Genomic DNA, 71591 nt, shown 5'->3' with positions numbered 1-71591 from the left:
CACTACAATTTTTATACTATACACTATACTCCGTATTCTTTTTTTTTTTTTTTTAAATACTCCAGTCATCATTGCCTTCTTTTACTAATAATCACAATTATCAATTCTTTAATCATCACCACTTCTACTCCGTAGTTTCTTTCAGTTTGTGTATATATATGTGACGGTGAACTCTGAGAACTATTATATATATTTACTTTTATTCTATGGTATACTTGAACAAAAATGATTCATAATTTTATTTTTTTTCTTTAATAAAATTTAAGCATGTGACACAAATTTTATTTATTTTCATTTGTTGACAAGGACTTTAGCAATTTGTAGGCCAGGGCAAAATATGTAATTTTCATATTTGAAGATGCACTTTATTTGTTCCTTAAAATATATGTGGGTGGGAAAGCCTTGAAGCTGTAACATTGGCCGGGCTGCCGGAAATTGTGGGGCCAAACATTCCGACAGTTGCCAACGGGAAAAGATTCTGATCGCATCCTCTCCAAGATTTTACAGATACACAAATTTTATTTAATAAAATTAAATTAAGTGGTATAAAAATAATATTCTAAAACAAGGACAAGGCATTCGAGTCATCGTATTTTAAGTTTACAGCTCAACAAGTTTGATAATTGGACTAGCAACTACAACTTCTTTTTCTTTATAGATAAAATAAATATCACGGAAAATCACTAAACATAAATACCATCTGTCACAAGAAGCGACACAACTCCTTTAGGGTTGGTCGTCAAATACCTGCAACCCAAACGCATTAGAGTAGGCCGATACCAATCAATCAACACGTCTATTAGTTTCACGATTGCCTAATGCCAGTCATTCCCGTCAATCAACACATTAAGAGATAGGAAACAATGCTTGCACATCCAACAGGTCACAGAAGTGAAATTTGTTACAAGAGACCAATGATCGAGTCTCACCAGAGCCAGTGTAGAAGCAACCTTTCAAAACGAGGGGGATTCCTTCATTTCCTTGTGCGCAGTGAGCAAAAGTCTGACCTCTTTTGATTAGTTGACTCACCATGATTTACTCATTCACAATCCTGTCGGGCCAAAGTGTGAGGTCGCCTAGAGTATGCGATTCCACCTTTTGTCACAAGAGATAGGAACAATGCCTGCACATTCAAGGTTGGCTTGGAATCAACTTGTAGTCCCTGGTTCAACCCAAGTGCAACCCCACAATTAAGTAAAGCTTAACTGTTTAAGTGTAAGGGGGTTGATTGGGTGGTAAGTAAAAATGGCATGCAGGGAATTTGGATTAATTAGGGAGGAAATCTCAAACAAATTGTGTAGTTAGTTGTAATAAAGTATTTTATCCAGTAGTGGGAAATGTGGGAAATTGACTAAAGAGGAAGAGGGTAGAGATGAAAAAGAAGGCAATTATTAGTAATTGACTACAAGCCTATATTTGTGGCATGAAGTAGGCAAACTTCATGCACAAGGATTGCCAGTACTTCCCATTCTCATCATTCCCAAACTATCATTGCGTGCCTCTTACTTTCACCACCTCCCCAAAATCTTTATAATACCAATTATTACCCGCTTCTTTTTTCCTATTATCATTAGGTACCTCAAAGTTGAAGAGCTAACTTATAATCTCGTATCAGCTCATATTCTGTATTTACCATTATTCTTCAATCTCCCTAATTCCTAATATGATACTACGTATGTATAATAACTTAATCAAAGTTAAATTAATCTAAAAAGGAAAAGCTTACTTTGATCTCTTATGCAAATCACCATTTCTTGGTATGCTGCCAAGGAAACAAAGGAAAATGTTATGGAATGGAGATTCCAAAGGAACAGAGATTCTTATCAAATTAACATACAAAATGCCAATGTATATAAAGAAAGACAAATGACGATAAGAGAAGTTAATTTCATTGGTCCAAATCTTGCGTACCAAAGGTGGAGTTCCGATGAAATGATGAATGAAGGTCACCTGACCATTGTATTCTTATCCATCAAAATCACTAAGAAAACATAGTAGCAGAAGAAGAATGCGATGAAGTCTACAAGGATTTTACAAAGCCAAACATTACCACAACCAGAAATACTGCAATGAATATTGGTTCTAATATTACCACAGATTGGTAACTGCTGGTTCCTTGCTCCACACCGTTAACAGATACTGCAAAATATGTGGCAAGGTGTTATGTAACTTTAGAAGAAATGATTTCAAATTAAGTGAAAAGTGTATCCAATTACCAGAATGAATGAAAATTACCATCCCAAAACTCCAAAGAGGAGAAAAGTAAAGGCAATTCAGCTTTATCACAAGCATCAGAGGACCAAAAAAAAAAAAACATTAAAAATGGCATATTAGAATGGTTTTGTGGTACAGAATGCCATGGTGTGATTTATGCAGCCAAACGTAGTTAGGTTGAAGCCAAAATCTTAGGACCTTCAAGGTTCATTCCAGATGACTCTTATACATATATATAGTTCAATCTACAACAATGATGATCATTCTAGGTTTTCTATTTGTTGTGCTGTTGGGTTTAACAATGCACTGCCAAGTAGTTGAGGATAATAACTTGTATACATTCTTTTGACACATAATCTTTAACTTATGGGATGCACCTCAGCCCACAATTCACTTCAAGCAAACAGCAGAAATCTCTAAGTCGTGTTCATTTAACATCACACACTAATTTAACATCATGAAGCTTTGAGAAACTCAAATGACTTACTGAGACACTAATAGTACCAATAAATTTTTTTGGCAAACTGTCATTAAATCCTTGCACAAGTCTGTAGAATCTTATTAAAATTCATAACCAAAAGGAATATACACTATTACACTTAATGACTTAAATTGTTCTTTTGATGGTAATTAGCTACTCGTATTTTATTGAATACCCAAAATAATATGGTTTATTAAAACAACCATCAGGTTCAATCTATCATAAAAAGTTCCCATAAATTCCTGCCAGTAACGAACCATCTAGCATCTAATTCAGAAGAAATCATGCATAATTACATTGTAAAAATGGTTGATGTCTTAAGTATTGGCTAAAAGCATAATCTAAATATAAGCAGTTAATTAGTCAGATTGAACTATATATTAAGATGGTAGTTGGTACAGTGTCAGAACAGGTAACAACTAACAAGAGATTGTGAAGACTTATTGTTGTACTGTCAATTCACTTATACAGCATGAATGTAGCTACAGACCATATTTCCTATCAGTAATTAAACTGTTGCTTTCAGGGAACTCAAATTATTGAATTGAACTTAATTTGGATATTCATATATAGTCTGCACTATTGATCTAGTCAGAGGGTGGGAAGCTCCTCCTCCCTTATGATATAGAATAGTCCCACTTCCATCCATACATCATGTAAAAAAAAATTAATGAGTATAATGCGTCACCACCACCCCTCTCATCCCAAAACCCACCCAAAAATTGTCCTCCAATATGGTAAATATCTTCAATTTGAGATCCAACTTTTTCTCTTTCCTTCACACACTTCTTCTCAATTTAATTTTACAACCTTTTTTTTTTTACTTCAAATAACATCAATCTTCTGCATTTGACTGCGTGTTTGAAAATGTCCCAATTACATAAGTGCAGGGGACAATAGAGTTTCATTCTCATTGTGTTAGCTTGCTTGTCTTTCATTTTCTTTTTACTAATTTAAAACTTTTATCCCTTTCTTCACTGAGCAGGAATCTAGTAGTAGAAAACTTTTAAGCAAGCATCAGATCAAGAAAAGACAGAAGCACGATAACTTCATTAGGAAAAGATTTTTGTTGGGCCTCAGCCTCACAAATAAAATTTTTCCCTAGCAACCAAATTTTGGAAGATCACAATACTTTTTTATATAGTGCAACTGTTAATGATTAAGAATTCGCCACTAAGAAAAACACATCTATGCTATCATTACTAATTGTTGACAACTTGACACTAACCTTCTCAATATTCCCTCCAAAAAATTCAAGGCAACGTATCTTTCAATTTCCTACTTAGCACCTGAGGCATTCTCCACGTTTCAACTGCTAATTGGCTAACATACTCCACGATGAAAAAGTGGGGTGGCTAACTATTCACTTTCGGCATGCTAAAAATTCAATGTCAATAATAGATCCAGATAAGAATGTGTCTAGTCATGCTATTTTGAAACTATTACTGGTCAAATACCGAATAAGTGGATTGAATTTTTCTTATATTTTTTTCTAAATGTTCACATATTGTCTCTCTTGTTTGTCCATCCATGTAATATCTGATTTGAAGTTTACCAGATGTCAAAGTATGTTGCCTTTGCAACTTGGAATTTTTTGGTCCAGTATCATGGCATTAGACAATACAGAAGTTAGAAGTAGGCTTTTTATGTTGTGTAATGCTAAAGCCTAAAACACACCTTTTTTTTTGGAAAAATTGAATCCAATGCTAAGGTGCACAACATATTTCATACACAATTGGGTCTTAGAGGTACAGGCGTACAGCTGCAGTCTGCAGAGGAGAAGCGCTAAAAGTACTCCTTACTAAGTGAATATATTCAGACAAAAGACAGATATATTGAATGACTACATTTGAGAAACATGGAGCAGAGAAAGAAGTGTTTTTTTTCTTAAGTAGATCTGTCATTACTGAATTAGTAGAACTTACAGGTCTAGAAGTTCCGAAAACATAATGATAATAACGATGACAATAACAATAACAGTATCAACAACAATCATTATCACAATTAACGGGACACAATAAAAGTTGTCAAGAACTATTGAATTGCTAGTGGTCTGCATAATGTTCACACTTCACTACTTCAGCAGATGCATTATCAGCAATAAAGGAAAAAAAATATGGTAACTATTAAAAAAGGATCTCAAGTCGACCTTAGTTCTCAAATTGCATGTCCTACATGTAACAAAAATAATAGATTGAATGCTCAGTGGATTTTACCTTGCACCTTCAGAACATGGTGTTGAAATGAAGACTAGTTTAGCCAGACACTCAGACGGCCATCCAGATCTTGAGCAATGCTTTCTTAACATCTCAATTTAGCGCAGTGTAGCGGGTACAACCGAATAATTCACCAATAGCCTAGATGCGCCAAGCTCACAAATTTTTATGGCAAATATGACTGCAATCCTCCCATTAAATGCAATCATACACCACACATTTAGATGAAAACCAGATCTGGATTCCTTTAAGCTAATTTTGTAAATGATCCATCCCTCAAAGATACAGATGGTCAAACCAGACCTACAAATTTAGCAAGCAATGCCAAATAAGAACTCTACTAGATGTCTAGATCAGACTTTCAGAGGTATACCAGCATTAAGAGTTTGCTAAAGAGGTGATTAATCAAGCATCTGCAAGCTCAATATAATAGTGGTATTGCTTGTAATTTAATTATAAATGGCTAATAAAAGCAGTACCAGCATGTTTTTCAGATTTTCATCAAGAAGATGGGGACTTCTAAGGCACCACCGAAAGAACAACTTCCAGCTTTGTCTTCCATGAATATGGCACCCAATGACTATTAAGAAGTAGCCTGTGTCACCAATAATCACCACAAGAGCACATCCCATCCTGAAAGTGATGATACCTGTTTATATCTCTAATAATAATTTCTCGATGCACGAGAGCTGATATAATCTTGATTGCAGCATGGCAGTCCATACATATTTTGAGGTTTTTAATAATACGAATGGGGCTTCCAGAAGGAGTTCTAATTAGAGCAAAAGCTAAAGCCAGTCTTTCACTATGTTCCCATAAAAGCCGTGCCTTTTCATCATCTTCAACATCAAGTAAAACAGCATCAAGATTCGGAATATAACCAGCAGCCTTGCTTTTCATGTTGAACCACTCCAGCATTGCATGAATTAGTTTAATATCAGGATGCAAAACATCTCCAACAGAGAAATAATGAACAACTCCCTGGTTTTCAACCCAACTTAGTCCTGGTTCCTTCTTTATTTGTTTCTTCTTCATGCTTTTCCGAACAAAAGATACATTATCCCATCTTTTTGCAGTGGCATACATGTTAGATAATAACACATAGGTCGATTCATCTTGTGGATCCATCTCAAGAACACGTTCAGCAGCAGTTCTCCCAAGTTCAACATTATTATGGAGAACACATGCCCCAAGCAAAGCACGCCATATCATAATACTGGGCTCATAAGGAATCTCCTCAATCATCTTGACAGCTCGGTCAAGATGACCTAATCGCCCTAAAAGTGACACCATACAAGTATAATGCTCTATGCAAGGTTCAATACCATAGTGCTCTTGCATCAGGGAGAAATAAGATTGTCCTAGATCCAATGATCCTGTGTTACTACATGCCGAAAGAACACCAATAAAAGTCAACTTATTAGGTTTGATATCCATGCTTTGCATCCTCTCAAAGACTTTCAGAGCCTCACTACCCAAACCATGCATAGAATATCCAGAGACCATAGCATTCCAAGAGACTACATCTCGCAGACTCAGTGTATCAAAAACCAGACGAGCATCCTTAACATTCCCACACTTTGCATACATATCTATCAGGGCATTTCCAACAGCAACATGGCGACAGTAAATAGTTTTTGCAGTCAATGCATGTATCTGCATACCTGGCTCCAATGCAGCTTGGCTGGCACAAGCACGCAGGATAGAAGAGTATGTGACCTCAGTAGCTTGCACTTGGATTTCAAGCATACTTGTGAACAGATGCATTGCCTTCTCATGATCACCCATTTGCACATGGCCAACAATGATGGTGTTCCATGATACATCATTCCTGTTTGCTGAATCTGTAAATAGTTGCACTGTGCTCTCCAACATTCCACATTTAGCATATACATCCATGAGGGCATTTGATACAAATACATCTGAATCAAGACCAACTTTTGTTACATGGCAATGGATTTGCCTTCCCAGGTCCATAGCCTCCATTGTTGCACATGCTTGCAGTACACTAGTAAAAGTAAAATGGTTTGGAACAACCAATGCTTCCCTCATTTGACAAAACAAATCCAAAGCCTCATCACACTGATCACTCTGTGAGTATCGTGCTATCATGAAACTCCAAGGAATTACATCATCTTTGGGAATTTCTTCAAAAATGTACCTAGCCTCTTTAATGTCTCCTGCTTTTGTATACAAGTCAAGCAATGAAATACCAACAAAAGGATCCACCATATAATTTGTCTTCAAAACACACCCATGAAGACTCTTCCCAATGTCAATGGCCTCTATTGCATGACAAGCCTTCATTACACTAGCAAAGGTAAAGTTGTTTGGTCTCCACCCTGCCAATCTCATCCCAGAGAATAGCTCTAGAGCTTCTTCAGAATAACCATTTTCTGCATAGCAAGTAACCATTCCAGTCCACAAAACCATATCCTTATCAACAATCCCATCAAAGATTTCCCTAGCAGCTTTAACAAGCCCACAGACAGAGTAAGCATCAATTAGTGCAGTGGCAACAAAGGGGTTCAAGTCATGGCCAAGCTTATAAATACACGCATGGATGCCCCGTCCCATCTCTCCCCACTCCATATTCACCAGCACCTTCAAAATTGTTGTGAAGACGAACGGGTTGAGCTCGTGGCCTTCTCTGTGCAATCTAACAAACAACTCAACAGCCTCAACGTAACGCTCTAACCGCATATAACCCTGAATCAAAGTAACAAACGAAACCATGTTTCTCTCCGCCATTTCGTCGAACAACTGGTGGGCATGAGACAGCAACTCAGACTTCACATACAAATTCAACAAAATGTTCCGCCCGTACAGACCCAAACTCCCACCTCTCTTCAGAATATCACAATGCAGAGATTTCCCCAACGCGAGCTGACAGTTGTTGACGCAACCTTGAAGCATACATGCGTACGCACGAGAATCGAACTCCGGAAGTTGCTGCATTGCCCAGTTGGGGTCTGGTTCTTGGGTCAGCTGAGCAGCTTGCGATGAGAACCCACTGTCCAGAAGCCCAATCCAAAAGAGAGATTTTGGAAACATGGAAGAGTGTAGCCATGGTCGTGGTCTAGTGAGTATATGCCTGATCATGCGTTTGCTACTGCAAGAAAAGTTGGCGATTGCGTAATAGGAAAGGAGCAACTTGAGCACGACAGAAGATGGGTAATTGTTGGTCTTATGAGAGGCTTTAAGCTATATTGTAAGAGCATGGCCATCAATGTATCTTTCTTGGTTCATGTCAGGCCAAGATCTGGTTTATAATCTTGAAACAGATGTAGGTGAATGATTTTTGATGGTTTCATACTCCTACAAGTTAGGCCTTCCTCAATAATACAAGTGTTTTCTCCAGTTTTTTGCGAATTCCAATGTCTACCTCATCTCCACTATCTCACTCAATTACAAAAACTTTTCTCTACATTAGTTTATAATTTTTTCTCAATTGTTTATGGACCACAATTTTTTTATTCTATATTTTATTTATTTATTTGATTTATATTTTATAGAGCATTAATTCTTGATGATTTATTAATTAATGAAAATTACAGTCCAAACACCCAAAGGTTTTCTTCTTCCCTCCTTTCTCTGGCGCTACATAGCCTTCTCTGGTTTCTCCTCCGCCATTTCCCAGCACCTTATAACTCACCCATGGTTCCTTAATCCCCAAGACTTCCCTATTTCTTCCCCTTCCCATCTCTCTTTCCAGCCTTATGAGAAGAAGAGCTTTAATCTCCAAGAGTTGAACAAAATCTTCAACTCAAAACAATGATAATGAAATTTCTCTCCATTTTCGTCCTTCTAATCTCCATTTTTCCCTTGGCAGAATCTGTCTGCAAGTTCTCCAGGCTCCGACCGTACTGATTTTTTTTTTTTATATAAAAAACCTGACAAATTTTGGAGTCTTGCAGGAGAAAGAACTCCCCAAAACCCGATGCTCCCAATTGTGAAAAAAACTAAACTTTGGTTTATTGTTCTTAAAACCTATGCCAAAAGCCACTGATGGAGAAGGCCTTACAAGATCATGTCAGCAAAATTAAAAAAGAAAAATAATAATAAGAGAAGATGCAGTGGCGCGCACTGCCGCCCCAGCGGGCGCGTTCCCGCTGGGGCGAGTCAGAGTGGCCGCCAATGACATTAACTCACCTTTTTTTTTTTTTTAATTTCAAATGTCAGATTTTGTAGTTTTGTTTTTCTTTTCCTTTTATTTTTTAATCTCCTTCCATTCTCTCTTTCCTAATCACATTTACAAAAACTCTTAAAATACCGTGAAAAAACTCGACTGATAATGATGCTCTAATTGTATACTTCGTTAATTGTTTTTTCTTTTTTTAATTTTGGCCAATATATAATACTCCGTATCTTAAATATGTAAGTTATAGCTGGGAATTAAATGGATATCATATTAGAGCATTCTTATAGTGGAGAGGTTTTTGATGAGTTTTTGTAAGTGTGATTAAGAAAGAGAATATGGGAGGAAAGGGAAAAAAAATTCTGACAATTAAAAAAAAAAAAAACAACAACAACAACAAAACTGAAAGTTAGTATAAAAGTCAGCTTGGGGTGCAAAGTGCGGCTCACTTGCACACTTCTGTTCTTTTTTTTTTTTGGAATGAGGGTCAAATAGACCACTGAACTACACACCAAAATGAATTTAGGCCATTGAACTCAAAAACAATACAATTAGGTCCTTAGAACTACACAAACTCATGCAATTTGATCCAAAATGACTTGTTTTACCTATTTTGCCGGTTACCAATTTTAAAAATAATATTTTAAAATAATTTTAAATAAAATAATTAATTAAAATTAAAATTAAGGATTAAAAAAAAAAACTTCCGGTCGGAGACGAATCGTCTCCGGCCGGAAGTTTATTTTTTTTAATTATTAATTCTTATTTTTTAATTTTAATTTTAATTAATTATTTTATTTAAAATTATTTTAAAATATTATTTTTAAAATTGGTAACCGGCAAAACAGGTAAAACAAGTCATTTTGGATCAAATTGCATGATTTTGTGTAGTTCAAGGACCCAATTGCATTGTTTTTTAGTTCGATGGCCTAATTGCATTTTGGTGTATAGTTCAGTGGCCTATTTGATCATTATTCCTTTTTTTTTAATACCTCTGCAAAAGTCTGTTAAAAAAAAAATTGGAAGAGTAACATTTGCACTAAGGTAACGTTTCAAAATAAGCTATTATTTTAAACTATTAGCTTATTTTAAAAAACATTATCAAATAGAACTTATAACTTATTAGTAGTTTAAAATAAGCTATAGCTCCTAAATAAGCTCTGAAAAACAGAACCTACCTAAATAGCTAAGTCCATCTTAAACCTTGTTAAATATTAGAGTTATCCGTATATGCCCGGTTTATCACAACCCACTAGATAACGAAATATGTCCCAAATTTTGTTTAAAATATTATGAAAATGGCTAAATAATCTCTTTAAGTGTAACAAATAGTACAAATACACCNTATTAATTAATGAAAATTACAGTCCAAACACCCAAAGGTTTTCTTCTTCCCTCCTTTCTCTGGCGCTACATAGCCTTCTCTGGTTTCTCCTCCGCCATTTCCCAGCACCTTATAACTCACCCATGGTTCCTTAATCCCCAAGACTTCCCTATTTCTTCCCCTTCCCATCTCTCTTTCCAGCCTTATGAGAAGAAGAGCTTTAATCTCCAAGAGTTGAACAAAATCTTCAACTCAAAACAATGATAATGAAATTTCTCTCCATTTTCGTCCTTCTAATCTCCATTTTTCCCTTGGCAGAATCTGTCTGCAAGTTCTCCAGGCTCCGACCGTACTGATTTTTTTTTTTTATATAAAAAACCTGACAAATTTTGGAGTCTTGCAGGAGAAAGAACTCCCCAAAACCCGATGCTCCCAATTGTGAAAAAAACTAAACTTTGGTTTATTGTTCTTAAAACCTATGCCAAAAGCCACTGATGGAGAAGGCCTTACAAGATCATGTCAGCAAAATTAAAAAAGAAAAATAATAATAAGAGAAGATGCAGTGGCGCGCACTGCCGCCCCAGCGGGCGCGTTCCCGCTGGGGCGAGTCAGAGTGGCCGCCAATGACATTAACTCACCTTTTTTTTTTTTTTAATTTCAAATGTCAGATTTTGTAGTTTTGTTTTTCTTTTCCTTTTATTTTTTAATCTCCTTCCATTCTCTCTTTCCTAATCACATTTACAAAAACTCTTAAAATACCGTGAAAAAACTCGACTGATAATGATGCTCTAATTGTATACTTCGTTAATTGTTTTTTCTTTTTTTAATTTTGGCCAATATATAATACTCCGTATCTTAAATATGTAAGTTATAGCTGGGAATTAAATGGATATCATATTAGAGCATTCTTATAGTGGAGAGGTTTTTGATGAGTTTTTGTAAGTGTGATTAAGAAAGAGAATATGGGAGGAAAGGGAAAAAAAATTNATCCACACAATCATTTTTCTAGAGTCGCTTTGAACAACCACATGACGGAATCCCTTGTCTCAGGCTAGTTGGAAGCCTTCTAGCATTACTCCAGGTTCCGCCGTATCAACCTCACACGTTTCCAAGTTCAAGAAAAGACATGCATACCATCTGCCATTCGAAAAAATTCAATATTTTTTTCAAAGAATAATTACTGGACAGAGATTGCCAATCTCCATTTGGCAAACAAGGGCCGGCTTGCCATTGTAGAATCGAACAATGAGCGGCTTGAATTGGCTTCCCCTTTTGTCATATCAGATGAGGGGCAATCATGCCTGCCCTTGACCTTTTAGACGGACGGAGACGGCCAATCTTCGTCCAACATTTATTTTTAATTTTTTTTTATTTAAATTTTTTTTATTAATATTTTCTAAATTATGTCAAGTCATCGCCACATTGGATGTCAAGTTATCGCCATTATTTGTGTATCGAAATGGATGTTATGAAAGTTCAAGTTGCGGCATGAATAATCCAATATAGTTCATGGTGCGACATGACACTTTAGTCATTATTTATTTATTTCTTCAAAGTTAAAGAGGTGTATTTGTACTATTTGTTACACTTAAAGAGATTATTTAGCCATTTTCATAATATTTTAAACAAAATTTGGGACATATTTCGTTATCTAGTGGGTTGTGATAAACCGGGCATATACGGATAACTCTAATATTTAACAAGGTTTAAGATGGACTTAGCTATTTAGGTAGGTTCTGTTTTTCAGAGCTTATTTAGGAGCTATAGCTTATTTTAAACTACTAATAAGTTATAAGTTCTATTTGATAATGTTTTTTAAAATAAGCTAATAGTTTAAAATAATAGCTTATTTTGAAACGTTACCTTAGTGCAAATGTTACTCTTCCAATTTTTTTTTTAACAGACTTTTGCAGAGGTATTAAAAAAAAAGGAATAATGATCAAATAGGCCACTGAACTATACACCAAAATGCAATTAGGCCATCGAACTAAAAAACAATGCAATTGGGTCCTTGAACTACACAAAATCATGCAATTTGATCCAAAATGACTTGTTTTACCTGTTTTGCCGGTTACCAATTTTAAAAATAATATTTTAAAATAATTTTAAATAAAATAATTAATTAAAATTAAAATTAAAAAATAAGAATTAATAATTAAAAAAAATAAACTTCCGGCCGGAGACGATTCGTCTCCGACCGGAAGTTTTTTTTTTTAATCCTTAATTTTAATTTTAATTAATTATTTTATTTAAAATTATTTTAAAATATTATTTTTAAAATTGGTAACCGGCAAAACAGGTAAAACAAGTCATTTTGGATCAAATTGCATGATTTTGTGTAGTTCAAGGACCCAATTGCATTGTTTTTTAGTTCGATGGCCTAATTGCATTTTGGTGTATAGTTCAGTGGCCTATTTGATCATTATTCCTTTTTTTTTAATACCTCTGCAAAAGTCTGTTAAAAAAAAAATTGGAAGAGTAACATTTGCACTAAGGTAACGTTTCAAAATAAGCTATTATTTTAAACTATTAGCTTATTTTAAAAAACATTATCAAATAGAACTTATAACTTATTAGTAGTTTAAAATAAGCTATAGCTCCTAAATAAGCTCTGAAAAACAGAACCTACCTAAATAGCTAAGTCCATCTTAAACCTTGTTAAATATTAGAGTTATCCGTATATGCCCGGTTTATCACAACCCACTAGATAACGAAATATGTCCCAAATTTTGTTTAAAATATTATGAAAATGGCTAAATAATCTCTTTAAGTGTAACAAATAGTACAAATACACCTCTTTAACTTTGAAGAAATAAATAAATAATGACTAAAGTGTCATGTCGCACCATGAACTATATTGGATTATTCATGCCGCAACTTGAACTTTCATAACATCCATTTCGATACACAAATAATGGCGATAACTTGACATCCAATGTGGCGATGACTTGACATAATTTAGAAAATATTAATAAAAAAAATTTAAATAAAAAAAAATTAAAAATAAATGTTGGACGAAGATTGGCCGTCTCCGTCCGTCTAAAAGGTCAAGGGCAGGCATGATTGCCCCTCATCTGATATGACAAAAGGGGAAGCCAATTCAAGCCGCTCATTGTTCGATTCTACAATGGCAAGCCGGCCCTTGTTTGCCAAATGGAGATTGGCAATCTCTGTCCAGTAATTATTCTTTGAAAAAAATATTGAATTTTTTCGAATGGCAGATGGTATGCATGTCTTTTCTTGAACTTGGAAACGTGTGAGGTTGATACGGCGGAACCTGGAGTAATGCTAGAAGGCTTCCAACTAGCCTGAGACAAGGGATTCCGTCATGTGGTTGTTCAAAGCGACTCTAGAAAAATGATTGTGTGGATCTCCTCCGAGAATGGCATCCAAATAAATTTGGGGGAATGATTAATTTAGTGGCAAGATACCAGAGGATGCTCAGCAGATAATGGAATACTAGGATTATTCATGTGTTTCGTGAACAGAATAGGGAGACGAATGCCATTGCGAAAGCTATGCTACCCATGGATCACAACTCGGTGTTCCATTCGCTCATAAAGTGCATATCGATCACTAGCTCAGGGTGTTTTTGGGCCATCTAAAATAAAAAAACTTTTTACTAATTTAAGAGATATTAATAGTTAAGTGCTCAATTGCAATGTTTTGTCTACTTAGGATGCTTATTGCTAATCCACTATAATACAAATAGCGCCATAGCATTGACCCATAGGTAATTGCGTCAAAATTTCAAGACTTAAATGATATTGGGATTTAAAAAGTTGTATGGCTCAAGTTAAGCTCCAACTTGCAAAATGAGAAATAAATCAGTGAAAAACACTATGAGTTAAACTTTAAACCTACAAGATTAGCTACTATATATGGTGACAACCAACTAGTCCACGTTATTTGTTATGTAAGTGAAAATAGTAAACAATACTTATTAGTAAAAGGTCTTTGGGCAATGACATGTAACTTGTGGTGACGACAAGTGGGTAGATAAGATTTATCAAGTCTTGATAACCACTAATTCTTATTTTTCTTCTTGCAACTTATAATTATATTATATTTTTACTAAACTCAAATTTATGCTCAATTAACTAATCTTACTTATGAGTAATGACATTATAAACTCATATTTTTATCTACTTTTTAATGTGAGATTCTTAACTAACAACCATTTTTTAAAACATCAAATATCAAAGTCAAGTTTTAATTAAATTTTTAATTAATCATACATTGTATGCATATGTTTGACCTTTTTTTTTTTTTGTAATGCACAAAGATAATCTTGGTATTTTTATGAGTTTTTTGGACTCCAATTTTTCTTTTTCTTTTTCTTTTATGCTAATTTTAGACAAGCTGTATTTGTTTTGATTAACTCCGTCTTAATGATATTTTCCTTTAAATATAAGAGCTAATTGATTTAAACCTAATTTTCGTTTGTAATCTAAATTTAGATTAATTAGGGCACTTTCTCATCCTTGTATTGGCATAATGGCAATAAATTAACAAGCAAGTAGCAGTTGGCAAAGGTGCAAGTAGCGCAATAAAAGAGTACTATGTATTATGCCAATAAATTAACAAGCAAGTAATAGTTGTACTAAAAAAAAAAAGAAAAAAAAGCAAGTAGTAGTTGACAAAGGTGCACATAGCCCGATAAAAGAGTACCACGTATATACAGTGGGTACAAACATTTTCTTAAAAAAGAAAAACAAAAACAAAAACAATACTTAAACGTGCGATTTAAGTTCTAACAAGGCAACAAGCACTGTTAAAAAAGAACGTAACTAAAAAGGAACATCCACGTTATTTTAGTTAAGACAACTAGACAAGCTCGAGAAGAAAGTCAAAGTTGTCCTCTTTATCATCATCAGTACCACTGCACATTTTTCCTCCTTCTAGGCTTGGCTCCCTAGTGCAGTGTCGCCTGAGACTGCATACTCAGACGGAGAACCATAAGGTGACACCATAACTAATCTGCAAAATATTCATCGCCGTTTAATATTCTCTCTTCATTTATCAAAAAAGTTATTTTCTCCCTGGTAGGGCAAATAATTTCGCCTTCTTGACCACATTAAGTCAGACATTAAGTATGACTAGACAAATAGTAAATCTTTTCTTTTCGATACGATATATATATATATATATTACATTATAATATATCAATACACAAATAATCACAAAAACCTAATGACAAACTAGATACTACAGAATAGTCATTAAACAGTAACTAAATACCCATGCATCATTTGAATATGCATAGTAAACTCGGACTCTCAAAATTTTAGGTCAAAGGCACCATTCTTAGTTTTTACAACCTAACATAAATTCAAGTCAAAGAGGGAAGAAGTCCTGGATGGCTGAATTTAATAAATTAAACAAATAAACGTGCCATAGATCCATAGCCCATTAGTAAAAACAAAGCAGTGAAAAATGTCGATTTCCGTCAAACCTCCAAAATCTCCCCATGATATGAATTGATATTCAGAGAAGATATCCCATCCAGGAATTATAGACTAAATACGGAGAATCAAATATGGAGTGGGACATAGTGTGAGGAAAAGCGTGATTTGAAAGGAAAGGGCAACTGCCCATGGCCAGTGGCCTTGGGTCGGCCAGCCTGCCCAGCCAGCCAGGGGTAATTAATAAATTTCTCAAAAACCCACGTTTTTCTTTACAAATAATTAAAATAATACTCATGCTTCTGGTATGCCGTATGGGGCACATAATAAACTTATTGTACTACGGGCGGCAGGCAAGGCTTTTTTTTTTTTTTTTTTTACCAATTTACCATGCCAGTACACCGTCACGTGGTAACAGTATTGCTTCCCGAGTATTCTCGGATCGACTTTATACTTGTAGGTATGTTCATTCTCATTTCTCAACAAGCTTCATCCCAAGATTGATCACCCCACTTTTTCTTTTTCACACTTTAATCTTCCGAATTTAAAACTCACTAAAATTAGTCTTCTAAGAAAGGAAGATTTTAATTCAGATACTATTAACAGTTATGGAGTATCGTTTTTAATCCTCTATTTTTTTTTATTGGACCACAAGATGTCCTAGGTAAGGACTAATTATAAGAAACACCTTTAAACTTATACAATACTCAGATTAATCACCGTTCACACTGAACCAACCCAATTAAGAGAAGTGCTGGCTATATTGATAAAAATTCTTAGTCTTCTATGAAAATTTAAAATGAGGAATGTATTTAAAATTAAGAGTGAAAAAACAGTATAATTGAGATAATAAAATTAGAACTAGCTCTTTAGAATAATAAAGATTATAGAAAATCTTAATCACAATATTAGGGAAGTGGCAAAGGAACAGGAAACCACCTCTAACCACTTTGAATAGACTTATTAATCTCAACTATAATAAGTGTAAAGTAAAATATTTTAAAAAGTCGTTATTTTTACTTCGAGAATGGTAGAAATTCTTTGAAGATAATTTAAAGAGGTCTAATTAATGTAAGGAATACGTTTAATACTTTAACAATAAAGACTCCATCACTAAATACTCTCTTTCAGGTTAGAGGAGATTTTACAGGTGGATTTCACCAACATCTACAGCTGTGTATGCATGCAATTTATGATTTATATGGAAATGGTCATATATTAATAGAAAATAAAGGAGAAAAACAGATAATAGACGTACATAACAAGATATAATAAAACAATTATTCTTAAGATTTAAGCATTAGTACCAACCTTGACCTGCGCTTTTCCAGAAACCTTTGCAGAGATTTCCTCCTCTGTAATGGCAGATCTGTACACAAATTTCTACAATTTAAGCATACGAAATGCATACACCTTCATGTTCAGTCTACGCATAGTTATGTGTGTTTTTTTTTTTGAGAAGTAGTTATGTGCGTTAAAAAATTTAAAAAGATAAATAAATCAATTAAACTAGATGAAAGAGAGAAAGCTAACCTCCATCGGTATTTGCGAGGTTGGAATCAGCCGAGTCAGCAGTTTTAGAGAGGCTTTCTTGTTGAATAAGCTTGATAATTTTCTCCGCCTACATATAAAAATTTATTCGGTTTGATTTTATCACTCTAACTAGAATTCCAGATTCTAGAACTAAACAATAGCCAAAGAACAAGGAAAATGAAGGTTAGGATCAACGGACCTCGAGACGGCGGACGTCAAAAACGGAAACGGTTCCGTCGTAGAAGATAGTCAACGGCGCCGTTTCGCCACCGCCGTTCTCGGCGGAGGACACAGTAGTAGTCCTAACAGAAAACAAAAATCATCAGAACACTCATTTTCGTTTTTCCGGTTGTTCTCCAATTGAGGAAAAGGAAGAGATTAAGAAAAACACCTGGAAGCTGGCGCATAAACAGGCAATGCCGGGAAGAGACGCGGCTCCTCCTTCGAATTCGCAGAGGCGGAAGCAATCACGTTCTTCACGACCTCCGGATTGATCTTCGAAATCGCATGCTGAATATCTACAAAACGAAACAAAAACAACAAATTCATCAAGCATTTCACTATAAAATTCCAGATTACAAAAAACTAAAACGCTATAAACTAACCGCGGAAGCTTCGGCGGCGCTCGAAGAGCTTGGGAGGCTGTGGAGGCTTAGCGGCGGCCTGATTCTCCATGCCGAAGAAATCGAGCTCGACGGCGGAATCCAGTTTCGACATTTTAGGGGTGCGTTTGGGGCTTGCTTGCTTGCTTTCAGAGAAAGGGATAAAGACGAAGGAAATGTTATAGAGGAGTGCGACAAGGGTAGGGTGGGGCCCAGGAAGAATAATAAATGAAGCGCACGAAATACACGAGTGTCATAAGCCCAAACACAACGCTTCACCTAATCTACTCATCCACGGAACCTCAGTTAATTTTCTCGTGTGCTTTTCACATGCCATCGTTTTCCCTCCCTCAACGCCTTATTTATTACTGTAGACTAAAATAATTTATATTCTCATAAAAAAATTATATTTATACTTTTATTATTTAACATATAGGTGTATTTAATTAATTAAAATTTAATTATATTTTATGTAATTTTTTTAATTAAATTATATTCAATATTATTAGTCTTGTTTTAATCATATTAATGAGATCTTTCAAATGATATAATTTATTTTTAATAATATTTAAATATTTAACCAAATATGTAAATATATATAAAAAAAAATAATAAGGATACAAAAATAATTATAAAAAAGATAAAGAACAAAATATGGGTAAAATGGGAAGTAAATGTCCACCAAAAATGGTGCGGATTAACAATACAGCACCAAATATGGTGCTGCACTGTTCACATTGCACCAAAAAATTGGTGTTTTACTGTGTTGATTTGAGGCTTTAACGCCATTTCTTTTTCTGCTTTGGTGATTTGGTTGGAGATGCTCTAAGACCTTGGAATTAAAAAAAAAAAAAAAAGTTATTGTGATTACACTTTGTCTCTTTTCTTTCACTGCACATTGTCTCTCGTTTGTCATAAGATAATTCATTTCGCTGAGAAATGCTATGAGCTAAAAGGAAACAATTATAACAATAACAACTTATTCTCATGATACATGAACTGATTTAGCAATTAGGAGTTAATAAGAAATTTCATTCTATAAGTATTTTTTTTTAAGGTAAATGCTTTCTACTACTCTTGAAATTCCATTCTATATTTTATTCTTTTGATGTGACTTTCATTTATTAAGTGTTCATGAATTGGTTGACTCACTACTAATTTTAAAAAAAAATGAATTTAATAACCAATTAACATCATGAGGGGTTAGTCATTGTGTCCGATAGTGGAGAGCATGAGTTACATCCAAAAAAATATCATGGGAATAAATTGGGTGGGGGCGGGGGGAGGGGGGGTATGATGGTAATACTCATAAAAATAAAGAATAATTTTTTAAAAAAATTCATGATGTGGTAAACACGCCACAAACCACACGAAAAGTTAAATACATTAGAAAAATCATATACGAATTTAATGAAAAAGACATTAATAAAAATCTAACTCATTACTTTTAGACACAAAATTATGTTTCACATACTTGTTCATCTCTTTTGTGACATAAATAAACAACTTTATGAGGAGAAGATATAGCATGAATCAATTCATGTACATATTGTTAGTTTATCAGAGCCGTTCATCATTACTGTGTGCGCAACAATATTGCCTCTCACGGCAATAACGTGAAAATGGGGAAAAAAGTTAATGTGGTGCAATTAGTGCGTCAAATACGTGGAAAACGTGATTCGTCCCTATTACCTTCTAGACTCCTATACACTTAATTATTTTGATTGAGAAAGGTGTAAATTTAATTTTTACATTATTATAGTTAAATAGCAATTTAATTTATAGTTGCTTAGTGTAAACATAAATAGTCTACAAATTTTATATGCGATAAAAAAAAATAGATGTTAAAATTGTTATTCACTTATAGCATAGATATAGTCATACAGGGCAAGCATAATGCAGGAGTTGTCAATCGATTTTCTTAATTTAAACTGGTCAATTATGAATAACTTATACTGGTTTATTACTTTATGGTTCTTTACCGATTAAGATCACAAAGAGTGACTTATTAATCTTTTTTATTTGAGCGCTCACTCAATACGCATTCTTAGGTCACGAATAGTGATTACAGATTTTCTCGTCCCTACAAAAAATAAATATATATATCAAACACATGGAAAATACACGCACGCCTACTCCTAGCTTAACAACTTTGTATGCCATCACCTTCTTATTTTAACTTCTTTTTTTTTTTTTAAATAAATATAGCATCTAACATTTCTATCATTAAGAAACTAATTTGAATGTGACTAAAATTGGCCCCACACTCATGTTCGAAGAAAAGTCTGGCACAACATATTTTAACATGGTGGAACCTTTACAATACTGGAATCTCTTAACTTGTAAAATTGGAATTGGAGACAAAAGAATATGGTCAAGATTAGGATTATACAGATGAGGCAGTTGGCCTAATCAACTTCACTGCTCTGGCTTACAAAAGCACAAATAAAACGTGATTAACCTAACTTGAAGGGCGTGTTCAACAATTCAAACATTTGCGGTCAAATGCAAAAAGTAGTAAAATAATTCTCATCCCATAAGGTGTGTGTATATATATTCATAATCAGGTGAAAATCATGCCCCAGTAAAAACCTGTGGACAAATCTAAACAATTGATCTAGTAGATTTAACGGTTGAAAATAAACAAAATTTTGTAATATTGATGAAAATGACTCGCTCATTTTTTACTTGATTTTTCATCTATTAAATCTTGCAGGTTAATGGTTTGTTGGATTTGTCCACAAATTTTTACAGAAGGAGTAGTTCTCATATGAGAAGCCTTTTGCAATGAGTACATAAGAACTAACTTAAGTCACGTATTCACCTATTAAAGACTATCTCAATTCGAGCTCGTATAAGCAGTCACAGCCCCCTAGTTACATGGGTGAAGTTTGAAAGCAAAGATTATCTCAATTCGAACCTGATTAGTGCGTTAAATAATAAGATCAACGGATGAGATCGTTTTATGGATTTGAATACAAGATTGCGGTATTATGGAGTTACAGAAAAATGTAAGAATACATCCGACTGGACCAAGTGGGGGTAAATCAGTCGCTCCTCTTTCTACAAACCTTCTCCTTATTCTTAGTCGCGGTAATCTGCAAAAGCCTGGTACACAGACGCAAACCCCCAACTATAGTGGAAGAACACGACGGCACAAAATTCCAACAGCATGATCCGACTCCCCAAAACACCATCGACATAAACTAAACTCTTGTGTGCACATTCAAAAAACACATTACACGCTAACCAAGGCATGCACTACACATGCCCAGCTAGACCCTATGTTGCAATGCGCGCGACCAAGACGTGAAAACCATAGATTTTGGTGGATCCTACAAGTCTTGATAAAAATCAAAATATTTGCACGGAGATTTTTTTTTCTCTATCCTCATCCTCCCTGATATCTGCTATTTTGTACAATTATTCACCCCTTATTCTAGTTGTTTTGAAGGTTATTTTCTGTACCTAGTGAAATTGGGAATTGTTTGTGTGTTATATTGTCCAAGTGCTGAATTATCTACAAGGAACAACAAAGGAAGAATATTGGAACATTTTGGACAAGTTCTGGAATAAAAGGGAATTACAAGGAATAATACAAGTTGGAAAAGAATTGGAAGTTGCCTAATGGGCCAAGGCCCATTTACCTCCTATATATTTGACCTATTCTCTACAATTGAAAGGAGGTTCCCCTTACTACTCTGAACCCTAATTTTTAGTTTATATTTTCCCCAGCATAGTTTAGACTAGTTTTACATTAGATTAGTTAATTTCAAGATTGGAATCTTGGATTGAAGTTGGATTTGTTATTTATCAGTTAAGTTTCTCTTCCCCTTTATTTCTTAAGATGTTTATGGTTATTTATTATTGCTTTGCTTTGTTTACTTTAACCATGCGTGAGTAATTCGTTTATGGGTTCGGGTTAGGGATCCATTATTAATCTTGATGTTCAATATGTGATTATTGCATAAAGGGATTGAATCTTTTGCCTAGGGTTTATGTTGATTTGGAGATTTCTTTCTACTTGTTATTGATTGATGGCCACAATTAATTGCTAGTCTAGAAAAGAGATTCATTACAATGAAAGTTGGATGAGACCTCGAGCCTTACCAATTTCAACCTAATTTTTCTGCTATGAAAGTAGAGGTAATTTTGGGGGCTTACAATGCTTAGGTGTTTAAGGTTATAATTGATGCATCACGACAGTGGGGCAATTTTAGCCTAATTCTCTTATTGATTACGAAAGTAGCTGAGTAGAATTCTTTTGTGCATTGCCCATATATCCCTTGGTTAATTATTCTTTCCCTAATCCTGAGTTGGTTGGAACATCAAGATTACAATCCCCTAATCTGGCCCATACCTTTATCATATAGTTTTCACCTTAATCAATTGCTTTCTTTTATTCTACATCATTCAGTTTTTGTTACTTGGATTCTATAAATTCATATACTCTAGTGTCTGGTAATTCACACAGTTTCGTGCCATAACACCAATCCTCAGCGGAACGACATTACACCCTTTTACACTCATCATTTGTGCTCATCACTCCCTCCTCCCCATAAATTTGCTTTCTCAAAAACTACACCAACCTCCCCCTCCCCACCCCCCCCCCACACAAAAATCCATTGGTGATGTTCATGATAAGCATAAACACAGACACGTACCCTCTGTTAAATTACATATCCAACCCTAATTAATTCATTATTGTTAACTAATTAAATTGACTTTGTTTAAGAAGTCAATGAAATTAGGTTTATTGGGAGTCTGAATTTCACATAGGTTAAAAAGGCACATTAATGGTGTTATATAGTTCAACTAGGCATGATCATGACATGGGCTGGCCAAGTGCATGACGGTTGGTGGGGGCTGTTCCAATTACTTGTATGGGAATAGGCTAAGAGACAATAGAGTCGTAATAGGTGTCATTCTTTGTCAAGTAAATGTTAAGGCCAAAATCCTTAATTATTCTAGGCATGTTAATATCCCAATATATTGATACGATACTAAAGTCAAATATTTAACTCTATTAAAAAAAGTAGTTCATAACTAATGGTTTGGTTCAACTTTCAGTATCACTACACAATTTTTAGTGAAGTCAAATAGATCCACTTACTATGAATTACAGCATAATTCAAATATAATAATATAATAGAAGATATATAATGGTAGTGCGAGGAAATGCACATGACATATATCATAACAACCGTACCATAATGTCAAATAAACAACCTTCAAAGCAAACCTTAACTGGAAATTAAAGGATTAATACAGGCAGCAAGCTAAGCAGGCCTAGTACGTGCTGCATTTTATTAGGAGAACGAATTGAAGATGGAGATTGACAATCACAACAACGTAACGTAACAACAACGACAACAACGATAATTATTATTTTTGAGGATTATATATGCACTCCTGGGAATTAAGAGCAGCAGCAGCAGCACACCTTCTTGAATAGCCAGCAACAGCAAAGACATTCCACGCTGCAATTTCAAAAATGGGTAATAGGTATCAGTTCCCAGTTCTGCGTTATCGTATTCAAATTAATTTATAAATACTTAGATCAGAGATCTAATTAAAATAAAAAGCATCTATGAATTGAATATGTTTCGTAATTCAATTATTAAAATTTATAAACTATCTAGTCGCAATCTATAAGTTTTCATTGTACATATATCTTATTAAAATTTTTTAAAAAAATGATTTTATCATGTTTTGAACTTTTTTAATTAAAAATTTACCCCCCACTTAACGATATTTATAGATCTGTCCTTATCATGAATCAAACGTGATATATTAAGAATGCATGAGAACATACTAGTCGAAATTTTAATTGTGCATTCAAATTGATGTAGAAATGCATAGAGTAAATCTAATTAAAATAAAAAGTATGTATGATGATTCATAAATATTTTGTATCGCATTTTTTAAATTGTTTAAATTTTATCCCAATTAAGGATATTTATAGATCTGTCCCTGATATGAATTAAGTGATATATGAAGAATGCATGCATATACCAGTTTTTCAGAAACGAAAGGCAGCCATCGCTCTCTTCTCGGTGTGGGACGGGTTCGAGGTGGGGCTCCGGCGGCGGCGGATGATGCGGGTGCGTCGACGGCGGCGGCGACTCATGATGGCCTGCAATTAAATTAAAGCAAAACAGTATTATTTCATATATATGCATGGAATTGAAAGTCCAAGAAATAAATTTGGAAAAAAAAAACCCAAATTAATTCTTTATTCTTTTGAGAAGATGAAGAAATTAAAGCAGTTGATGCTTGCCTGGTGGGCCGTGATGAAGACGCTGGTAGCTCATAGATGATAGATCGATGATGCTAGCAATGGCGGTTCTGCAGTGTAAAGATTAGAAGAAAGGTTTGCAGGTAATTAAAAGGCCGGGATATGATGAAGCTTATAGTATTAAATAATGAATACTGAGTCCATAAGTTGTGGAGGATGCATTTCTCAGCTATGTATATCCAATTAAAGAAATACAGCGCGCGAAACTCATTTTCATTTCTTTATTAAATTTTATAGTCTACACAATTCTTTCCTCCCCCCCCTTTTTTTTTTTTTTTGAAATAATCATTTCCTCTTTTCTTTTNTTTTTTTTTTTTTGAAATAATCATTTCCTCTTTTCTTTTTGAGTATTTAATTATGTTACGATCTCAATGCTTATCATTCCAATTTAGAATTATTAATGTGTTAATTTAATACGGAGTATTATTTTCAGTAACATATAAATATAAATATAAAATTCATTTATTGATAAATATTGATCTGATCTTCATTTTACAACTGTCTACAATGTGTTTTCAAGGTTCGAAAATGTTATATATATATATATATATATATATATATATATATATATATATATATATATATATATATATATATATATATATATATATATATATATTGATCAGTACTTTCAAATACTTCTATTTTATACATTAATATTAACTTAATATAATGAAAAATTAAATTAAAAATAATTTTAGTCAAGACTCATTAACTTAACCAGACACATAAAATTAGACGAATAAAGTAATTAGAGAGCAACCTCCATAGCATAGTGGTAGTACATTTGCTTCGTAAGCAAAAGGTTGTGAGTTTAATCCTCATTGGGGGCTAAAATTATTTTGTATCAAAATATAATTATAATTATGTTATTCAACCCGAAAGGACTCATGCCTAAATAATTCGTCACACGATCTTTCTAGTGCATGTATAAGTAATTAGAAAGTAGTCTCCATCGTGAGTTCAATCCTCACTCTGGGCTAAAATTATTTTGTATCAAAATATAATTATAAATATGTTATTCAGCCCGAAAGGACTCCTGCCTAAATAATTCGTCACATGATCTTTCTAGCGCAGGTACAAATATTTAAAAAGTAGCCTTTATAGCATAGTGGTAGTGCATTTGCTTCGTAAGTAAAAGGTCGTGAGTTCAATTCTCACTGAAGGCTAAAATTATTTTGCACCCACCCAAATATAATTATCACGAACTTTCTAGTGCATGTACAAGTAATTAAAGAGCAGCCTCCATAGTATAGTGGTAGTGCGTTTGCTTCGTAAGCAAAAGGTTGTGAGGATATCTTTCTAGTGTAAGTACTTTCATTTTGATCGAGCCTGACTACAAGGTGGTCACCTAAACAAAAATAAAACCCGCCTAGGCCCTAGCGTGTTTCACGTTGCCTTAAATAGGTCTCTACTCCTACTTTAATTAATTTCGTTCTTAATAGTTATATAATCACTCAATTAATTATCTGACTATTTTTTCAATTCTTAATCACATAATTTTTCAATCAGTGAAACTACACACTACCAAGAAAAAAAAAACTTATTAATTTAATGTTTGAAAAATAAAATTTATTATTTATAGATTACATTAAAAATTTTATAAATATGAAAAACTAAATTTAATTTTTTAAAATGTTAACAAACTAAGTGAGAACGATTGATTTGACCCCTTAAAAAAATTTATGGGTAGAATTAAAAATACGTTAAAAAAAAAAAACAAATTAAGTCCAACCCTTCATTATCAAGATAGATTATAGTAACTCTAATATGATAATCTATTTTCAGTCAACTATTGTACGTGGCATAGTAGCTAGCATTAACTACAAGCTAACAACTAACAAGTGCATGTTGAAAGTGCTTATTGCATTTTTTTTAAATGATCTGTACATCCAACTGCATGTTTTTTTTTTTTTTTTGATGTTGCTAATACCATTATTTCTACTAATTTGATAATTATTTCAAACTTTATCATTTTTTAAAGTCAATTGTTTATGAGTAATTGATTAAGTACCTATTGTTGGTTTATTGGACCAGACACATTATAAAATTGGATATCGGGAGTAATTTTGACAACAAACAAATGATTAGATTAAATTGAATAATAAATGTCGATCTCGTAAAAGAGTCTTTTGGACTACAAATAATTAACTAAAGAAACTTTATTCCCCTACTCGCATGGGTAGTTCAACTAATTATATGGATAAAATTTGAAAGAAGATACCATAGATCAAATCTCACCAACGATAGTATGGGTGTAAAGATCTAACCTGAGCAACCTCTCAAAGTTAAAATTTTGTCAATGGACTTTGATTATCTATTGGACACCAATTATCTTCCATATTGAATAATGACCTTGGGCCTAGGCCCACTTCCCCATCTATGGGTTGTTATGCCGTGGACCCAGGTCCACCTTGCAAGGTGGACCTGGGTCTACATTCACATACAATATACTCTACATTCACATACACTATACACTGCATTCACAATTTGTAAACTCCACATTCACACATTACAGGATTATATGTTTAGTAACTATATTACCACTATTATACATTCACACATTCAAAACTCTATATTCACAGGTTTTATACTCCACATTCACAACTTGAGAACTCCACATTCACACATTATAGGGCTACAAGTTGCTAAAACTTCTTAACTCTATTACAGATTCACACATGCATAACTATACATTCACGATTTCTATACTCTATATTCACAATTTGAAACATTCACATTCACACATTTCGGGACAACTCTACGTTCACACAATCATAAATCTACATTAACGATTTCTATACTCTACATCCACACTTTGAAACCTCTACATTCACACATTTTTGGACAACTTTAAATTCAACAATATGTTTACTAATTTTTTTTAAAAAAAAAAGAAAAAAAAAGGCGGACAAAAACGACGTAGGTCCACCTTGCATTCCACAGCATAATTTGCCCCCATCTATGATCATAATTTTTAAAAGTATCTCACATCACAATGTATTTATGTACTTCTAAATTAAAGTTTCAGTCTATTTGATGATAATATATCATAGGATTAATTTGTAAATCCAAGACCAAATATAGTTGTTTATTTTACTTATGTTAAACATGTGTTTCTCTCAACTAAAAATTGAAGTTATTTTATATCAACTAAAATTTTTAAATAAAAAGTTAATAAGACAAGACAACACAATTTCGAACACCCTCAAATTAAGTTTTTAAAAGAAAATACTAATTATATTCTTTTGATAGTGTATACACATAAATATCAATAAAAATTGTCAAATAAGTGCTTACAAACCGTACAATTGAACCTTAGCTAACTAAAAAAAAAAACATATAACTGCTCTTAATCTAACCCAAAAAAAAAACAATTAATTCCAAATACAATATATTCAATAATTTATTATTGATTTGATTAATATGTGATTTTTTATTTCTTATATGGATTACGGTATTTCTAAGAGGATGTTGACAAAACTTCAACTTAAAATTTTTTTTATTTAAAAATTATACTTCACTCGTTCAATAACATTTTTTTAATATAGAGTATACAATATTTGTTTTTAAAATATGAAACTTAATGGCGAAGGTAGCTGATTTGGCAGTTAAGCAAGCTGTTTGATTCTTACGAGGTGATACTACAATGCATGTGTCTTGGTAATAGTGTGTTGGGACATTATGAGTTGGATCTCATCTTCTAGCACTTTCTGTAATTTGAAGTTAAGCCCAAATTTATTCCATAGTTTTATTATATGGATTTCCATTTTATACTCTCTCATTTTTACTCTTTAACGTGATAATATGTGATACGTTATTTTTATTGTATAGGTCTTAAAGAAAGTGTCAACATTAAAAAAAATTTTGTGAAAAAATAAAAATAAAGAGTATTATGGTTAGTTGTAATTTGTTATTTCTTGCAGTTGTGCGCAAGTTTACGTATAAAATTTGTTATTCTCATTATGTAATTATAAACCAAAATTTGAAATGTAAATTAGACTTGTATCTCAAACTCAAAACACAAAAAATTTGCACCAAATGTCACATCAAAATGAATATTCTTACATCAAATTTTATTCATCCCCAACTTATTATACTAAATTTTACATAAAATATTATTCTACACTAAAATAGTTTAGTTTTTCGAAATTTAAAAATTTATTAGTTGTGTATGAGTCCACCTAAATAGACCCGAGTTCACTGAATAATTTCCCAACCTTCTTCTAGCGGGCCAAATAAGGCAAAAAAATTGAGTTTTATTCTGGCACTTGAAATGGGGCCTAAAATGGGCCTTAGATAGAATATCATGACTGTAAAATGCCAGTGAGAATACAGAATTGTTTATTATTGTTCTTATAACATAATTTATAATAATTAGACTACCTCCTTGGCTCCTTGATCCTATATTTAACTATGATCAACTTAAGTTAATGTATCTCCTACTAATTTTTTATTAGCTAGAATCACCAAACAAGTTATATTCAGAATGAACCTTCGAGTAATTCCTCATGAATTTTTTGTAAATTATAGAATAATGAGATTAGCAACATGGTTGAGGGTGAGTTATGTCAATCATTATTGCATGCACGTGGACCACGGTCTAAAAACACATAAAGTACATTATTCTAACTCATAAAATATATTATTCTCATAAACTACATTAGTTTAATTCATAAAATACATTATCTTATTTTAAAAATTTTATTATTCTAACTCATTAACACGCATACAAAGTTAAAAAAAAAAAAAAGTAACATAAAAATAATATCGTTTTAGACCGTGGTCCACACAGTAATTTGTCCAGTTATGTCGGCCAACAAAATAAGTAATTGTAGAAAATGGGCTTTGAAAATGAGAAGGAACATTTAGAAAACAATAATATCCTTATATCCCAGAGGATGTCATATTATCCAGGATTGCAATCCTAAAAGTACTACTTTTATGGTTTTCTTGTCCCTCAACTAACCAAACAAAGGATTGAATACCTCGCTGTTGTCCACCCACCTTAATTATGCTCACCTAATCCAATACTCCCATTTTTATTTAAACTAAAAAAATAAAATAAAATGTGTGGTTTAACCTTCTTTCTCGATAATTAAAAGGTTGTTTAAGAAAATGATAATTTTTAACTTGTACATTGCAAATTCAAAGGGATATCATATTAACTCCGTATCACATAACTATTGTATACTTAAAATGTTATGTCAACAAAAAAAGTTAGTATCTATGTAAGCGATATTCATTGTTTATTTGAATATTTTAAATTTAATAATTCAATTTATTTATTTGCTAAAAAAGTTCAAATGTATTTTTACTCTTTTTTTAAAACATTTTTATTTAGGGTATAATAATAATAATAATAATAATAATAATAATAATAATAATAATAATAGAGGACAACTTGAATTTATTGAAAACCTAACTGAACGGTTCTACTTTTCACTTTAATTGTACCTATTACTTCTTAGTTCTTAATTGAGATTTTTAGGCCGTATTAATATGTACAATTTCCCTATAAAGAACAAAAGGAGAGTACGTCGAATTTATCGTACATGATTTTCTTAGTGTAATTTATCTTTTTTGTGTACTTTACAGATTATTACACATAAGTAAGATTACTTAATGCATACCATCGATTAGTAACTGGTAATTACAAAAAAATAATAATAAAAATAAAAAAGAGTACGATATATATTTATTTAGAATGAATTTATTTTAAAACGGTAAAGATTAAAGGTTGAGTGTGGTTCTTTTTTTTTTTTATATGCTTTAGGGGTTGAACAATCTTCTTGAAAGATAATGTTATAATTCTTGTAATTTGTATTTTGTTGGATTCTTTTATGATTTGTATTTGATATTAAAAATATCTCAAGTTTAATTTTCAGTAGGGTAAGTTTTCTTAGCTTTCTAATGTATATTATTTATGCACTCTTAAATGAGTTTAAACTATATAAGGTTGTATACCGGAGGAACTAAAGACGGAATTTCTTAGGAAACCCGCCTACAAATACTGGAAGGCAGCTAAGTGAAGATGTCCGGACATTCTTACATTCGTAGTGTACATTGTAAGAGAGCGTAGAGATATTCATACACTAAAAGAATATAAAAGCAAGAAAAAAAGAAAAGAAAAGAAATTCAAGTGTGTTATAAAATACCAAGAGAAATAGATATAAATGTCAAAGTTGTAAGAGTCAAACCCTCAACCTTCTACTTAATGTATAAAATTCTCTCCACCAAGTAACTCCAACTATTAGTTTGTAACACAGTAAATATTGAACTTTATCAGCGGACAGAGGTTGGGCTATATAGACTTGTGACTAACTAGTTAGGCTAATTGTAATAGCTAGTCATCTTTTGTATAAATACAGAGTAATATTTATTTAGTCTCATGCTATCCCTATAAATACCCAAATTTCCCCCTTTTGAAATTCACTTCAAAAACATCAATATTAATCTTTGCTCCTCTCTTCATCTCTTGATTTCTTTGGAATGTACTTCATATTATTATTATTATTATTATTATTATTATTATTATTATTATTATTATTCACAACAAAGTGAAGAAAAGGAATGGGCAAAAAGTGCCAAAGAAATGGGGATTATGTCATGTGTGATGAAATCCCGGCCTAAGGGAGCCTCCAAACTTGACTTGAAATTAAAGCAACTAAACCAGCTTTTCATTTATCTTGCTTTTTTATACCATTTTCCATTTCATTTGTTTTATTCGTTTCTTTGCATTTTATCATGAATAATCATGATCTAATTAAACATCATCTCTAAAGTTTATCATTTAATCAATCTACGCTTTTATTTTAAAAATTATACTTTTTAATTGTAGAATTATAAGGTAATAATGGATTCAATTTCTATGCTATAGGCGCCATCATTCTTAGTTTTAAAATTGTTAGTAAAATGGTGCATTGATATCTCTATTAATAGTTATATCAACATTTACTAATAGTCTTCAAAAATTCTAGTTATAAAACTTCACTTCCTATTTCTCTTTTTTCACCAAATGGCACTTCACCGCAATGACTTGTGGCAACATGCAAATCACTTGCATTGCATTCGGTTCATGGAATATGTCGAGAACGAAATAACATTTTTTGAAATATACATATTCTATTGTTATTTTTTAAACTTTTTATTCATCTTACAAAGAAAATAGCCATTTATATGAGGGCCCATGGATCGGAATTAGTTATCAATCATTATACAGTGGATTATGATTTACATTGTAAGATGAACCACTAACATAAATTTCATTTTTAGTTTACTGAATGCTCATTGTTTGAGAGTTCATTTTTAACGTATTGGATATTGATGTTTAAGTACATTACTTAAAAATGAACTTTCAATACATTAAAAATGAACATACAGTATACTAAAAAAACATTTATCGATGATTCACAATATAATTTGTCATTCGTTATTCTCCGTAAGGAATTTTTACCAACAAAAATCAAAATAAAATATTTCTCATAAAACTACAGTCCACGTGAGCCAAAGATAAAATAAGGTCAGACGTGTAATAGTCCACAGTGAAGTATTGATGTGTCAATTGACCATGTAAAAATTTACTCAATTTAGCCCAATAAGTAACATAGAGCTAAAATAAGTAAAATTGTGCATAGTTAAGGAACCATTTTGTGTAAATTAATAATCAATGACCATTAAGAATTATGACATAAATGATGATCATTTTGAGTAATAACTCAAATAAATTTATACATATAAAAAAATTATACTTCTAATAATCCAAATTTTAGATTTTCAACCAATTTCTAAATTTAAATAAAGGATATGGTTTATAAAGTACATACTATGATCAAAGTATTAGATAGTTGTTTGAAAACATGGAGTTCTTGATAATTAATCAACCTAAGTAGCATTTGAGTTGTGAATTTGATGCATCAACAACCTAAGTCTTCGTTATTAATTATAAAGTGGAAAAGTCATTCAAGATTTCAAATGTTTGAATCCAAGATCGATTTGAACATAAAGAAAAATAATAATAATAATGTCCACACTTCCTGATTTGATTTTGATTCTTCACCCTTCAAAAGCTGTTGACTTTTTTTCTCTTCTAATTTCTAAATTTTGGGGTAGTGACGTGGAACACGTGAAAGACAAAAATGAACTTTTGGTGAATATATTTAGACAGATGATTATGATAATTAATTAATTCCCACAGGTAAAAAGAAAAAAGAAAAAATCGTTGCATTGATGATCAAACTGAAGCAACTACCAAATTGTCAACTAAATCATTAAATTTGACTTGTCTATTTACACGTTTCAAAACGTTGTGTTCAACTATGACAGTTGATTTAGAATTCTCGTTGTCATGTTCAATTGGACAACTCAAACAATTTTTTTTATGCAAAATATGTACAGTGTGTTTGACCAAATTCATATACAAAGTTGTCTTTAAACTCATAATTAAGCAAAGATCTATCTTTAATTAACAGATTATGCACATATTAAAAATATATTATATATTAACTAAATGTATATAATGTGTTAACAAAAAGTACATAATCTGGACCAAATTTCATAATATGCGCACAGTGGACACAAGTGTTATCAACTCTATCTTTGGCTCTAAATCCATATGCATGATATTCACCATTGTATTTTTCAATTTATTATTATTATTTTTATTTTTTAAGTACGATATTACTACTAAATAGCAAATTGAAAATTACTATTCAAATTGTTTTTTACTAACATTTTCTTTTTGCCAAATATTTTGACATAAAACAAGTATCTATTTATGTTTATTAACTAATTTTAAATTGATTAATCTTATCACTAATTAGATTATTAAACCACATCAAATGATATAAAAAAAAATTAAAAGAAAAAATCGATAGCATTGTCCATATATAATAGTTAATTCCACGAATAAACCTTTGACTATTTTTTTTTTTTGAATACTATTGACCCTATTACATGTAGTATCTGTCCATATACTTTGTCCAAACCTACTGAAGCCCACTGAGACTCGAACCCATGACCTCCCACTTGGGAGAATCACTTCATGCCGCTTGACCACAAGGCCTTTGGCATGTTTTTTAGTTTTCACCAACAATGACTTTCAATTCAACCCGGTTTTTTTTTTTTTTGGGTACACTACAAGAAATCTTTCATTTCCCGACGAAAATTTTAGCGACGCTCTAGAAAACGTCGCTAAAGATAATAATTTGCGACGTTATATTAAATAACGTCACTATATATTTTGGTAGAGACAATAAATTTCTTTTGTCATATTTGCTGACGAAATATAATTTTTTTGTCGGTAAAGATATAGAATCAATGACGTTTTATTATAAACATCTNATAGAATCAATGACGTTTTATTATAAACATCTCTAAATGTTTTATTTTAAGAATCAATTGTAGCCTAAAACGTCAGGAAAAGTGAAAAAATTTGGCGGGAATCTTTTTATCATTTAGCGCCTGAAACAATCATTTAGAAATAAAAAAAACATTCTAAAAATCTTCAATCACACAATGTACAATCCTCAACTTCACCTCTCTACACTACCATAGCAGTAGTACGTCAGTACAATCTTCATCAACACCGATCCGTGACACCATCGCCATTTCCACTGCAATAAGATTTCTGTAGTTTTCGCAGCGGCACCGCACTATAGAAGGAAGAAAGGTGACACTAAAGATCATCCTCTAAGCTAGTGGTTCACTAATTTCTTCTTGCCAGTAAGGTTAGTTGTTTAGAATGGATTAGATCCTTTTAATTTTGATAATTACATGTGTATTTTGTTGTTCTCATAGATTAAAGAGGCCTAAAAATCTACATCTCTGATCTGGTTTTCCCCTCATCTCACTACCCTGCAGTATAATAAAATTCTCTACTTCTAATTTCACTATTTTTCCCTCATATCACTATTTGCCCTCATCTCATCACTATTTTCTCTGCCTTCATCTCTGCAAAACCACAGTGGAAGTCTTCCAAAGTACCCAAGCTTACAAGAGAAGATTCATGTCCAGGTAGATACAAACCCTAATCAACTAATCTCCACCCAAGCATCCATATATAAACTCTATTTTTTTTGTATCATTTGGGTGATTTTTTGCTCTCATTAGTTAGAATATGATAGCTTTCTCTGTAGTTTTTTTTTTTTTTTTTTTTTAAAANTATTAGAGGCTTGGTTGTTTTAATAATGTTGATGGGCATTGACTATTTTTTTAGCTGAGGTTTTATTTGTAGATACACTTTGTTGCTTCTTTCTTCTTCTACGAAATTCTGTGGTTGCTTTCTTTTCTTCATAATTTTGTTGCTTCTTTCTAATTCCTGCTGCTTTGTCAAAACTTTGCTGTCATTTCTTCTTTTCATATGTTTTGAACTTTTCTCAAAACTTTGTTACTACTTCTTCGTAATCTTTGCTCAATCTCTGAAGATATACAAAGCACATTAGAACTGTGAAGTGGGAATAAAATACAGCTACAACCAATTTCATCTAAAAGAAAAGTAAAAAGACAACAATAGTTACTTATCGAGTTGTTCAATCTCTGATTTTCCAGTGAATAATGGTTCTCTGGATAACAATTCAGCCATATATAATGCAATCCAATGACCACATGTCAATTGCTGTTGAATATTGTTTGGCTCCCAATAGCAGTTCTGGTGCCCTGCAAGCAAATGAACTCTTCAATGTCCAATATCCATTAGATTTTATATACAAAAATCAAGGAGACATGAGCCTTATATATATATATATATATATATATATATATATATATATATATATATATATATATATATATATATATATATATATATATATATATATATATATATATATATATATATATATATATAGTTTTGTTATTTAATAATTATGTCGAGTTGATATGAAAAAATTATGGATATAGCTATTTGCAATTAAAATAAGAATTGATATTTAAAAAAAAAAAGGTAATTAGTTAGTATTTGAGTTCCTGAAGCGGATTTGAATTCAAAAGTTAGTGATATTAAAGAGTGGCTGATTTGAAAATGAAGTTTCAACAATATGAAGAACTACTGCATTAGCACTAGAGAGATCTAACCAAAACTGGTATGTGAATATATATTTAGTAATTACATGTCTTAAATTATACTTAATAATTAATGAGTTGAATTTTTAACAATACTAATACCTTGTACTGTCTTCTAAGAATTAATTCAATGGATGAAATTTTTGTGAATTACAAGGTAAAGTACTTTGCTAAAACTAAGGAGTGATATCAAGTTTATGCTTTTAGATAAAATGAGTTTTAAACTTTCTTAGTGTTTTTTCTCTACTTCATTCATCTGCTTTTCTAATTTTGTTTGTTTCCCGGCCCCCTCATGCAAAATAATTGTTGGTCAGCTTACTGGGAGGATCTGCTTCTGTCCATAACATACATTTGCTCTGCTATCTATAACTCGCATAAAACATTGTGGCATTACAGGATTAGAGTGTTAGTTCACACTTCTCATCATATAATCACCCAAAACCTCTAGAAAACACACAAAGCTTAACCTTGTTTCTCTCTCACGCATATGCTCTCAAAGCTCAACTTATATGGTGGTTATCGATTATGAAAGAATGCCCTGTCCAAAATAGTTGAGCAACAAATCTATAATTCCTAATGCAAAATGTAGATTCTTTTGCCTCAAGCCTGTTCATTCCCTTTTAATTTCTTGCTTCCTTTTTTTTAAATGATTGTTTTACTTTGATAGTACCTCATCTATTCTGTTACTTGACAGGAGATAGCATCGTGTCCCATGTTCTGTTTGTATGCAGGTGAGTTTGAACTAAATGCAGGCAGCTAGCTCTATAAGCAAAAAATGATTTGATGATAGTTTAGAGAGTACTTATGGAACAACTAACAGAGCTTTATGGCTCATTGATTTTTATTTTTTATTTTTATAAAGAAAATGAACTGGTAAAAGAGCCTTTCTAGAGTTAATACTAATGAATATGTATTGTTAGAGTAAGTATATTTTTTCTATATTTCAATATGACTTTTTAATTTATATACTCTTCAAATTTTTGCAGAGAAACCAATTGTTCATCAGGCATGTCTTAAATTTTTTCCGAAGAAGGTACACAAAACATTAGTTTATTGCCACTTTAGAGTAGTTCTGTCATATTTAAGATGGTATTTTATTTTTAATTCATTTGTATTGTATTGTATTGTAATCTGTGCTTTTGTTTCATGAGTTCTGGACAAAATGTTGAAGAGCTGAATATCTCTAAGGCATGAAAAATGCTTTTGCTACTGCTATAGCTGAGGCAGTTGAAGATAAGGAGCTTGCTGTTTTTTTTTTTTTTTTTANATTTTTTTTTCTATCAACATTGTTTATGGTGAAATATATTTCATTTATGCTGCAATGTACCAATATGATTCTCTCTCTTTGTTTCATTGTCAAGGTAATTTTGGTGTTTAAACTGCATTTGTTCTACCATTTCTTCCACTGTCTACTGATTTGTTGCCTACACAAAGTTCCTTTCGATGGTATTCTTATATTTTTATGTGGTTTGCTTTAAGTTTTATTACTTGATTTTTGTTTGATCACAATTATGGTGTTCTTGTTTCTTAGGAAATTAAAATTATGAATTTGAACTACAAGGGGCATACATTTGAAGGTATAGCCAAAGTTTAGAATTTTAATTTTCATTTCTTTGTTATATAAATATTGGTTTTGGGAGTATAGTGCTGGAATGGAATTGGATTATGTGCTACAAGCAAGTTAGGTTAGAAATTAAATATAATCACAACAAAGTATAAAAGCGATGTAAATTAACTGTTTGAATTGAATATATAGTTTTGAATAATTTATTACTTATGCTTGAAAATTATTTATGTTTTTTAGTGGCAGGGAATTATTGCATTCCTAGATGCACTCATCAAATCAGACCTTGCCAAGACAAAGGAGTTCCAAAGTGTCAACCTCAATAGTTTTGATGAAATTGTATATATTCCCATGTCTAGTATGGTCTTATTTAAGAATCATTTGTATCACATTATATCCTTGTAATTCAATATTATACTATGAAAAATAATCTTCTATTCTGAACATTTAATTGATGCTAAAATATTTTATTTTCAATTACATAAAACTGTTGTGTAAACTTTTTTATACACAAGTATATGTAAATATCATCAATTATTAAAAAAATTACAAATATCTGCAAATATAAAATTTTTGCGATGACAACGAATACGGAAAAACGTCCGTAAATGTCTTTTTATTGAAAATTATTATTTTGTCATCAATTAATTTTTTTAATGACAACATAATAATGTACACATTTGTCAATAAATTTTATTTTATTGACACATTTCATTTTTCGTCACCAATTAAATTTATTCATGACAAACATAATTGTATGTAAAACGTCAGTAAAAACACATTTGCTGACGGAATATTTTACTTCGTCGCAAACTATTACCGACGTTTTTTAATATTTCGTTTCAAAAAGTATGTATTCCATGACATTGTTAAGACCATGAAAAAACGTCAGTAATTGTAATATTTTGTGACGAAAAATTAAGTTCGTCAGTAATACCTTTCCATACGCCGCTAACCCGACGGTCCGGGTGACGTTTTTATTTCGTCAGTAAAGACATTTGGCGACGTATTTTTATTTTTACCGACATTTAAAAAGCGTCACTAAATGTTAACATTTTTGTAGTGGTAAATCAACCAGGTCTTTCTCTGTCTGTTAATTCGATTTTTTTTGGTAAATTCACCGGGTCTTTCTCTATCCGTTTAACGGTCCGGGTCCACCATTGTTCGCTCCGGGAGGCAGGGGAGCTGGCCCAGGAGGAATCATCACTTCTGTGAATCGAATCCGGATTCTCCCGAAATTCTTCCCATAAAGAGAGCTCACTTGCCAATTAAACTACCCCATTAGGTTACCATAATCGATTCTTAAACTATCAAATTTGTTTGAAATTTAGTCATTTATTAAGAAATATGTTTGTGAGGCATTAAATATGATGGTAAAAGTGTAAATTTTCTTTCCTTTGTTTTTTTCCCTCTGCATTATCATTTATGTAAAAGGGCAAAAACATATCATTCGATCAAGAGCATACTTTTTAAAGGATTGCAATGATTTTATAGATATTAAATGATCTATAATATACTATAGATAATAAAATATCACAACAATGAATTTATACNTTTTTTTTCTATCAACATTGTTTATGGTGAAATATATTTCATTTATGCTGCAATGTACCAATATGATTCTCTCTCTTTGTTTCATTTGTTCTATCGTTTTTGGTTTTCAAATTTCATTTATTTTTCCAGTCAAGGTAATTTTGGTGTTTAAACTGCATTTGTTCTACCATTTCTTCCACTGTCTACTGATTTGTTGCCTACACAAAGTTCCTTTCGATGGTATTCTTATATTTTTATGTGGTTTGCTTTAAGTTTTATTACTTGATTTTTGTTTGATCACAATTATGGTGTTCTTGTTTCTTAGGAAATTAAAATTATGAATTTGAACTACAAGGGGCATACATTTGAAGGTATAGCCAAAGTTTAGAATTTTAATTTTCATTTCTTTGTTATATAAATATTGGTTTTGGGAGTATAGTGCTGGAATGGAATTGGATTATGTGCTACAAGCAAGTTAGGTTAGAAATTAAATATAATCACAACAAAGTATAAAAGCGATGTAAATTAACTGTTTGAATTGAATATATAGTTTTGAATAATTTATTACTTATGCTTGAAAATTATTTATGTTTTTTAGTGGCAGGGAATTATTGCATTCCTAGATGCACTCATCAAATCAGACCTTGCCAAGACAAAGGAGTTCCAAAGTGTCAACCTCAATAGTTTTGATGAAATTGTATATATTCCCATGTCTAGTATGGTCTTATTTAAGAATCATTTGTATCACATTATATCCTTGTAATTCAATATTATACTATGAAAAATAATCTTCTATTCTGAACATTTAATTGATGCTAAAATATTTTATTTTCAATTACATAAAACTGTTGTGTAAACTTTTTTATACACAAGTATATGTAAATATCATCAATTATTAAAAAAATTACAAATATCTGCAAATATAAAATTTTTGCGATGACAACGAATACGGAAAAACGTCCGTAAATGTCTTTTTATTGAAAATTATTATTTTGTCATCAATTAATTTTTTTAATGACAACATAATAATGTACACATTTGTCAATAAATTTTATTTTATTGACACATTTCATTTTTCGTCACCAATTAAATTTATTCATGACAAACATAATTGTATGTAAAACGTCAGTAAAAACACATTTGCTGACGGAATATTTTACTTCGTCGCAAACTATTACCGACGTTTTTTAATATTTCGTTTCAAAAAGTATGTATTCCATGACATTGTTAAGACCATGAAAAAACGTCAGTAATTGTAATATTTTGTGACGAAAAATTAAGTTCGTCAGTAATACCTTTCCATACGCCGCTAACCCGACGGTCCGGGTGACGTTTTTATTTCGTCAGTAAAGACATTTGGCGACGTATTTTTATTTTTACCGACATTTAAAAAGCGTCACTAAATGTTAACATTTTTGTAGTGGTAAATCAACCAGGTCTTTCTCTGTCTGTTAATTCGATTTTTTTTGGTAAATTCACCGGGTCTTTCTCTATCCGTTTAACGGTCCGGGTCCACCATTGTTCGCTCCGGGAGGCAGGGGAGCTGGCCCAGGAGGAATCATCACTTCTGTGAATCGAATCCGGATTCTCCCGAAATTCTTCCCATAAAGAGAGCTCACTTGCCAATTAAACTACCCCATTAGGTTACCATAATCGATTCTTAAACTATCAAATTTGTTTGAAATTTAGTCATTTATTAAGAAATATGTTTGTGAGGCATTAAATATGATGGTAAAAGTGTAAATTTTCTTTCCTTTGTTTTTTTCCCTCTGCATTATCATTTATGTAAAAGGGCAAAAACATATCATTCGATCAAGAGCATACTTTTTAAAGGATTGCAATGATTTTATAGATATTAAATGATCTATAATATACTATAGATAATAAAATATCACAACAATGAATTTATACACAAGATAATGGTGAAGAAATGTGAAAATGGCTATATTTTACACTCCTACTCTCATAATTAACATATCCGATAATTGAACTGAAAATCAAGGATAAAAATTTAAAAATATTTGTAGTCAAGTTAGATTTACTTTCTAATTTATATTATACATTATATAGTAGTCGATGATTATTTTTTTGAATTAACTCTAGTATTTAAAGAGCAATTTTACATGTATTCTCATATTTTACTTCTTATATGATGATGTGACATGCTTTAATTGTTAAGGGGGTCATGCTTTTTATCCGTTTTTTTTTCTTTAATAAAAGTTAAACACTTAATGAGAGTAAAATTTGAAATAGATTTTTAAAGTCTAAGTAGTATTTTTGAATATTAAAAGGACACACAACTATTCTACGTATGCATTTAATTAGAAAAGACGTACCGTACATATGAATGGAAGATGAGGTAGGTTTACTCTGATGAGGTAGGTTTATATAATAATAATAATAATAATAATAATAATAATATGCCAAGAGATAGAGATAAAGATGAAAATTATTGAAATTCAAATTTAAATTTGAATTTATTACGAAAAATATGACAACATACGGCGTATAGTTTATCATTAAATTATGATTATACATGTTAACCAAGTACGACAGGTCTTGGAGTAATGTTCATCATGACGTTCACAATGATTTGTGTCTTTTATCCCCAAAAATCCCAAAATAAATTATTCAGTACCTAATTTTTAAAACGTATAATAAGGGTTAAAATGAGAATATGGTTATTTTGGAAAAAGTGATAATTATCACAATTATCCATCAGAATTCATTAATAAAAAAAATTATTACGAGATTAATTTTATTATTATTAATAAAAAATAACTTTACTCTTAAAAATTTTTAATAATTATAAAATTATCACGTGTTATTTTTACTAAAACTTTCGATCTTTGATGAACTCATATATACGGCTGAGATCAATCATCACTTTTGACATTAGAACCGTGCTCTCATTTGATAATGTTTATAATATATATATATATATATATATATATATATATATATATATATATAAGAAATAGACAATTCCTCTAAAATTTATAAAACAAGATGCTGAAAGACGTGATAGGGTTGTTGGTAGAGACCAAATAAAATGCTTTTTTTTTTTTTTTTTTGGAAAATGTTACTATCTCTCATCATATATGATTATATCATTTGACTAGATTATTAGATAAGAGATCTTTGAAATGATGTTCTGAAAACCAAACAACTAATTTTAACAGGCAAAAACTTGTGTAAGACGGATTAGGTTAAGATGAAATGTAATACTTATATATTAGCAAATGCAATATTAAATTAGGAATAAAGTGTTACATTGCACATTGATCGGACCCGCATCACACAACTGTAATTCATTTTAACATGCTTTAAATTTGTAAGAGTTAATTTCATTGTTGGTCTTAAATTTATAGGTGCAACAAATTTTTAGTCCTTTTTTTTTTTTTTTCAAAACATCTCTATTCAGTCTTAGTATTATTGTGACATGATCATTTTTGTCACCCATTCATAAAATAAGATCGAAATCTACTTAGAGTGTGTTTGGTTGACATGTTTAGCTATCATGAATGAGTATCAAAGTCATTGTTATTGTTTGGTTGACAAGTTTTTAGAACACTACTATAGGTGTTGATTACCTCATTAATTGCAAAACACATTCCCTAATAAAATAAGGGTTTCATTTCCCTTCTTCTTCCTCTTCCCCAACTATTAATAATCATTCTTATTCCACCCTAGTACCAAACATGCAAAATACTTTCACCAAAACTCATTAACATTACCATTATCATTACAAAGTATTTGATACACATTATGATTCTGATTTCCATGTGCGAACCAAACACACCTATATATTTAATAATATTAATTTCAACGATCTTGTTTACGAATGACTAAAAAAAAAGAAGTCATACCACAATAATACTATGAATAAATGGAATGTTTTGATTAAGAAAAACTAAAATTGAACCGCAACTACAAATCTATGGCAACAAACAGAATTAAACTCAATTTATAACCACAGGTAAGGGAAATTAAGTCGGTAGTATTGCATTAAAAGATAAAAAATTTAAGGCAAAAACTTGTGTGAGACCGTCTCATGGTGAGACGGGTCGGGTCAAGATGCAAATGTAACACTTATATGCACAAATGTCATACTTATATGCTCAAATGTAATACTAATTAGGAATAAAATTTTTGTTACTTATAAGGGTAAATGTAACACTTATATGCACAAATGTAACACTTTTAAGGGAAAATACAATACTTTTACATTTTGATTTAAAAGTATTACATTTTTCCTCAAAAGTATTATATTTGCCCTTATAAGTAAGGGGCACTTGTCAACATTACTTATTATGAAAAATGTATTACTTTTTCTCTTATAAGTAACAAAAATTGTATTTTTGATTAGTGTTATATTTGAGCATATAAGTAAGACATTTGCACATATAAGTATGACATTTACATGGTGCTTTGACCCGACCGGACCCGTCTCACGAATAAGGATCCGTGAGATGGTCTCACACAAGTGTGACCCAAAATTTAATTATTGTTGAAGATATAAAAACTTTCCATTTTAATTGGGAAAAAGAATGCGGTTAAAATGGGAAGTATCCCAATATCCCATAGTAAAATTTTATTATGCGTAATGGACAAAATTTTGTGGGTACACATGCACAAGGCTGGTAATAATGCATGTGTAAACGGTGTAGCGAGAAAACAAAGTTAGTGTCATGTCTTGTAGGGGGAAAGAAAAGATGGGATATACAGTGTATTGATTTGTTAATTATAATTTTAAATTTTTACGTAATTATGGTCTATTAATTGTTTTAATTTGAGATAATCAATTATAAATAAAGTAATTAATTTATTTTTTTATGATATTTTATTAACTATGATCACAATACAGATGGTTTTACTCCAAAATATAACGATAATATATATTTTTTGTAAATCAAAGAAAGAGGTGAGTGGGGTGAATTTTCCTTTTTTTTTTTTTTTTTTTTTTGAGAATAAATTTTCCCATTTGTTTGGTGACATAAACATGTGGATTGTGATTGCGATTGCGTACCACTATGCTTTAATTCCCTGTACGTCAAAAGTGGCTGTACAATACATGCTTAACTACCAGGTTAGATGAGTGTAAACATATTAAAACATGTCTGCTTGCCAGCTCAGCTAAAAAGCGAAAGATATTTTCTAGCCTGGCCCCACACACTTCCTTCTCTTCCTAAACCTACTCTAATTATCAACGAAAAACATACGGAGTATATATTAAACTATGGGTAATATTTTTCCGTAAAAATATACGGAGTAATATTTATTGATATATAAAAAGTACTACGAAGTATTTTTTTTTCAAATATTATATATTTAAAATCTGTCTTATTTAAGACAACTTTACATAAGTTTATGTGATTTTTAAGTACAAAGTATTTAATTAATTAAAGAATTACCATATGAAATATATCACGTAAAATAAAATTTGTACTGCATGAAAGAGATTTATTGTTTTTTTTTTCTTTTGCTACCGACTAAGCTACTACATGTATAATTTATTTATTTGTTTATTTTTAAATGACAAGTTTAAATATATAAAATAACATAATTATTAAATAATGAAATCAAATAACTTACGAATCACGTCTAAATGATACGAGATTCGGTTTGTATCGGAAATCTGGATGAACATTGAATACATGGGACTGCATCTTAATCAACATGTCAAAATATAAATAAAAAATTATTTTTAGAAACAAAATAGGATATGGTACCACGCTATAAAATCTCGTAATTATTTGTAATTACCTATTAAGATTGATAAATTATATCGTGGACCACGGTCTACTTTGTATTATATACGATGGTCAAAAAATAACATTTAGATTTTGTATATGTAATTGGCACATTTTGTACCTGAAGGTTGCAGTTGATAGTTTCTGTACAAGTAGCTATCATATTACGTGTCAGCAATTATTAAGTTATTTGTTCACTTGTACATAAACTCTTAACGATAGGTACAAAATGTGTTAACTAAAGGTATAAAATTTTTATGTCATGATTCACAATACAATATGAATAATGGTCCATGATATAACAATTGATTAAGATTTGAGTCATGGGGGTTAATCTCATCCCATAAATATATGAGTGCTGGTATAATATATAAATTTTTTGTTTGTGTTTTTTAAATTGATTTTTCTTATACCGATAATGATCTATAACAATTATTATTAGTCACATAACTAATTTATTAATAGATATTTTTAAATGCTCACAATGGGCCAATCGAATACTCCACATAGTACAAGTTGTGACTTATATGTGTTGCATGCACTGCATATAGTACCTTCATTATTATTGAGTAATATACACAATTATACATTGGCTTATCTTGTTTTGTTTTGGAGTGCTTGAAATTATTCTATCAATATATGCAAATTATATTATGCATCTATTGAGTGCATGGTTCAAATCTTATGAATCAACAAAGAAAACAATATCTAAAATTATTATTGTTGTGATCACTAATATATAAGTATTTGAAAACATGAAGATCAATTAAGATAAATCTCACAATTTACTTTTCTCACGTGTCTTTAAAGCATGAGCAATGAGAGAACCTTAAGTTTGGTGTTCAAAGTTAGCAATGAGCAATGAGCCAAGTATTTTGTAGACGACATGTAGTGATTCTCCCATATGGAAGGTCATGAGATTGAGTTTCAGTGGAGATGTTGTTAACTCTTTGTACTTGAGAAAGCAATCTGTAAAACAGATAAGATCTTTGATTAATGAGTCGAATATTTGACATCATTAACAAAGTTTGATTTAATTGATAAGAAAAGTTTATAATATTTGAGGGTGTACACCTAATAAATTTATTTTTTAAAATAGTTTTTATTGACAAAAAGACGTAACCAACCTAACTGGAGTTGTTGATAATTATTTTAAGTTTAACCGCTTTAATCTTACTATTGGGAGAGGTTTTGGGAGAAAAAACAGTAATTGATGAGTCTGCGCCTTTTTGATCTCAGCAGCAAAAAAAAAAAAAAAAAGGAAAAGAAAAAAGAAAAGAAAAGAAGAAGCAATCAATTAAATGGTCTGGGCCTTTCGAAAGCTCCCATAATCGAAGAAGGGGAAATTGCGTATGGGGATGGGGGCTAGCATGGAGTGACAAACACTTGAACCCTCCCATAGTTATCTCATTTTCTTCAAAAAGGAAAAGAGTCTTTAATTTGGTCGATTCGGTCTGGTTTTCAATTCGGGCGAAATGGAAATGGAGGAGAGTACTCATCCCAACTCCGACGGGGTTAGGGGGAAGATCGTTCCCTGCGATTTCTGTAACGACCAGCCGGCGGTGCTCTACTGCCGAGCCGACGCCGCCAAGCTCTGCCTCTTCTGCGACCAGCACGTGCACGCCGCCAACGCGCTGTCGCGGAAGCATCTCCGCTCGCAGATCTGCGATAATTGCGGCGCCGAGCCGGTGGCCGTGCGCTGTTCCTCCGAGAATCTCGTGCTCTGTCAGGAATGCGATTGGGACGCCCACGCTAGCTGCGCCGTCTCCGCCGCGCACGATCGGAGCCCCGTCGAGGCCTTCTCCGGCTGCCCGCTCGCCGCCGAGCTCGCGGGAATTTGGGGGTTGGAAATTGAGGAAAAGAAGTCGGGTCGGTTGTCGGGTCAGAATCCGAGCTGGACCGGGTTACTGGACCCTTGGATGCCCAAAGAAATCTCCAATTCAGTTCTGTTACAAGATTTAATGGTCCCTAGTGACAATAACCCGGTGGTGTATTCCAATCCGGACGGCGGCTGTGGGCCCAGCAAGAAGCAGCAGAGCCCCGGGAGCTGCGGGAAGAACAAACCGGTGATACTGAAACAACTGGTGGAGCTTTTTAAGCGGGAGGCGGTGGACGGCGGAGGAGGCGGAGGAGAGGATATTGTGCCGAGAACGCCGAATGGGGGGAGTGGGTGGCAGGGGAATGTGGCGGAAGGCGGCGATGGGGCTGTGGCGGCGCTAAATCAGCATTTCCAATCAGAACAACAACAACAACAACCTCAAAATGTGCCCTTTACTTCCTTGCTTATGATGCAGGCTCCCATGAAGGAAGATGATCGGATGGTTGAAGGGAACATGTTGTGGAACAACGCCTCTCGTGATCGCAGTCCTCAGGTTTTCTTTCTTAGCTCCTTTTAACTCATGGGGATTTAATTTTATATTGTTAGCATTCTTGCAATCTTATTGTTTGGCGAAGGCCTGAAGGGTCAAGTCTAGCACCGGCTACTAGCGGGACTGTTAGGCGAAGGAGGGCCAAGTCTAACACCGGGTGACTAGTGGGATTGTTAGGGGGAGGAGGCCTGAAGGGACAAGTCTAGCACCAGGTGACTAGCGGGATTGTTAGGCGAAGGAGGGCCAAGTCTAACACCTGGTGACTAGCCGGATTGTTAGGCGGAGGAGGCCTGAAGGGCCTAGTCTAGCATCAGGTGACTAGTGGGATTGTTAGGCGAAGGAGTGCCAAGTCTAGCACCGGGTGACTAACAGGATTGTTAGGCGAAGGAGGGTCGAGTCTAATACCGGGTGACTAGCTGGATAGGCGGAGGAGGCCTGAAGGGCCAAGTCTAGCACGGGGTGACTAGCGGGATTGTTAGGTGGAGGAGGCTTGAAGGGCCAAGTCTGGCCCCTTGAAAAATGTGGAGCACCTAAAATACACATGTATAACTTGTATATTGGCTATTAGCTATAGTTTTTTGGTGTAGGGGGAAGGGCTTGATCCTAACACTTTCTAAGTTTCTAGAATATATTGAAACATGTTAGCAAAAAATTTGATGTCTTTAAGGTTGTGAGGTTGAGCATATCCACCAAAGCTCCTGGTAATCTGTGTAGGTTCAATTTACAGTAGAGTGGGGGAGAAGAGGAAAATGATATATCCATATAGTTTTATCCATTTAGGTGCTACTGCTATTTGATCAGCTCTTCGAGACTTCGAATTAATGTTTAGTTTTCCATATTTCTGTCAGTAGATGCTGTAGATTTTTTGATGAAGAGTGAAGATCCATGACAATGGAAACAAAGGAAAAACGACTTTTTTTGGGGGTAGTTTTGTACTGATTGGGATTGGGATGTCATGTTTATACCACATTGCGGTGTTTCTGACTTTGCATAGTCTTGTCCAATTGGCTTAACGTGGTTGATGAAAGTTACGGAATCAAGTCTAATTGTTGGAAGTCACTTTTGTGATTATGGTGGATGTTCTTTATGGGTATATAGTGCCTTATTTTGCAAGGATTCCCCTGAAGCCTTTTTTTAATCACTAAGATGCAGTGAGCAGTGATGGAAAAAAGTTAGTGAAGCTAAGTGAAGTGTCTTCTTCACTCTCACAAAGCCTTTTTCTTTTATAGGTTTTCAAGAGGAAGTGGGGTGGGCGTTTTTACACTTTAATTTGATATGCAATGTAATAAACAAATGGCTTAAGAAAACACAAAGGGACCCGACTCTCCACCCTTTTATTTCTGTTTGTGCTTTGTTCCACCTTTTGCTTGCTCCAATAATATTCTCTGGAATTTGATTGATTGATTGCATCCTCTGACAAACTTATTTGCCGCTTTTGTAGATATGGGATTTTAACCTCGGGCAGTTGAGGGACCATGATGAATCTAGCCCGATAGAAGTGGGCTATGGTGCGAATGACATGGCGTATATGATGAAAAGCTATAGTGAACTCCTAAAAGAAGCATCCTTGGCAAACTCGAAAGGATCAGAACTCTCTCGAATGAACTTCTCAGTCACTCATGAGGACCTAACAGCTTTCGGTGTAAGTCTTTTCATGTTCGTTATCTTCCCCCCAAATGAAATTGTAGTGCATCAAATCCCCAATGCTTTAGGTTGAAATGATGAGAAATACTGTACAGGAGCACGCACAATTAACTGTCTATATAGTCGTTAAGATTGATCAATTAATCTAGCAAAATGAATGTTTCCATAGGTTTTATCATAGTATTTAATGTTTTGAATACTTGGGCGGTAGCATCTTGTCTTCGAGGTGTCAAGTGTTGCTGTTGGGCGGCGGCTCGAAGAGCCAAGTCCACCATTCTGCCATCGAAACGTAGTGCTGATTGCTACGCAAGTATAAGAAAATGAAGTTGCGCTTTCGCTACTACTAACTATAACTTTCGGTGTAGTGGTAAGCGCTTGATCTGACAGTTGCGTTTTTGTGGCGTGCAGAACATTTCTAATAACCCAACAGCGAGCCAGGGGCCAGCTACATCGGAGAGCAACAATTTACCAAGATTACAGCCTCCTTTGGTTTCGGGTTACTGTAAACCAAAATGCCACTCAAAAGACATCCATTTTATGGACCAGACAATCTTAGTGGACAGCGAAAGCGCAACACCTTCAATGACAAAAGCTGATATCGAGCTGCTCGCAAAAAACAGAGGAAATGCAATGCTACGGTACAAGGAGAAAAAGAAGACAAGGAGGTAGATATTACCTAATCTTTTCCCTTTCAACATCTTTACTTTTTTCTTATTCCTGACACCCTCCTTTACAAGAACTCGTCCACTGCCATATCTAAGCATGTTAGTTACTATTGTTGTAGATATGACAAACACATCCGATACGAATCAAGAAAAGCGAGAGCTGATACCAGGAAGCGGGTCAAGGGTCGATTTGTGAAGGCTGCTGATGCTCCAGATGGATATTGATTCGTCTTTATGTACTCGATCACTCGTCTTAAATCTTGTAATCCTTTTCGATGTTTCGTCTCTGTGTGTAAATATTTCTTTACTGCTGTCTGCTTATAATTGTAATCTTTTGTAGGCTCTTATATCATACCAATTATTATTATTATTATTATATAACTCCCCATGTGCTCTTCCTTGTGTCCTTTGTGTTATTTTTCCTAGTGGCTTTCTGGCCTGCTAAATCACACAAGCTTGCTCTAATCATTCATTGTCAGCTGTTGTAGAGCTTGCCTGCAGCTTCTCTTACCATGATGGGAAGTATGAAGAGGGAAACCGCGCCCACTCAACTAGGTTGAACAATCATGGTATGATCTAACAATTAACTCTTTTTTTTTGGAGTACTGAGGGAAACGTCAGGCCACCACTCGAGAGTGTGCACTGTCTTGTGACCTTACTTTACAGAGGACCACAAGGTGAGTTCAGCTCCAAGTGAAAATGATCTATTGACCTTCTTAGTTTGAGTTGGTCAGTTATGGACAACTATGTTAATTTGGTGTGTATCGGATAAATCTTGTCTTGTGATTTTAGCCGGCAATAGAACACAAGGATGTAAACCAACTTAACTGTCCATAGCTGACTTGCTCAAATGAAAAAGGTTAATAGGTCGTCCTCACTAAAAGTTTTTGGAATCTTGTAATTAGCAAATTATTTGATTGGGGTCGTCCCTACCCTCTAACTTTGTTGTATTGGCACATGAGTTAAAGCTCAAATTTTGGCATTTGGAAATCAGTCATTGATGATACATTTTCAATTTGGTATCGGTGTTGAGTTTGAAGTTTTGTGAACATGTGTTGGGGAGTGATCCTTAAATTGTGATTGGTTGAAAATATTGAAGTAGCATTAGTTTGATTGATGAGTCTTAACTTTAAGGTTTTGAGGTGTTTAGTGTCATCAAAGCACCACAACATTAATCATGTGAAACTCTTCTCCTTTCATGTGATTGCTTTGAAGTCTCATCAATGAAAGACTCACACCGCTCTCTCCATTCAATTCCTACCTCTATTATCTTCTTCAATTCAATTCCCCATAATCACACACAACGTAACATGGTTGTTCAAACCCAAATATCTGTGTTGAAACCATGAAAGACTTATCATTCTTCCTCCTCAAGAACTCCTTCGGAGCCAAGATGAGAAGAGGCTTCAGAAACTTCTGCAACGACGCCGCCTCCACCTCCACCCTCAACCAGCAACAAAGCTCCGACCCCCACCGCCGCTTCGATATGTCGTCGGAGGTCGCCGGCCGGCGGTCGCAGGCGGAGGAGAGCGAGATGGAGAGCCACCAACAACCCACCTTAGAGGAAATGCTGTTCCGGCTAGACATGGAGGAGAAAATGGCGGCGCGGCGGCGGAGAGAGAAACTCGACGACGACAACAACATCGTCAGACACCGCATGTCGTGCGTTAACAGCTCCGACATCCTCCGAACCGCCCGGAACGCGCTGAACCAGTACCCCCGGTTTTCCCTCGACGGGAAAGACGCCATGTACAGATCGTCGTTCCGTCACCGGGACGCCGGCGCCGGCGCCGGCGCAATTGAGAGAAGCCGGTATCTGCCGAGCAAGATCGGCGGGGAGAGGGTGATATGGTGTAAGCCCGGCGTGGTGGCTAAGCTTATGGGCCTGGACGCCTTGCCGGTGCCGCTGCGCTGCGCTAGGCGGCCTAACACGGAAACGACGACAACGAAAGTGAATGGTGGGGACTTGATAAGGAGGCAGAATCTGAGGAGGAGAGCTGAAATGGAAAGACATGAGAGAAGAGATACAGAGCTTATGAGTGGAAGTTCTTGTTCCACGGCTAAGGGTTACTGTGTTTTGAAGCCTGTGGCGAAGGAGGATGACGATGAAGTTGGAGGATGGCCGATTCGCGGCGGCTTTTTGTATAGCAAACACAATCTTGTTTAAGGATCTGATCCATGTTGGATATATATATGTTCTTAGTAAATGTTTGGAAAACATGAAAACAACATGCATGTTTTAAGTTAGGCTAATAGTGACTAGATTTGAATTTACGTTATGTATGTTTTTATATTTAAAGAATATGAATGAACAAATTTTTAACACTCAGAGACTCCAATCTTGTCTCTAAAAACCGTGAACAACCTTCGCCCAAGTGATTTCGTAAGCAAGTCAGCAACCTGTGCAGAGAAGGGTACATGTGCAACACATAACGACACACTCATGACCCGTTCGCAAGCAAATAAATAATTAAGTGCAAGGTGCTTTATTCGGGAGTGGAATACCGAATTTCTGCAAACATGCGTGGCACTAAGGTTATATGTAACCGACACAAAAGATTTTCGAACAAGGACTCCAAGTTCAAACAACAAATTTTGTAGGTGCCACAATACCTCGGCAGCAGAATTAACTAACACTCGTAACACAGGAGCGAGACACCAAACGTTGTTTTGAAGATTTCCGGGAAACAGCATTGGCACGCACCAAAATAAATTACATACGCAGTTGTAGACCATATATCCATTATCATTCACAATTTCACATCAACCCAGTCAGAATCATTCATGTTTAAATTTGACCAAGAGTTTTATAATTTCTGAGACCTTGTGTGCACGGCATCATATTACTCTAATTATTCAAAGCATGAATTAATTAATTAAAATCTTCTCGATTATTATTGAATATGGAATAAATAATTAAAACGCCCATAAGATTAATTGAACATCTATCTTAGTTTATTCACATTTTCTACAGCAGCCTTAATTTACCATAACCAATTACACCAACTAATTCAAAACATCAACCATTATTATATACATAACTCCTGTATAATAGTCCGCAAACTATACATGAGACATAAATCACACTAGAAAGACTTTATACAGTCAACTTAACATTTTGGTACGAGAAATATACTCCACCCACTCAACTACCCTTTAGGATAATTTATCTCATTTATACTCCATTCTAAAAATTTTCCAATCGTACCAAAAACATCAGAGAACTTGACTAGTCAAAGTATACTCTCAAGTCAGTCAACTCGAATGTTCTGCTATATTTCTAGCCCAATGAATATACTAATTAATGCACCGTTTTCATTGACTACAAACAAGGAAAAATTTTATGGAGTGATGAGGTTTGATTTGAGTTTATTATAATTATTAAACAAATATCAAACGAGCTCAACTCAGAGTTAAATATAAATACCGTAAACAAGTGGTTGTAGATCAGAAGAAGATTAATTATTTGTAGCAGTATTGGAGAATGATGGGGAGGTTTGGAGGCCTTGTCTTTGTGCTCCTTTGCTTAACTGCTATAACTGCAAGATCCAACACTGAAGGTACCAATTAACCAATTCAAATCTCACAAAAACTCTTCTTCTTGGTGTTTATATATGTATTTAATTTGGTGGTTTACATACATATATATATATATATATATATATATATGCATATATATATAGGGGACATTCTTAATGCATGGAAAGCTGTGTTGAAAGACCCCAATGGAGCGCTGAAAAGCTGGGATCCGACACTGGTCAATCCTTGTACATATTTTCATGTCACTTGCAATTTCGATAATAGTGTGACAAGACTGTAAGTATATATAAGGTTGTTGTGAATATATATTATTACTGTTGTCTTTTGTATTGGGTACAATTATGTATAATATATTTTGTTGTGTTAATGCTGACCACACTCGATATGACTTAAGTGACATATACTATCATACATGGTACCATACATAAAACAGCGGTGTTGTTTGTCACTATAAAAGTTCTGGTATACATATAATAGTATGTGACAATTCAATAACGAAATTTGAGATTTTTGTTGTCAATTAATTAAGGGATATTGAGAGTGCTGGGCTATCAGGACCTCTTATACCTCAGCTGGGAAACCTACCCAATCTCCAATACATGTAAGAATTTTTATTTATTTACTTTTTTTAAAAAATTTTACATATACTAGAATTAGTACATCAACACAGCCTCTTTAATTTCCTCATAAATCAATTAGATAATAAATTCATGTTATGAAAATATCGGGGTCCATTTTATGAATCAGGATGATAAATCTATTTAATTAAACTTGATGAATGAAGTTTTTATTTCGCATTTCTCACAGAGAATTATACAACAATAGCATCAGCGGAGCAATTCCAGTGGAATTAGGAAAGTTGAATAAGCTCGTGAGCTTGGATTTGTATATGAACAAACTCTCGGGTCCAATCCCATCGAGCCTTGGCAACTTAACATCTTTACGTTTTCTGTAAGTCAACGACGAGCTTTATCTCTTCTTGACTATAGTGATTTTATTCGTTTGATTCTCGATTTTTAATTTTACGCAGATATTGGTAATAATTGTTGCAGGAGATTGAACAATAACAAGTTGTCCGGAATTATACCCATCGAAGTCTTGGGTCTTATATCTTATGGCAATCTGCAGATAATGTTAGTTTTCCTTTTCTGTTTTAATTTTCTGGACTTTTAATCTACATAATAATAATAATAATAATAATAATAATAATAATAATAATAATAATAATATTATTATTATTATTATTATTATTATTATTATCATTATCATTATCATTATCATTATCATTATCATTATTACTACTACTACAGGAATGTTGCAGACAATCATTTGGCAGGTTCGGTCCACCACAAAAATAAGTCAGGTAATTTGTTACATCTAATTTTTTATCCACCTTAATTGAACTGATGAGATTTAATTCGCGATATAAATTCATAAAATGTCGAATATTCATAGTAAATATGAGTGAATTTGATCCGATATGATTTTGTGTGAGGGAACTTTAAATTTCTTTATAAAAGGTATTTATTCATAATTTATTTAGAAATGTTGCAATTGGTTATTGTTGTCTATTATGGAGTAGTACTTTAAAGATTTTACGGAGTAATTCTTATATGTTCATGAGTAGATTGGTCTCGTGCGAGACTTCTTTGTGTGAAATATATAACACTTGTAGTTTATATACTGCACACCTTTGGATAGTGTTTATCTGTGTGACAGTTGGTCTCGTGTGAGTGCTTATTCTAATTACAGTCGCATTTGGTTGTATAGGAATTATAAGGACGACAATAATCCAAGACGCAAAAGTACATTAGGTGGTGAAATGCTTGTCATGAAATGGGCAAATTATTCGCTGTCTTCATCATATCCTTGTTATGTTATATAATTGTGACGGACCATCAAGTAATTTGAATAAACAGTTTCAACAATAATGTATTTTGGTGATTTCATTTTGTATCAAATAATACTCCATAATCAAAGTATTTTTGTTTTGTTTGTTTTTACATTTGGAAAAGAAGAAGAAGAAAAAAAAACACTAATTATATAGACTACTATTTACCTTTTTAATATGTAAGAATATTTTAAATATTTTAGATAAAATGTAAGATTAATTTTCATTTTCCAATAACACGAGTGCTGGCACATTTGGGCAAGCCTCTTTTACAATCCAATTACATGTCTCAAGGGCTCGAGCACAAGCCCATACATAAGAATCAAATTTTGTTTTCCGGACCAACAAATTGAGGAAGTCCATGTATACAAGCTCAAAAAGTTAATATCATATATATACAAAAAGAAGGATTCAAGTAAAATCAGACTTCTAAATAAAAAGTGATGATCGATTTGATCTTTTTAATATCTGTATAGCTATGATTTGTCCTCACTTTTTACTGGAGGACCATGCTCTCATTTGAATATATATATATATATATGTATATATATATTTATTTATTTATTTATTGACCATGCCCCTTTTCTTCTTATTTTTTCAGTAATCCTCAATCGTTGATCTATCAAAATAGATGGATGAGATAAGTCTTTGCTTTTTTACTTGTGAGTATGTTCTCACATAAACTATATTATATAGGGGTGAGTTCAAATGAGACAAAAAGTGATGAGTAATACCAGTCGCCTATAATGATTCAGCAATGATTAAGAGTTTAAGTATAAAAAAAAAAAAATACAAAGTCAATTGTATCCATTATTTTTCAGCAACCATCAACTATTGATCTACCCAAATTCGCAAATAGATGGATTAGAGCACTCTTTTGACCTGGGAACGTGTTCTTACCTGAACTCTTCCTATACACACATACAGATATATTCTCTCTGTACCATTTTACATGTCACAATTACTATTTATTAATCAAATCAACTATTTCTTTTTTTTACTTATTTTATGTAATATTTTTAATTATTTTTAAATTTAAATTTTGTATATTTTAGATACTTTTAATATAATTTTTAAATATATAAACTTTATATGTTAATACTAAATTTAATATTATAAAGAATTGAATAAAAAAGAACTTGAATTAACTCTGGTTAATCCAGAGGATGTATATTACAATCTGTAATTTGAAGAAGTGAAGCGGGAAAATGTTGGGATCTTGGGCAACAGGTAGGTCACCATACATTATTCATACCAAAAGATCACTTTTGAATTTGACCATGCCACCATTGCATCCTTTTGTGATCCTCCATAATTACACTTCCTTTTCTCTTCTTTTTTTTCCTTCAAAAAATTGATCTCAAATTGATTTTTTTTTTACCACAATTGTCACCCTTAAAAATGAACTTAAAATTTGTTAGACACACACACATATATATATATATGGGTGCTGATACTCAATGGAAGATAATTATTAAGATGAATACGGACATAACGATGAATACAGACATAACGATGAATACAGACATAACGATGTAGAAAAAATGAGACTTGTCCTGGTCACTTGAGGTGAGCCAAAGAACTATAATGCACTCAATTTAGTGAATTTTGTTCTGTTTTCATAATTTCAGTACATTGATGTATTATTTATAGACTAGTTGGGATGACTTTTAGTTACAAAAAATCTCATATATGTATGTATTCAAAGACAACTGTTTAACATTTAGTGGTGACAGCGTGAAATATAGAAGACATGTAGTTGCAAATTTGCAATGAACTTCAATTCACGCATTCTCAAGGCTTAAAAGTAACTTGGTTGGACATCTTAAAGGAGATAAGTTAGACATGTCAAACCTTCATCGTAAATATACTGCACAACGAATATGAACTCTAAGTCTTGTTTCAAAGTTAACCTAGTATCCTATTACTAAAAGTATAGAAGATTGATAATATTAACCTAGGTTGATTAGGGTCTGTCTGGGTCAAAGTGAGTGTGTTGAATGCGTTGTCCGGATAAGTGGGGCAAGGAAACAGCTAGCTAGGGTTGAAGCACTCCATAGCGTCAATGGTCAAATATCCTTTATTTACTTCGTGTGGCAATTAAAGATTGCATAATTATATTGATGGTCCGGTCCGTATTGATATTTAATTTATGTCAAATGGAACAAGTCTTTTCATTTCTGGTAGTCCAACCTTTTCCATAATATAATCATGGGTTCTGGTAAAGCAAGGAAGAAGATTTGTGTAAAAATGGATTGAATTAGGGTAGTGCTTCTTTTCTTTTCTGCAACGTCAATTTTTCACATCTTTTAAGGAAAGAGGGATTGGCACTAGTGGGATTTAAAGTACCATCTTGGCTAATGGCTCATCATCATATACTACGTAGTATTATATATATGGTCTTGGATGGATCACATGGAGTGTTGAGTGAGCTGAGCTGATTGGATGGGGTTATGTTCAATCTATGAATTTAGTTGATTGAGAGAAATGGCATCTGATCTATTCTTTTTTTTTTTTTTTCTTATTAAGACTTCCACCGTCTCAAAAGACAGGTCTTCCATGACATCCAACTACGTTTTTTCTTTTCAAAAAGGTTGAATCTCAAAAAGGGTCTTCACGCCCTGACTCGACAGAGTATCTAAGAGGATGTAAATTATAGTAACTCACCTGAACACATAGGTTAAATATTTGATTACTGTGTACAAGGAGCCTCAACTACTGCTTTTCGTCGCTATGGCACATGCATGGTTTGATGTTGAAAATGTAGACTATGAGAATGGTGAGATTGGAACATTTAGAGTGATAATAGTGTGATTTGGACAGTTTGTTTTGTTAATCAAAGGAGGAGAGAACATAGGGACACTTCTAACTCAAGAGACATGACTTGCTCGATCATCTTCAATTACGAACATTATTGCTTACATCTAACATTTTCTGTTTAATTGATCAGTGTGTGGTTAGAATGGTAGATTGTTCCAATCACTTCAATCACGTTTATTCAAACAATTCTCTAGAAAAGTGATATATATAGTGTCCCAATTGTTTTTTAAAGTACACCCTTACATACATAAAAATCTCATAATTTATTGTAATTTTTATATTCCGTTTGAATTTTTTTGAAATTAATCATTTCAATGTGACAAATATTTTCTTTGATAAATATGATTTCATGTTTGAAGCTTAATAAGCCCTTGTCTAATAAAGACTAGTTAAAATGACTTTGCTATGGTGTATTTGAGAGGAATAAGTCTAATGGCTTAATATGTGTTGAGGAGAATGGTTATATTAGTCTATCACTTTAGTTACTCTTCAAAATACTGTTTGAATAAATTACACTTGAAATGACTTAAAATTGCTCATCACTTCAATTACAAAAAATAAAATAAAATAAAAATGGGAAGAATGAAGGTATGATGGGAGTAGTGCAACTTAACAAGAGCATTTCAACCATTCAAAAATATTATTATCACTTTAATCACTTTAATTTCATTATTTTATTAAAAGGGGACGTAACAAAGATGATATGTTCATATTACTCAATGATTTAGAAGAAAAATATCAAAGTTGATTGCAACCTCAACATGTCATCATGGGTGTCCTTGATTATTTAGAAAAATATCTTCTTTCTTTTGTAGGCAAAAATATTAAATATATTACATTATATTTTCCAACTATATTCATCTTTTAAATAAAATACAAGAGATGAAAAATAAAAATTTACATAAAATGAGATTTAATAACTTGAGGGCAAATCACGGTAACTAAAGCTAGCCCACACTATTACTAGTGAGATTCGATCTTTCTTCCCAAATTTCACTATGCAGACTATACTATCTCTAACAATATCTCACGAAACTATTTTTTTAATTATTATTTAACATTGCCATCAACATTAATCTCAATACATAAATAAATAAATGTTTTAAACTTTGGTAATTACCCCACACATCCCAGGCTTTCTTAAGATAGTGTACTGAACGAGTGCAGCAATATCTGTTTTTATGGATATATATTAATATTATTGTTATTGTAAATAAAAAATAAAATGAAATAAAATGGGAATGGGCAGTATTAGTATATGGTACAGTGACCCGACAACCACGAACTTCAACATAGAAATGTAAATATCAAGGACTTTGTTATGCTGCCTTGTCTATAATATTTGTCTTAAATAAAATAATACAAATTCTAATATTCTATATAATACTGACAATGTTATAAATTGACAATAACATCTCGACAATTGTTGGTGTATCACAATTATTCTCTGTTCTCAGTCAGACTGTATGTGGTTCACCCCACCTCTGATCTCTCCAATGTTTTTTTTTTTTTTTTTTTTTTTTTAATAAATATAATGTTGTTAAAGGTAAAAGATTAATTGGATACCCATCCATTCGGTTAAGACATTAGTTTAATTTTTGACAAGACTTTTTCAATCGGGTTCATTGCATCGAAATTTTTTCATGCAGTTTATCTTTCAGTGTAGTTAGCGGACTATTACATAGTAGCTAAATTTGCCTGGTAGACACTATTACATAGTGGTTGTGAGTTATTCTCATCATGATATATAGGTAAATGGTACTTGAATTAGAAAATTGAGCTTGAGCTTTTATAAGTTTGGTATATCCAAAGCATTTAAAAAGACAAAAAGTTTGTGTATTAACATCATTTAATTTGTAGTCGCATTTATTTAAGAATTATCATAGTTGAGTATATATACTTGTTTTTAATACGAGACTGTAATTGTAGTGCTATAATTTGTTATAGGCCTATCGGTGCAAAAGGTATTGTATATGCATTAGTAATTTTGTATGTATGATATGTTTCTATCACATCACAATTTTAACCAGGCTAATAGAACTAAAATGTCATTGTGTTTCTAATCTTTTTAAAATGAAAACTGTTACAATATCGTAAGTTACAATATTATATATATTTTTAAATGATTTGTACCTTAACCTATATTTTATTAGAAGTACAACTTACTAAACACAAAGGTACAATGTTATATTACACATGATATTATTAAACCAAATTATTGTACAAATGTACAATTTGCTTTAAAAAGACATGAGAGTAAAAGCATTGTAACAAATTTCTTTAAAGGGGTGTGGTTTTTTTTGGGGTCAATTTCACGTATCTTGGATGTGGAGTCTTAAGGGGTTTGGGGGGGGGGGGGGGGTGTTTTTTTTTTTTTTTTTTTTTTTTTTTTTTTTTTTTTGTCGCTCTGTGTGTGAGTTCACTTCGATCAGCCGTAGGCTCGGTCGAAGGTCAACTCTCCCGTCAGTTAGCTAGCGNTTTTATTTATTGGCTCTATAAATTTCAATATCATTGAGCAACAAAGCTTATAGACAACCTTTGATTCCTTGCCTCCTATTTGCTTCAAATTCTCTCTCTCTCTCTCTCTCTCTGAGACATTCCCTCTTCACTTAAAGTCTTCTTCTAAACTGAAGCTCCAATAATGGAGATTTTCACCATTCTCTTCCATCTTCTTCTCCTCATCTCCTTGCCACTCTATGATGCAAACTCAGAAGGTATGTAATTAACTAAGCAGTTTTGATTGCCAACAAATACAAAATAATGTTTGGTTTATATACTTTGAAGCTAGATTAATAATGGAGAAATATATGGGATTTGCAGGAGATGCTTTGTATGCACTGAGAAGAGCAGTGAGAGACCCTAATAATGTTCTGCAGAGTTGGGATCCAACGTTGGTTGATCCTTGTACTTGGTTTCATGTTACCTGCGACTCTGACAATAGGGTCACTAGACTGTAAGTGCCCCCATTCTCCTTATCTTCTCTATGTTTTGCGAAGTTGTACCTTATATTTTGTTAGAGATACATAAAGAAATAGTATAACTTGTAAAGCATAATGTTCAACTCTGCAAAGCACACAATATTATAATTTGTTCGAAAACTTGTTCAAACCAACAAAATATTCATACAATAATATGTTAATAATGCCGTATGTTCTGTAAAATTGTGCATTCTGGATTGTTAACGGTATATAGGAAAGCAGTACAACTTGTTAAGCATAAGGTACAACTCAGCAAAACACTCAATATTATAATTTGTTCTAAAACTTGTTAAAGCCAACAAAATACTCATTCAATAATATGTTAACAATGCTATATGTTTTGTAAAAATGTGTCCTGTGGTTTGTTAGTGACATATAAGAAAACAGTATAACTTGTTAAGCATAAGGTACAACTTTACAAAATACAGAATATCGTAAAATAAAATATGGTTCTGGCCTCTGGGGTGGGTGGGGTCCATTGTGTTCACACTTTTTTGATGTACCAGAGTTTGTTCGAAAACTTGTCAAAGTAGACAAAATATTGATACAATAATATGTTTAGTAGTACTATGTACATTTATGTAGTTTGCTTTTATGGAATTGGGTATTAAAAAGTGAATAGCTGGTGACAGTGATCTGGGAAACGCAAAGCTGTCGGGGAATCTGGTACCGGAGTTGGGGAAGCTGGAGCGTCTTCAGTATCTGTGAGTTCACTTTCTTCTTTAAGAGATTGTTAATTCATAGCATAAGGAAGGTTTCAGGTTCAGGTCTCATCCTAGTTATCCATAATTATTTAAAGTTTTATTAAGACGGAACATAAATTTCGAGATTCGGAACAGTAAATATGGTTGGTGGGTTTCCCTGATAATGTGGTAATGCTGACAGGGAACTATACATGAACAACTTGGAAGGACCCATTCCAGCAGAGTTTGGTGGGCTCAAGAGTCTTGTGAGCCTTGATCTTTACCATAATAACCTCACTGGCACCATCCCTCCTTCCCTCTCCAAACTCTCCAACCTGCGCTTCATGTAAGTAAAAATAGTAAATTCTATGGTCCCCTTCATAATTTGCCACACCCTTGGTGGTTGCGACACAGTTAATGTTTTACATATTTCATTCTCCCAAACTTCACCCCTGTGACCAGATGAGCTCAATGTTACATATTTCTTTGCAGGCGGCTGAACGGCAACACCCTAACAGGAAGAATACCAAGACAACTTACCAAGCTTGCAAATCTCAAGATTCTGTAAGTTCTCTCGCTCTTACAATGAATCCATTTTAAAGAGTCAAACTCTGTAGGCATAACGTTGTTGGTGTTGTGTGGCAGGGACTTGTCGAGCAATGACTTGTGTGGTACGTTTCCAACAACGGGTTCTTTCTCAAAGTTTAACTCTGAAAGGTGGGTGATTCAACAATCTGCGGGACTTGGAACAGAATCTGGGTTTATAGCAGTTTTTCTGCAATTTATTTGACACTTTTTTTTCCTGTTGGACACCAGCTTTCTGAACAATCCGAGGTTAGAAGGGCCTGAACTGGTGGGTTTTGTGAGATACGACGTTGGAGGATGCAACTGAAGATTAGAAGAAGCCAAGTCAAACTAATATTAGGAAAAACAATCTGTTGTAACATCTGCTCAAATGAAAATTTCTGCTGTAACATAGTATATGCTAATATATGCTTCTGCTAATGAAGCTATAAAAAATGAGGTTTTCTCAAGCATCCAAAATGTTCTTTTAGCTATACATTATAGCTTGTTAGAACTTAGAAGGAACTCCCTTTGGTAACTTTGTACCCAGTCAACAAACAGTAACATGTTACCCTGGGTAGAGCATAATTTTCGTATCAAAATATCATAAGTTTAATTATTGCTAACACTTTCTCGATCAAGCCTACGCACATAATCTTTCTAGTGGGGTGTACTTCTCTTATATGGTTTGTAGATGTAGATATACTAAAATAGTAATAGAGATCATAACACTGGCAATTTAACAGTTAGAGGAATCATAAAGGACTTAAGTTGCATCAAACCTTAGGCTGCTTTTACTCCAATTCTCCATATCTACATATTCGTATTCTCTGTTTTCCTTTCTCTAAAAAATGGAGAACTTTTCCAATTAGTAAACACAGCTTGGATAAAGGGGAAGGAAGATGACATAAGCAAATGAAATTAGTGATTGAAATTCATAGTAGAGAGCAAAATTTTTCTAATGTTGGCGTATAATTTTGAAGCCTTTACACCTAGTAATTCAGCTATGAAAAGCAAGAGAGAAGACAAACAAAATGGATATAACTAGTTAACACAACGTATATACAGCTTTTCACAATTGCACCTGTACCCAGCGAGCACAGAGAAAAATTGACCCTACATGAGCATCATTTCTTACAGAATGCACCCCTGCCAGAATACAAATAAAGTCATAAAGTCAGAGGAAAGCAGTTCAAAAGGAATAATAAGTGCCATTATTATTATTATTATTTTTTTGGGTACAAGCAAATATAGAGAGTTGTATCACTATGCATATATATTTTGTATGATACAAAGACAAGAAACACTGAGCAATGCCCCACGCCCCCACTTCCCAATCCCCATAGAATCACAGATGCTCAGAGTAAGAAGGTAAACGACAAGAAGGTAAATGCAGGGTAAAAATTGGAATTTCATTAGAACATCCATGGGTTGCTAAGAACACTAGGCACAGTTGGATAGATAACAAGAACTTGTAGCCTCCTAGGTAATGCTATCAAATTAGAAATGTAATATGCTCAAGTTTAAGTAAAATTCAATTTGATCACCAACAAATTTTCTTAACTACATGATGCTTAATAAACATTTTTTTTTTTGGAAAAGTTTAATCAAAACACCAGTGATTTTGTTAGTTACCTTCATTTGTTATGAAAGATCAGGTAGCAGGGGGTGGAGGCTCTACAGAATTCGATATGGCTTCTGGAGTCAAAGGAGGTGAAGCAAAATCTTTTGATGGCTTAGATACATGTGCTGTTTCTATTTGGCCACTGGATGGTATGGAATAACTACGAGGGAGAACTGGAGGTGGCATTGGAAGTGTAGATGCAACTGGAGACACTGCGGCTTTATTTGTAGAAGGTCCTGGACCCCTAGACACCAAAGGTCCTGAATGAACAATGCCACGTAAGGGTCTTGTGGAGGGCAAATGGGCTGGAGGCCTAGGCAATTCATGTAGCTCACTAATTTTAGGTGTTGAAATGGAAGAAGGAGAAGCATGTGAGCCCAGTTTTGGAGTTGATGAAGATTGGGATAAAGGAGTACGCAAGAGAGGCCCAGAAAATTGAGGGAACCCTTGAAAGGCCACTGAACCACTGGCAGAAAAATGGGGATTGTTCGGCCCTGGCTTTCCAATCAATGGACCAGAAAAGGCTTGCCTTTTGGCCTTTTTAGCATCAGATGCTGCAGATGGATCAAGCTGTGGTGATGAGTGTGCAGATGGATCAAGCTGTGGTGATGAGCGTCCTGACAATGGAGGAGACAATCTGCTGGGTTTTGGATTATTGTCACCCTGTCTGAGAATTGGTTGTGCACTAAAGATCATAGGCCCAGATAACTTCTCAGCTGGCCCAGGTTTTTCATACTTGTTCTTATCCAAAGGAGACGAATGCCACAAGTTGGCTTTACTTCTCAGGTTTGGTTGCCTTGTTTGTGGAGCTTCAAGATTTGATTTCACTGGAACTGAAGTCTCTGATTTGTCTGGTGTCGGCAACACGTAAGAATGAATCTTGTATGAGGGTGAAGAACTAATTGGTATAGCCCGTTCAGTTGGATCATGTTTCAATTCAGCATGGAGTGGTGCAGATTTGCTGCTTACACGAGTCTCTCTGCGGAAGGCAAAAGGGGTCCCACCAATATTTCTTTCTAAATTCTCCTGTAGATGTTCATAGGGGAAAAAATTGAAGTCCAAAACATAGTAAGCCTGTATTAGAGATCTGCTGATACTTGAAACAAAAAGGAATGTCAATTGCACTAGCAGTTAATGCTAAAAACAAAAGCCAAAAAAAAAAAAAAAAAAAACCAACAAACAAATTAGACCAAGAGGTATAATCAAATTTAGATTCATTTGCTACTAGACACAAATATATTTCAAGAAACTTCCTACAAACATGAAATAGCATGCAAATATGGATTCTGATACTGCCATTAGCTAGATTAAATCTAGTTGGTAATTTTCTACATAAACAAAGTATTAACAAAGTGGGCTTCTAAGAGCTTCAGTTTAAAGGTGCTAATCAATTTCATGTCTAGAATTTACTTCTCAAGACTTCAGGAATCAGGACTGTTATTTGCTAAATATATCAAGAAATATATGACATACACAAGATGGGAACCAAAAGCAGCAAGAATTCAATAGTCACATTAACATCTTCCCAAGGTCCAGAGGAAGATTTCAAACAACTTCCCACACATGGACCACATCTAAACTCCTGATGCACAGACCACGACGAACTCCCCAAGATACAGCTAATGAACCATATTCAGCTGTGTTAAATTAAATTAACAAATCTCTTCAAGCATAAAGAAGAAAGAGCATGAGTGTATATTGACTATTGAGCAAATGAAAAGATTGGAAAATTTCTTTACCTTTGCTAAATCAGGTTTAGCAACTTGAGGGAATGTGACATCCGTGTTATCCAACTGCAAAAATATTCGATCTTTTAGCAATGAATCAAGATAACAAAGAAAAATTTTGCACCAAAAAAAGAAGAAGTCCCAAATGTTGTTATTCTCCATAATGGAACCCAAAAGCAAAATTTTCATACTAAATTCATCTCACTACTTAATATGTAGAGACTTGTATGTTGGTATTCAGCATCTCACTCTCCCTAAAACCCAGAGAGAGGCAGAGAGCTTAAAAACCAATTTTCAGTACTTCCTAGGGAAACTAAGCTCATGCTGACCTTAAAAAAAATTAATAATAATAATAATAAATAAATAAATGGAACTTAGATCGGCTTCATTCCCTGATGCCGATCTCAGATTCTCTCACATTTATAAGTTACAGTCCTTCTCCATTGTTTCATGGTATAAACAACCCCTAGACACCAACTACAAGAACTGTTCAGCCATCATCAATGCCTTGCAAGCAACAGCATTTACCAAAAATCCAAGTTATAACTACCAGCATCAAGTCCAGTTTCCTAAATCAAATGTTCCTTTGGATATTTATTAGTGCTGGTTTCTAATTCCAATTACGACTAAAACTTTGAGCATGTTCCACGTCAGTAAAAAGCTAGACAAAAATCTCACCTCCATTGAGTTGGCTGATACATATTCCAGTTCATTCTGACCAAGGTCAAAACTTAATTCACCATCATGTGATTCAGAGTCATCTTTAGAATCATGGTCACCATCATTTACAGCGTCATCCTCATCATCATCTTCAAGCCCACTAAAGTGGTAATCAATATATTGCTGTTCAGTGACCAATTTGACATGTGGCTCAATCTCCTCAAGATATTTGAGAGCCTTCCTGAAGAAGGAAATCTACTAGGAAGAAAAAGATAAGCATTTTAATTATCATCCAACATGAAAGGTGCAACAAATTTATGTTTTCCATGATACTGAAGCCTGAAAGAAAGCAAAGTACGTAATTTAACATAAAAAAGGAACCTGAGCTGCATGGTGCCTAGCAGCTTGAGTTAGAAGACTGCGGGATTGTCCTTGTCGGAGGGACTTCATGCGCAATACAAAGACATTTGCTCCCTCATCATATTCATCATAAGCCGCTTGCAGTTGGTGAGAAGAAAAACACTCCCCTTTGGCTCCTCTTAGATTTCCCTTCTCTGTATACTTTTTGATCAATTGATCATATGATTCTCTGGAGATCCATAAGCCAGAGTAAGAATAAATCTAAGTAGATAATACAACACATGAGAGTGATGACACTAGTTTGCACCTTTTTTCATCACACTGTCTCTTCATGTCCTGCACAAAAGAAAAACCATAAGCTTCTGAAGAAAAAGTTCAAGATAATGGAGAAATAAAGCAAACTAGAAACTAAAAATGGAAGAAACAGAAGAAAGGTTTTTGCACCTCAAGCCAACAACAAGCTCATTATGTAAAAACAATTGAGGTTTACATAGACAAACCTCAACAACGTTTAGTTCATTGAGGAGGGACTCTGAAGGGACTGTGATTGTCTGGTTAATATGTGAGCGCTGGAAACAGAAAGCAACAACTTATTAGAAGGGAAAATTTAAATGTAAAAAAATCTAAAATGATTCACACAAGTCTAAGTACTCACATAACTATCTAAAAGTTTGTGGAACTGAAACTGCACTTTGCCCAGCATCAGCAATACTTTACCTGTATAGTAAAATAAATAATTCAACATGCATCTATTTTGGACATTGAAACAGAACAAACTGCAAATTGCATCCTATGAACATTAGCTTCAATTAAGAAAATATTGAATTCAATTACAAGGAGCTAAATGACCATTAGATCTTCTTCCTAACATGTGTTGAAGAAAGTTTAAAAGAATATATATTTCCATTATCCAAAATAAATATCATGATAGCACTTCTTACCAGTTTCTTCGTCATCACTCAATGATGTCTTTTCAAGAATACATTCACCCATTTCTTGTAGAGACTCTGAAAATTCTGAAAGTATACAAGTTTGTTAAGAAAATTTCCACCAAAATGGCAACAAAAGGAGTATGCTGCATAACAAGAAAACCAAGTGATTGGTGAAAGATATAACCAACATGCAGCAGACATGCCTAACCTTAACGTTCGAATTTGTTGGCAGATAAAAGGCCAGATTAAATGTCCAATAACAGGGATGGCTTCTAATTAGAGATAAAAAGCTAGATTAAAGGTCCAACAAAAGGATTGGCAGTGGTCTATAGTTTAACCTCAAAAGTTCTAATGACAAAGCCATCTCTGAGTAATGGCGGATTCAGCAATAAAAATAACAATGCATATAAATGATATATACCAATTAAAGAGCTGTACACTGTCAAACATGGGAAATTAGTACTCAAGCATCCAGATGAAAGGCATACACAACAGCTCTATTTTACTGTAAATGAGTAAAACGATCCATATGTATTAACCTATGTGAACTAGATAACCAATAGTAGTCAAACAAATTCTTTATGACATGATGACTTTAGCTTTTTTTTTTGGTAAATCATTGCAAGGTTTTGAGGGTTATATTTTCCTTGAACCTTAAGTTCTTGCAAGAAGCCGATATTAGTCTTCCCCTCAAATGTCCAGAGGCCATGAAGACATTAGCTGTTCTTTTTAATGAATCATCACAAGGTTCTACGGGGTATATTTTCCTAGAATCTTCAGTCTTGTAAGGGGTCCATATTAATCTCCCTTTTAAATGTTGAGAGGCCTATGTGCATCAATGATTTATTTATTTATGTTACTGGCTCTGACTTGCAACTGCAGGGAGGAAATTACTATTGCACCTTACTTCCCGTGCGATCTGATTTCAGTAAATCAGCAAGTTCAATGAGAAAGCAGAAGTGGTTCTATATTTTTTACTGCTAAGCTATCAACCACATCAATAATCTCTTTGCCAACTTTTCAAACATCAGTTGCAGTCAATTATCAATGCTTAAATCAAGATATAGTGTTTATCTGGCCCAAGCTTGAGCTTCTTGAAAAAGTGGTCTAAAATATCAACTTTGAAGCTTCTTTGTGGTTTTTATATCTAATCTAGCCTTAAAAAGTTATTTTTTGGTCGATAAGATACAGGAGAATAGAGTGAGAAAATAGAATGATATGATAATTTAATAAATACCATATGCACTGTTTGCCGTTGCAGCAGCAGCAGAAAGCAATCCATCATAGCAGTCTCTCATGTCTACCATATCCTGAAGACAAACAAATATATCTCTTTAAGAGTAATAGAGTAATAGATTTATAGACTAATACTGTAATACACTATTTTCAGATGAAACCAATAAAGTCTGGCTCTACACATCTCATAGATATAGATTTAATATCAAATTTGTTCAGAGAATAAATGAACAAATATATAAGGAAGCTTTATTAGGAGGGAGTTTAAAGATAGAAAACAACAATATGGAAGTTGATTACCATATAAGACTCCCAAAAAAAAAAAGGACTCACAAAAACCATTGAAAACCAACCTTGGCAGTTGGTACCTCAGTGACTGTTAAGATGATGCTCAATACAATACACCATCACTGGTGCTACACATGTTTGCTATTCAAGATACATAGCTCCATTGCACTCAACACAAAATGGGGTTAGCCATCTGTGTTTGGTCCTCAAACTCTAAAAACGAAAAAGAAGATTTCTCCTTTACTCTTTTTTTATACTTTCTTCATGACCAATTTTTTGTGCCAAGAAAAGCCAGAACAGCATCTGGAAAGGCATAAATCATAGCATACAATACCTTTTCAAGGAAAATTCATTACGAATTAATTTGAGAAAGCATGTGTATATTACAGCTAATCGAAGTCAGGAAAAATACTTCCTGGTTTCTTAATTGCTCCAAAACTTACTACCAAAATAACCATTTCACAGCAAATCTCAGTTTCCAGACATACAGTGAATAAACCTTCTTAACTCTAGCAAATTTCACCAAATATAAACAAAAAGAAATCTGAGAACACTTTCTAAACTTTGTTTCAGATCAAGACAATATCGGACCCAATTACGAGGTAAAAACAACAAAATCAGTCCTTCACTTGCAAATCATTCACTGCTTTGCTCAACAACGGCACAACGCTATTCAATTATTAGATAATGCAACGAAATTAAGGTAGAAAAAATATAAAAACTCCAAAAAATTAAAAACCTGTGTAGCTTGAGCTAATTCATCTGCTTGAGTCAACGATCGAATCCTACGTTCTTTTCTCTCGTGCCTAGTGGCAGCAAATCCTCGCAGTGTCTTCAAAGGCGTCTTCATCTTCTTCTCTAAACGCGCACAGACCGAGACTGCGTGTGCTTCTGTGTGTGTGTATATATAATATCTACTCCGATTCGTATAATTATACAAGTATGTGTCAAAATCCGAACAGCGGAAAAGGAAATTGCAGGCCGGTTGAATGATATTCAAACTGTTTCGAAAATGAAAACCTAACTATAGAGATAGAGACCATGAAAGACTTGAAGAGTCAAAAAGATGGAAGCTCCGTTTACAACTGCAAACTCGTCTATTCCACCATTACAGCGGGTCGCCCCTTTTTTGAGGTCTACGTAAAGTAGTTTTCCGAAACAATTTTGTTTTATACTCCGTGATAAAATACTGTTAAAAAAGAACATTTTTAAATTTTAAAAGAGAAATGATGATGTTTTGACTAAGACCATTTAATGTGTAGAACAGCTAATCGAATAATTTTTGGTTTGATTTATAATTAATGTATTTATTTTTGGAATGAGCTTTGAAAAAAAAAAAGTTATTCTGATAGTGGGTTGGTATTAATACATATGGAGACTGGAGTAATTATTCTTTTCAGATCTATATCTTATAATTATCTACGTGTCATTTTTTATTAATTTAAGTAAAATATTTCACACATCTATAATTACTCTTCCCTAGTCCGTATTAATAGAGCTGTCAAAACAAACTAAACATATCGGACCAACCAGTCTCCTCCCGGCTCCCACAATAAAGGCGTGATGAGCTTTTGTTTTTTATGTCTACTTTATATATATATATATATATATATATATATATATATATATATATATATATATAAATAAAGTGTATTGATAATTAGTATATTTATTTGAACTTATTAGATATTACTGAGTATTATTGGTTTTAAGCCTTTAACAAATTATATTAATATTTATTTAAACTATTTTAGTATACAATTATTAATTTCTAATTAAACTTAAATTTTTTAGAATTTTGGTAGGTCAGCCTGTCCGTCATTGGCGATGCGGGGGTCTTTTCTTGACCCATCAAAATGGTATGCTTTAAAGCCTATCTCGTTAAATGGCGGGCGTCAGCAAGACCCTGAATCGAGTAGTTGCGATGTGTTCATATAGTAGATTGTAATGTTAACATATGCTCTTTTTTTTTCTTTTTTTTTTTTTTTCATTTTTGGAGTTATTTGGGGGCTTTGAGGTTGGGTTTAGACATAATTAATGGTGTTTTAAAAAAAAATTATTGGATGCACATGCACTCTTCCAAACCTTGTACACATGCATTGGATAAGAAATTGACCTGGCCTTGATCTGATTTTTATGTTAAAGAGCAAATGCATGTTCCATGAGAGATAATTGAGAAATGATAGCAATTACTCCTTTTGCCATATAAAATATATATATAAAGCTTGTGTGGGTTTTTAGCGGATTTTGCCCTTTTCTTAGGTGGAGAAAGGCTTTTTTAAGAGAAATTTAGGCACAGATTTTTGAAATTTTTACAAAAAAATAAAAAGTAAAAAAATACCGCATGCGAAATGTGCACACCTAGTATGTGTGTGCCTTTCTTAAATATGCTGACAGTTTTTTTTTCCTAGTCTTTATCTCTTAGTTAACTCCCTAAAGCTAATAAAAACTCAAAATAAAAACTAAATTATTGTTGGTACTCTTAATGTTAGCAAGAATGGAGTCCATTCTCACCCAGTTGACACAAAAATAAAGGGAAATCTCTCTCACACACATATATGAGAGTTAGGCAATCAATATTAATTAGGACTTTATCCTCAAAAAAAAATTTTAATTAGGACTGGACAGTTGATTCTAACCAAATCAATGCACATAAATTATTTATCAAGTCAATCTTTTATAAAACTAATAAAATAGTCTTATAAATAATATGCGTTTTTTTTTTAAATCATTCATATATAAATGATTTGTGAAATACAATTAATTTCAGCTTGCAAGTGACTTTAATGCTCACCAACTACCAATTCAAGGGTGGGCAGCTAGGTAGGATTGCTTGTAGAAATTGTTCATCATAAAAATATTATATTCATCATGAGACTTTTTATGGAATAATGTTAAAACATGCCTTTTTCCTCCCTATATCTAAAGGTCAGACCTTCAATAATTCTCACAAGCTCAAGATCAACATGAAATGCAGGCCAAATGGCCATCAACAATTAAATTAATCCAGAAAATTAAACTTATTTATGAAATGCAGGCCAAATATCCAAGAATAAAATGCAGGCCTATGTATGCATTCTTGGATTGAAACTTTGAACGTGTGCAAGTCCATATTAAAAGTATATATTGTGGGCAGCTTCGAGAATGAATGATATAATAAGTCAGCAAGCTCATTTAAGCTAACATTATTCCATTGGCCGCCCACATCAAAAATATTATCATCTAGAAAGTCCCCAATTAAGTTGATCTAGTTGTTGACTACCGTTTTAAATCCGATTTTTATGAAGACATGTCTATTGTAAGTTGGTTCAAGTCATTGTACTCATTTGCTGACTAAAGTTATAAAGTGGAATTTACCCAGTGAAACTAAACCACTCTTGTGATCGATTGACTCATTGCGAAGAGTTTTTCTATACCCTAGTACGGTTTACACAAAGTGGGGTTGGCATTAAGAGAAATGGATTTTTGGCAAGGAGAAACATTTGACC

General features: G+C 33.2%; 7 protein-coding genes, 1 long non-coding RNA gene and 1 other non-coding gene across 12 annotated transcripts; 5 read left to right on the top strand and 4 right to left on the bottom strand.

Annotated features, from left to right (window-relative positions):
• Positions 1-552: 552 nt before the first annotated feature.
• On the bottom strand, positions 553-8242 carry LOC116001504 (putative pentatricopeptide repeat-containing protein At5g13230, mitochondrial). 3 transcript variants are annotated; one of them, XM_031241376.1, is made up of 6 exons: positions 5391-8242; positions 4912-5214; positions 1912-2139; positions 1727-1762; positions 930-1123; positions 553-747 (listed from the first exon to the last, which is right to left on the bottom strand). In XM_031241376.1, the coding sequence occupies exon 1, from the start codon at positions 8011-8013 to the stop codon at positions 5512-5514; it is 2502 nt and encodes an 833-aa protein (XP_031097236.1). In that variant the 5' UTR covers positions 8014-8242; the 3' UTR covers positions 553-747; positions 930-1123; positions 1727-1762; positions 1912-2139; positions 4912-5214; positions 5391-5511. The 3 variants fall into 3 exon arrangements, with proteins under 3 accessions (XP_031097236.1, XP_031097237.1, XP_031097235.1); XM_031241377.1 differs by having other exon boundaries at positions 553-1162; XM_031241375.1 differs by having other exon boundaries at positions 553-1123.
• A 6761-nt stretch (positions 8243-15003) lies between these two features.
• LOC116001720 (protein TIFY 9) lies at positions 15004-18078 on the bottom strand. 2 transcript variants are annotated; one of them, XM_031241638.1, is made up of 6 exons: positions 17917-18078; positions 17703-17829; positions 17511-17613; positions 17312-17399; positions 17086-17147; positions 15004-15349 (listed from the first exon to the last, which is right to left on the bottom strand). In XM_031241638.1, exons 1-6 carry the CDS (start codon positions 18026-18028, stop codon positions 15275-15277), a joined length of 567 nt encoding a protein of 188 aa, XP_031097498.1. In that variant the 5' UTR covers positions 18029-18078; the 3' UTR covers positions 15004-15274. The 2 variants fall into 2 exon arrangements, with proteins under 2 accessions (XP_031097498.1, XP_031097497.1); XM_031241637.1 differs by having other exon boundaries at positions 15004-15353; positions 17090-17147.
• Positions 18079-23069: 4991 nt separating this feature from the next.
• On the bottom strand, positions 23070-24046 carry LOC116000890. Its single transcript, XR_004094184.1, has 2 exons — positions 23929-24046; positions 23070-23393 (listed from the first exon to the last, which is right to left on the bottom strand). It is a non-coding gene; the product is annotated as an uncharacterized LOC116000890 (long non-coding RNA).
• Positions 24047-25308: 1262 nt separating this feature from the next.
• Positions 25309-25380, top strand: TRNAT-CGU. Its single transcript has one exon. It is a non-coding gene; the product is annotated as a tRNA-Thr (tRNA).
• A 20057-nt stretch (positions 25381-45437) lies between these two features.
• On the top strand, positions 45438-49181 carry LOC116002140 (zinc finger protein CONSTANS-LIKE 14). The gene is made up of 4 exons (XM_031242182.1): positions 45438-46494; positions 47933-48133; positions 48544-48800; positions 48920-49181. Exons 1-4 carry the CDS (start codon positions 45598-45600, stop codon positions 49023-49025), a joined length of 1461 nt encoding a protein of 486 aa, XP_031098042.1. The 5' UTR covers positions 45438-45597; the 3' UTR covers positions 49026-49181.
• Positions 49182-49339: 158 nt separating this feature from the next.
• Positions 49340-51125, top strand: LOC116002141. The gene has a single exon (XM_031242183.1). It carries the CDS (start codon positions 50146-50148, stop codon positions 50965-50967), a length of 822 nt encoding a protein of 273 aa, XP_031098043.1. The 5' UTR covers positions 49340-50145; the 3' UTR covers positions 50968-51125.
• A 1119-nt stretch (positions 51126-52244) lies between these two features.
• LOC116002143 (leucine-rich repeat protein 1-like) lies at positions 52245-54343 on the top strand. Its single transcript, XM_031242184.1, has 7 exons — positions 52245-52360; positions 52484-52616; positions 52870-52941; positions 53148-53291; positions 53393-53473; positions 53651-53703; positions 54111-54343. The coding sequence occupies exons 1-7, from the start codon at positions 52285-52287 to the stop codon at positions 54152-54154; spliced, it is 603 nt and encodes a 200-aa protein (XP_031098044.1). The 5' UTR covers positions 52245-52284; the 3' UTR covers positions 54155-54343.
• A 5246-nt stretch (positions 54344-59589) lies between these two features.
• LOC116001930 (leucine-rich repeat protein 1-like) lies at positions 59590-61899 on the top strand. Its single transcript, XM_031241897.1, has 7 exons — positions 59590-59765; positions 59872-60004; positions 60662-60733; positions 60915-61058; positions 61205-61276; positions 61358-61429; positions 61529-61899. Exons 1-7 carry the CDS (start codon positions 59693-59695, stop codon positions 61602-61604), a joined length of 642 nt encoding a protein of 213 aa, XP_031097757.1. The 5' UTR covers positions 59590-59692; the 3' UTR covers positions 61605-61899.
• A 264-nt stretch (positions 61900-62163) lies between these two features.
• Positions 62164-69251, bottom strand: LOC116001929 (uncharacterized protein At2g33490). The gene is made up of 11 exons (XM_031241896.1): positions 68843-69251; positions 67817-67889; positions 66589-66663; positions 66303-66364; positions 66148-66216; positions 65955-65983; positions 65669-65876; positions 65306-65542; positions 64640-64693; positions 62912-63926; positions 62164-62425 (listed from the first exon to the last, which is right to left on the bottom strand). The coding sequence occupies exons 1-10, from the start codon at positions 68951-68953 to the stop codon at positions 62931-62933; spliced, it is 1914 nt and encodes a 637-aa protein (XP_031097756.1). The 5' UTR covers positions 68954-69251; the 3' UTR covers positions 62164-62425; positions 62912-62930.
• Positions 69252-71591: the final 2340 nt, after the last annotated feature.

Source organism: Ipomoea triloba, chromosome 13 (genome assembly GCF_003576645.1).
Source record: "Ipomoea triloba cultivar NCNSP0323 chromosome 13, ASM357664v1".
Lineage (NCBI taxonomy): Eukaryota > Viridiplantae > Streptophyta > Magnoliopsida > Solanales > Convolvulaceae > Ipomoea > Ipomoea triloba.
This window is presented reverse-complemented; position numbering and strand designations above follow the sequence as displayed.

Coding starts and splice junctions, on each gene's coding strand:
- LOC116001504 (XM_031241377.1), bottom strand. CDS start 8,013: ATGATCAGGCATATACTCACTAGACCACGACCATGGCTACACTCTTCC.
- LOC116001720 (XM_031241638.1), bottom strand. CDS start 18,028: ATGTCGAAACTGGATTCCGCCGTCGAGCTCGATTTCTTCGGCATGGAG. Junction 17,400..17,510: donor TTGACGTCCGCCGTCTCGAG/GTCCGTTGATCC, acceptor TTTTATATGTAG/GCGGAGAAAATTATCAAGCT. Junction 17,148..17,311: donor CCTCGCAAATACCGATGGAG/GTTAGCTTTCTC, acceptor ATTTGTGTACAG/ATCTGCCATTACAGAGGAGG.
- LOC116002140 (XM_031242182.1), top strand. CDS start 45,598: ATGGAAATGGAGGAGAGTACTCATCCCAACTCCGACGGGGTTAGGGGG. Junction 46,495..47,932: donor CTCGTGATCGCAGTCCTCAG/GTTTTCTTTCTT, acceptor CCGCTTTTGTAG/ATATGGGATTTTAACCTCGG. Junction 48,801..48,919: donor GAGAAAAAGAAGACAAGGAG/GTAGATATTACC, acceptor CTATTGTTGTAG/ATATGACAAACACATCCGAT.
- LOC116002141 (XM_031242183.1), top strand. CDS start 50,146: ATGAAAGACTTATCATTCTTCCTCCTCAAGAACTCCTTCGGAGCCAAG.
- LOC116002143 (XM_031242184.1), top strand. CDS start 52,285: ATGATGGGGAGGTTTGGAGGCCTTGTCTTTGTGCTCCTTTGCTTAACT. Junction 52,361..52,483: donor TGCAAGATCCAACACTGAAG/GTACCAATTAAC, acceptor ATATATATATAG/GGGACATTCTTAATGCATGG. Junction 53,704..54,110: donor CCACCACAAAAATAAGTCAG/GTAATTTGTTAC, acceptor TTGGTTGTATAG/GAATTATAAGGACGACAATA.
- LOC116001930 (XM_031241897.1), top strand. CDS start 59,693: ATGGAGATTTTCACCATTCTCTTCCATCTTCTTCTCCTCATCTCCTTG. Junction 60,005..60,661: donor GACAATAGGGTCACTAGACT/GTAAGTGCCCCC, acceptor AGCTGGTGACAG/TGATCTGGGAAACGCAAAGC. Junction 61,430..61,528: donor TCAAAGTTTAACTCTGAAAG/GTGGGTGATTCA, acceptor GTTGGACACCAG/CTTTCTGAACAATCCGAGGT.
- LOC116001929 (XM_031241896.1), bottom strand. CDS start 68,953: ATGAAGACGCCTTTGAAGACACTGCGAGGATTTGCTGCCACTAGGCAC. Junction 66,664..67,816: donor AACGGCAAACAGTGCATATG/GTATTTATTAAA, acceptor GTATACTTTCAG/AATTTTCAGAGTCTCTACAA. Junction 65,877..65,954: donor AGACAGTGTGATGAAAAAAG/GTGCAAACTAGT, acceptor ATGGATCTCCAG/AGAATCATATGATCAATTGA.